The 72,089-nt window shown below is 44.3% G+C and overlaps 1 protein-coding gene and 2 pseudogenes across 2 annotated transcripts; all 3 read right to left on the minus strand.

Annotated features, from left to right (window-relative positions):
- Positions 1–15,650: 15,650 nt before the first annotated feature.
- LOC147978775 (uncharacterized) lies at positions 15,651–19,482 on the minus strand. The gene is made up of 10 exons (XM_087546531.1): positions 19,194–19,482; positions 18,902–18,982; positions 18,708–18,815; positions 18,363–18,616; positions 18,065–18,274; positions 17,850–17,942; positions 17,667–17,768; positions 17,111–17,557; positions 16,897–17,031; positions 15,651–15,884 (listed from the first exon to the last, which is right to left on the minus strand). Exons 1-8 carry the CDS (start codon positions 19,276–19,278, stop codon positions 17,285–17,287), a joined length of 1,206 nt encoding a protein of 401 aa, XP_087402657.1. The 5' UTR covers positions 19,279–19,482; the 3' UTR covers positions 15,651–15,884; positions 16,897–17,031; positions 17,111–17,284.
- Positions 19,483–19,785: 303 nt separating this feature from the next.
- LOC147978776 (uncharacterized) lies at positions 19,786–20,654 on the minus strand (annotated as a pseudogene).
- On the minus strand, positions 20,640–23,631 carry LOC147978777 (uncharacterized; annotated as a pseudogene). The gene is made up of 2 exons (XR_015618307.1): positions 20,852–23,631; positions 20,640–20,770 (listed from the first exon to the last, which is right to left on the minus strand). The product of XR_015618307.1 is annotated as an uncharacterized LOC147978777 (transcript).
- Between the last annotated feature and the right edge of the window lie 48,458 nt (positions 23,632–72,089).

Genomic DNA, 72,089 nt, shown 5'->3' on the forward strand with positions numbered 1-72,089 from the left:
TAATAGGTTAGTCCCGAAAATAATATAAAAGAGCATATTAAAGCCCATTAAACATCCAAAACATATAATATAATAGCATGGAACAATCAAAAATTATAGATACGTTGGAGACGTACCACCCACCTCCACACAGCAACGAGTTGCCCATCGCCTATGACCTTCCTCGCAAAGTACCTGTCTTCGTACACCTCCTCGGCACGACGACACGCCCGCCCCCAAATCTCCGTCGCCTCCTTTTTCCAGGCGGCATCATGGGCTTCATAGGCCGCCTGGTACCTGGCTTCCTCCTCCGCCATCTCCTTCTTGAACGCCACTTGCTTGGCTTTCTTCGCCGGTGACAGCGACTTCCACAAACAAAGATTGTATTGGCCCCAAAACCAATCCAAAGTTGGGGGGTCTGACGCAACCTCATCCGGAAGTGCATAGGGGTCCTCGTCGCTGCTATTCGAGTGAGCGTCCTCGGCGGGCAGCGACTCCTCGTCGGCGCGTGGGAAGACCAGCGGCGCCATGGCAGAGATTTGAGAGAGAGAGAGAGGGCGAGTGAGGGGAGGATGTAGATGAGAATGCAGGCGGGACAACGTGAGCAAGGTAGTATTTATTGGCAGCCGGAATCTAGATCACGTGGAGAGTACACACTCCGGTCGCCAGAATTTATGAGTACTATAGTTTGAATTACATAAGATTCCCGCAGCAAAATCCGTGTGTGAACATAATAGCTGACGGTTTCCAATATAGAACCATGTTTTATTAATGAACCCTGACACTCACCTACCAAACCTCGAGCCGCGAGATAGAGTGCCAATCTTGTAGGGCCGGTTGTCTTGTCAGATCTTTACATTTTCTTTTTTGAACACCAGATATTTACATCGTCTGATGATTTTTTTAACTCGCACACAAGTACACAAAAATATGATTTTTTCAAACCGTTATGGTTAGGCGTTGCATGTAGATGTAGTTCAAATTTGAATTACGGTCATTAAATGGCTAGAAAATCACTTAAATGTCTTTAAAAAGTCAAATGACCCCTGAAATTTACCAAATTTCACATGACAGTTGTATTAGTGCACGTTAAACGTAGAAAACAATTTGAAGGCCATAAGAGGAAGCTACCTCCCATTCGTCATCAAACATGCATTGTTCCCTCTAGGAACCATGAACCTTCTAGTGAGTTGCTCTGGTTTGTGAGGTGTGTGTGTCCAAACTTTCGTCAAACAGGCCAATTTTTTTACCATATCATCTTGGTGGCATGACATTAAATCAAGCAAGGTTTCATGTTTTTTCTGATAATTTTTTAATTTTTTGGAATTAAAATGCCATGGAACTCCATGCATGTGCACATGCCGTGAGACCAATATGTTTTAAAATTCCTTCTAATTTACTGCACATGGAATTAACTCGCACACAAGTACACAAATATGATTTTTCAAACCGTTATGGTTAGGAGTTGCATGTAGATGTAGTTCAAATTTGAATTACGGTCGTTAAATGGCTAGAAAATCACTTAAATGTCTTTAAAAGGTCAAATGACTGCTAGAATTTTCCAAATTTTCATAGTAGAGTTGTAGTAGTGCACGTTAAACGTGGAATAAATTTTGAAGGCTGTAAGAGGAAGCTATGTTTTGTTCTTCATCAAACATGCATTATTCCCTCTCGGAACCACGAGCCTTCTAGTGAGTTACTCCGGTTTGTGAGGGGTCTGTGTCCAAAATTTTGTCACACATGCAATTTTTTTACCACGTCATCTTGGTGGCATGACATTACATCAAGCAAGGTTTCATGTTTTTTTGATCATTTTTTAATCTTTTGGAATTAAAATGCCATAGCACTCCATGCATACGTATGCATGTGTCCATGTCGTGAGACCAATATGTTTGAAAATTCTTTCTAATTTACTGCACATGGAATTTACTCGCACACAAGTATGCCAATATGATCTTTCAAACCGTTATGGTTAGGCATTGCATGTAGATGTAGTTCAAATTTGAATTACGGTCATTAAATGGCTAGAAAACCACTTAAATGTCTTTAAAAGGTCAAATGACCCCTAGAATTTTCCAAAATTTCACATTACAGTTGTAGTAGTGCACGTTAGACATTGAAAAAAATTTAAGGCCGTAAGAGGAAGCTATCTCCCGTTCGTCATCAAACATGCATTGTTCCCTCTCAGAACCATGATCCTTCTAGTGAGTTGCTCCGGTTTGTGAGGGATGTGTGTCCAAACTTTCGTCGAACATGCCAATTTTTTACCACGTCATCTTGGTGGCATGACATTACATCAAGCAATGTTTCATGTGTTTATGATATTTTTTAATTTTTTGGAATTAAAATGCCATGTCACTACATGCATATATATACATGTGTCCATGTCGTGAGACCAATATGTTTGAAAAATTCCTTCTAATTTACTGCACATGGAATTAACTCGCACACAAGTACACAAATATAATTTTTCAAACCGTTATAGTCAGGCGTTGCATGTAGATGTAATTCAAATTTGAATTACCGTCATTAAATGGCTAGAAAATCACTTAATTGTCTTTAAAAGGTCAATTGACCCCTAGAATTTTCCAAAATTTCACATTACAGTTGTAGTAGTGCATGTTAGACGTAGAAAAAAATTGAAGGCCATAAGAGAAAGCTATCTCCCTTTCGTCATCAGACATGCATTGTTCCCTCTCGGAACAACGAGCCTTCTAGTGAGTTGCTCTGGTTTGTGAGGGGTGTGTCCAAAATTTCTTCAAACATGCCCATATTTTTATCACATCATCCTGGTGGCATGACATTACATCAACCAAGGTTTCATGTGTTTGTGATATTTTTTTAATTTTTTGGAATTAAAATGCCATGTCACTCCATGCATACATATGCATGTGTCCATGTCATGAGACAAATATGTTTGAAAATTCCTTCTAATTTACTGCAGATGGAATTAACTCGCACACAAGTACACTAATATGATTTAAACTATTACGGTTAGCCGTTGCACAAAGATGTAGTTCAAATTTGAATTACGGTCATTAAATGGCTAAAAAATCACTTAAATGTCTTTAAAAGGTCAAATGACCCCTAGAATTTTTCCAAAATTCCACATTACAGTTGTAGTAGTGCACGTTAAACGTAGAAAAAAATTGAAGGCCGTAAGAGGAAGCTATCTCCCATTCGTCATCAAACATGCATTGTTCCCTCTCGGAACCACAAGCCTTCTAGTGAGTTGCTCCGGTTTGTGAGGGGTGTGTGTCCAAACTTTCGTCAAACATGCCAATTTTTTACCACATCTTCTTGGTGGCATGACATTACATCAAGCAAGGTTTAATGTGTTTCTGATTTTTTTTGGAATTAAAATGTCATGTCGCTCCATGCCTACATATGCATGTGTCCATGTTGTGAGACAAATATGTTTGAAAATTCCTTCAAATTTACTGCACATGGAATTAACTCGCACACAAGTACACTAATATGATTTTTCAAACCGTTATGGTTAGCCGTTGCATGTAGATGTAGTTCAAATTTGAATTACGGTCATTAAATGGCTAGAAAATCACTTAAATGTCTTTAAAAGGTCAAATGACCCCTAAATTTTCCAAAATTTCACATTATAGTTGTAGTAGTGCACGTTAAACATAGAAAAAAATTGAAGGCCGTAAGAGGAAGCTATCTCCCGTTCATCATCAAACATGCATTGTTCCCTCTCAGAACCTCGAGCCTTCTAGTGAGTTGCTCTGGTTTGTGAGGGGTGTGTGTCCAAACTTTCGTCAAACATGCCAATTTTTTTACCACATTATCTTGGTGGCATGAAATTACATCAACCAATGTTTCATGTGTTTTTGATATTTTTTAAAAAACTTGGAATTAAAATGCCATGTCACTCCATGCTTAATTGTGTCATAGCCATTAGACCAATATGTTTGAAAATTCCTTCCAATTTACTGCACATGGAATTAAATCGCACACAAGTACACAAAATATGAGTTTTCAAACCGTTATGGTTAGCTGTTGCATGTACATGTAGTTCAAATTTCAATCACGGTTATTAAAATGGCTAGAAAATCACTTAAATGTCTTAAAAGGTCAAATGACCCCTGAAATTTTCCAAAATTTGACATGACAGTTGTATTAGTACTACAAAATTTCTCGTACTGTTAAAACACCATCCGTTGTCACTTTACTCCAACTTCGTCTTTCACAGCTAATAAAAAATATCTACAACATCACACATAGTTGTTTGCTAGGAACCATTTGCGATGAAAATATCTAGGTCTATTTAATCTCCCTCCTTAAGCTTCGTCGGCTCGTCTGCTCCAGTGTCGGCAACCCCCGAATCCATGAATCTCGATCCCCATTCCTGCACCCCTTCTTGCAATAATGACGCCATGGAAACGCTTCGTGAAGGCCCGTAGGATGCCCCCCCCCCCCCCGAGCGGTGCTGCCTACGCCGAGAGCGCGACCTCCTACGCCGAGAGTGTCCCCGCATCCGCATTGAGTGCATCCACTTGCACTGAGAGGGCGTCTCTAGCAGCCGATAGGGTAGCTGCAGCAGCCGAGACAGCTGCAGTTGCTACTGCGATCGTGGCTGTAGCTGCTGCTGCGACGGCGGCTGCAAACGCCAAGAGCGCTCGAGCTGCCGTCCATACCGCCGATGTCGCCCTAGCCCAGGTCGAGGCAATCCACGCCAAGATCGAGGATGCAAACACCAAGATATTCCAGGCCACCTCAGAGTCCAGCATGCAACCCACGTCCGAAAAGGCGGCGGTGGCCATGGAGCACCTGCTTCCTCATGAGGTCGTCGAGCGGGAGCTGGAGATGCAGGAGGCGACGGAGATCGAGGAGCGTCGGGAGGAGGAGTGCGCGTGGCCGAGGTCGAGGTAGAGAAGAGTCTGTCCGTCGAGGAATTGGCGGTGGAGTACTAACGCAAGCTCTGGCGCAGCCACTACTACGAGTACTACAACCTTTATGGCACGAAGGAACTGGGCGTCGGAGCAACTACGTGCTCCAGAGTCCGGGTCCCTGATTTTTTCCCGCTGCATCGGCTGGCCAGTGTAGGGCACCGGTGCGAGATGTAGCAACAGTTGTCTTTACCCTAGTTTTGGCATACATAGTGGACGGCCTTAGTGCTATTAGTTCTATGTTACTAAATTTGTGCATGTACACACATGTTAGTATCAATTTGCTATCATCCAAAGACTGTTGCTATGCTGTTGCAGTTATATTTACCTTCCTCATAAAATGTTCAATTTTTTATTTATTGTACATGAGTAGAACTTGTAGTGTTGTTGTAGTTAATTATAGCTTCTGATGTTCTAGAATTTGGTTGTTGTCTCAGTAGCAATTAATTCATTTGCACATTGATCTTTTTGAGAAGATATGTCATAATTAACATGTTTCTTCAGTTTTTCAAAATAAGCATTGGTGATTTTCTATGTTGCTAAAAACCCATTTCCCCTACAATTGTTGCTGATCTAGTTTAAATATTATAGGATGAATGGAAGTGTTCTTAATTGGAGTGGGTTGATCAAGAGTGGCCACAGTCTTTGAAGATGTGGCTAGCGAAGCTCTAGAGCATGTATGAGGAAGAGAACAAACGTAGGCTTAGAGAAAGTGTTCTCAACACTGAAGAATGTTTGAAGATGCGGGATAAAAAGAGGAGGTGGAGAATGAGCTCATATTTTTTAAATCAGACTTGGCTAAGATGGTGTTGGCGAAGGAGGAGGCACTTTCCCAGTTGGCCAGTGCAAAACAGGTTCTTACTGAATTGAAAGCCGAGGTGGATAAGAAGAGCATGGATGATCTCGATTAGGGAATTGAATATATCGTTCTAATATTGTTCTTATGAAGTTGAACTAACTATGTGTTGTACTGTGTTGTTTTCATGTAGCTATCGCACTGTGATGTTATAATATATTTATGTGCCTGATATGAAATTGGCAAACAACTGTTCAATATGAAATGTGAATTTGCGTAATACTGGAATTATTAATTGTAAACTAATAAACCTGCTAAATATGTCATGGAACTTTGCAAATGGTTCTAGCAGTAAAAGCGCTTGTGATGGATAGCCCAATGCCACAAAGTTTTCTTCATCAAATCATGTGTGATGTAGTTGATGAAAGCAAACAGTTAACCAAGGCCGAGCGTATGGGATAGTTACACCTTTCACACATGAGCCTACACATAAAACTGTGTGGGATGTACATACGAACGGAAATGTTTTCCCTAGATTGACTGTGTGGGATGTACATAAGAACAGAAACGTATTCCTTGGATTGACTGTGTGTGATATACATACGAACGAAAATGTTTTCCCTGGATTGACTATGTGGGATGTACATAAGAACGGAAACGTATTCCTTGGATTGACTGTGTGTGATATACATACCTACGGAAATGTTTTTCTGGGATTCACCGTGTGGGATGTACATACCTACGGAAATGTTTTTCTGGGATTCACCGTGTGGGATGTACATACCTACGCAAACGTTTTTCTGGGATTCACCGTGTGGGATGTACATACATACGGAAATGATTGGGTTTCGATGCCTCACCCGATCGCACACGAGCTCATTTGGTGTCGCAGGAGGGCCTATCCCCGACGATTTCTAGGTTGTGTGGGAAGGACCCCCTTAGCACCCACACTCACTTGGCGACTGTTCCAAATGCCGTCGCGGAAAGGGTTAAAAACCGTTTGTGTAGCACTGATGCGTACTAGTTCATGTTTCATTATGTGGTGTTGTTTTGTTATAATCTCATCCTTTTGTGTTGTTCACAGACTGGAAAGTATGCATATTTATCTTCCAAGGAGACGAGTAACTAGTCTGTGTCACCTTGCAGAGGGGGTGCAATGAAGATAAGATTGAGGATTTCCATGTACAAGATGTTAGGAAGGAGCCTTGCAAGAGAAGGAGGAGCAGCGCTGAGCCTGTTCAACCAGTTAAGGTAAGTCACTGTATCCAACTCAATAGTTCAATTGCTTGGTTGTTTCAGGCATAGTTAATTTGCTCTTTTCAATTGCTTTATTTGTCCTTAGTTAATGAGATGCCCAAACAAATATGCCTGATGTTGGGAACTTGTATAACTATTAGTTGACATAATGAAAGGCCTTACCATTTAATTACTCTGGTGAAGTGTGCCTGATGCTTTGAAGTCTATTAACCAACTATTACTACATGAGACTCACAATCTAGTTTATACTAGGCTAATGATTGGATAGTTTTGCTAGCTATAGTATATTTGTATGAATCCCTCTGTTGTTCATTATGCTCCCTAACACTTTAATTGAGCTACAGAATGGCCAACTGCTAGCTTACTTATACGCAACATGCTGTCTAAATTTGTAACTTGTCTGTGTTTTGGATTTGGCCCCAACATCATGGTCCTCTGGTGAGCTAAGAGAGATTTCTATATGCGTGCTGCATAGACTACCTTTTTGGTAATTTTTAAAATATCATATGCTTATACTTCATGATGTGTAACATTATTGTTAGTCCTATTTCGCCATGTACAAAATAGTCTGTCTTGCTCACTTCACTGTTGTAACTATATTTTTCCCTAGTCATGTGTACTTACAGAAACATTTCAGGATGAAGTGACATCAACACAAAGATCTGCGAACAGTGCGGCATGGCCGTTACCAAATAATTATGGATTGGAATTGGAATGTGTTGATGTTCTCGAGCATCAACTAGAGGTGGCAAGACAATGTGTACATCATTCGCAACGTACAATCAACAAGTTGAGACTAGACTTGCAGGTATTAGATGCAGGAGTAAAGAAATGAAACGAGACACTGAGGTAACCACGAAGGAATTGGAGCTTTTGCAGACTGAAATTTCTGCTATTTGAATCCAGCAAATCCTATTTTCTAAAGAGATTATAGTTCAAATGGTAAGTTGTGTTGATGCGTGTCCATGATGTATGAGCTTTATTTGTCCAGTCTATGTAATTTGTTGTTTGTGTATGCTTTATTATCACTGGTGCCTAACTATAATGCCCAGTGGGTATATTCGGATGTAATTTCTTTATTGTATAGTGTAGGATTATTCTACGTTTATATGCCTTAGTCTTTTTATTGTATAGTGTATGTTTTTAGAGACGATAGTATAGGGTAGGATAATTGTTGAATATGCCATATCATTGAAACGGGGGCCAACACGCCCAAACATTTCTTGGACGCCATACAAAACGAACAAACATGTGTAGTCAAAGCGGGCCTTAATTGGGCTAGTCAAAAAAATATTTAGTGGATCCCAAATGATGTGGCCCACTGTAACAACGGCTCTTAGCTTGTCGTTAATAGGCCAAAAGATCGATAGGGCCGTATAAATGGAAATGGCCCACGAGCCTCTAGCAGGCCAAAATAAATGTCAATTTTGTCTCGGTCCTTTTACTTTACGGGCCAATAAGAGGCCGAAAGTGTTACGGGCCATAGCAGTTCATATTTGCAAACTAGGATTTTAACAGGCCAAAAGTCGCATCAGGCTGAAATTTTTCCCTGTGGAACGTGGGCCCCTAATGGACCCAAAGTCAAAGGCCCAGCTGGTGTGCTAGCCGTTAACATGCCGAAAGACAAAATGGCTAGGAATTGGCCCATTTACCGAATGGGACGAGGATAGGCCTAAAGTCACAACAGGCTAGAGTTGGCCCAACTGCAGAATGGGTCGAGAAAAGGCTGAAAGACGTTCCGGGCCGTTAACGGGATGGAACTGACGACGGGCGGCTAATAGGCCGAAATAAGCTCGGGCTATAATTGGGCCAAAGTTGTAGCGGGTCGTTAACGGGCTGAAACTGACGATGGGCTGAAAATTGTCAAATCTAGAATGGGCCTTTGTGGGCCAATTCTGTGCAACTTGTATGGGTCGTGCTTGTGAATGGGCCTCACTCAAGTAGGTCGCTAATGGGCCGACCCGCTTATTTTGACAAGCCCAACCTTTTAACCTAAATGGGCCACTGTTGGGACGAGAAATGTGTCGACATATCATTGGCGTGTTCCGTCCATTCGCTGGATGACAACTGTCCAAACGCCGGGCAGACACGTGGATCTGCTGGCGAATGAGAATTTTACATGTGGAAAATCCCTATTGGTCTGCGTTGTTAACGGGTTATCAGATCCAAACCGAAACCCGATAGCTTAACGACGACCCGTTACGGTGGATGCCACGTGTCGGTTACCCTTGACGAAAGCACTTCTATGACATGTGATTTATCGTCATGGAAGCGGACACTTCTGTGATGATAATATTTGCAATGTCATGGAACACTTCTACGACAGCACAGGTATGACTATCTTGATTCTGTCATAAAATCGTCATGGATGTACATGCATGACAGAAACGTGACCTACTGTGACAAACACGTATCATCACCGAAGTGTATTTTTTTTGTAGTGTCGTCAGTACTGTATGATACATTCATCGGAAACCACTCACGGACTTGTGAAAAGGGCGTATATCTCAGTCACGAAAATCCATCGCAACCCAGTTAAGTCAGCAGATATGAAAGAAAATTGGAGCCAGTATAAGCATGAACATATGAGGAAAGATCTGTGAGAATATCGGATACGGTGAAGCAAACCACCCTAGAGGCGGGCAGTCAAGTCATATAAATTTCAGTAGGAACAATCATATAAGAAAAAGGATACCCGAGTTGGAAACGGTTTCCTTAAGTCAGTCATATTTGTTCCCTAAGCAACCAAATCTCGAGGACAATATTTCTTTAAGGGGGGAGGTTTGTGACACCCTAGATTTCGGCCCTTTCTTTTTATTTTGATTTTCTAAGGATTTTGCTTAAGATTTCTTTTTCCCGTGGCTCCGTGGACTTGAAACCTGAGGAGAGATCACCTTTGATTCCTCTCCCAAGTGGCTTGTCATCCTCAAAACCATCTCAAGACCCTATCATTTTCATCTTAGCCCAATCCAAATATTATTTTTATTGGGGATATTCCTTTTTCTATTGAAGGAATAATCCTTTTAACCCTAGGTTGTGAAACAACCTTTATTTCTATCAATCCCAAAATTCCCCAATAATTCTCATAAATTGTTTGGGTCATATCTTCCACATATATGTAAAAACCCTTTCTTGGCATCATCAAAGATAATTCACAAATATTCCTTTTCTCATTCTGCCTTAAGTGGCTTTTTGAGTAGGAAGTGCAATTTATCTTTGCTTGATTGACCCCAAACTTTTTGGACACCTTCTCTTGTCCATATCATTGCCCATGACAAAATTCAACACAAGTTGCCTAGTGAACCTTCCTCAGCAAATTTCCAAAGTTCCTGTCTGAGGGAATCCTTTGTGAAGGAAGTACTAACTAGGGTAACCCAATGAGTCGAAAATTTTCAAGATCCTTCATATGATCAAATCATCACTCTCCTGCAAATTTGGGCTCATGTCATCACTCTATGTGAGCTCAGCATCAAATCTTGGTTTCTGGTCAGATTTTCAGGTTGTGAAGCAACCATATTTTATATTGCTTCCTTATTGCTGAAAATTTACAAGGACATGCTCATATCCATATAAACCCACTCCACAAAATTTTGGATCATTTCACCTATCCATTTTCCCTCTATAATTTTTCTTAGATTTTGTCCAGGGAGCTACATTGTGAAGCAAGTACCATTTTGGTATATCCAAATTGTATAAAAAAATTCAGTAGCTTCATATTATCAAATAACTCATCTCCACAAAAATTAAGTTCAATATCATTGGTCATGTGGGTGCCCCTTCTTATTTTGCATTTCTGACCAATGGGTCATTTTCTACAGCAAGTGCTAGCTAAACACCTCCTATTAATATAAAATTTTGCCAACACAGTCACCGTGGCATGTGATCAAACCATGCCAAAGCTCCGTGTCTACCTCCTCCTGGATTTGTCTCCCCGCAGTACAAACACCTTGCTGTTCATCTGAGTTGGATCCACATGCAAATCTCTTCTTTGCCCCTGGACTCATTCTTTCTTCATTTGAACTAAGGGTAGAATGTTCTACCTCCCAGACAAGGTCTGGATGATCAGAGCACGGGCTAGCACTGTGTGCACGCGGTGACCACGGGGCGGACGAGCCAAATCACGCGCTCTAGCCGCCCACGTGCGTTGTAGCCGCGCTCTTCCTCCTCGTCTCGACGCCTCTCCTTGTCCTGGATCTTCCCCATGACCGCCTGCATCGTACTGTGCCCGGTCCCTCTCCTATTTCGCCATTGTCGAGCGCCAGCAGCCGTGCCCGTTACCTGACCATCGCCCCCACCTCCATTTTTGCGACGCTCGAGCGCTCCAGAGCCTCCCCACAGCTATATAAGGAGTGCCCTATCTCCTCCGCAGCTTGCCGCTCCCTCCCCTTCCTCCCACACCCACCGGAGCTCGCTGTTTCCTCCTCCACCGCCGCGGCCATCGCCGGAGCTCGTCTCCAATCCGGCGCACCGATCCCCTCCACTCCTCCCTGACCTCTCCAACAGAAGCATCACACCCCGGCGAACCTCTCCCTCACCGCAGCTTGTCGCCGGAGCACCCGTGGGGCTGTGCTGGACGCTGACCAGAGCTGTCGTCCGCCCTGTCTTCGGCCATCGCCTCTCAGTCCCTCCTCGGCATCCCCAACCGGTCTAGGTTTGTGCGGCGCCTCGCCCTGGCCTCGTCGTTGCTCCCCCTTGGCCGGAGGTGGCCGGAGCCGTGAGGGCCGACGCCGGCCGCGCCTCCCTGCCCCTCCTCTGCTTCCTATCGGGAGAGACTGGAGGAGGAAGAAGACAGGGCCAGGTGGGCCCCGCGTCACCCTGGACCCGACTCGTCATTCTCTCAATACCTTATCCAGTTAGCAAGTAAGTGGAAACGAGTTTCCAAAAATATGTTTCAACTCTGGAAAGCGTGTTCTGTAGGGCTGGAATTCGAGCCGAGTCGAGCCCCGACTCGCTAGAGCTCGTTTCGTTAACGAGTTAGCTTGACTCGACTCGTTATTGTAACGAGCTTAAATTCAAGATTGGCTCGACTCGTATAACTCGCGAGCTGACTCGTTTAGCTTGTTAAGCTCGTTAAAGATATGAGCATAAAACCCTCAAATATTATAAAAATGATTATGTATATATTAAACACATATATCACTAACAATAGTAAAATCCCTGTAACGCATGAGTCTCCTAGACGGTTGGGCCTTCAACGGCAAGGCCTTGTGTTGTGCGCCTAGGACATAGGGTGCTGAGTGGCTGATCTTTTGTACCGAGCCTAACGAGTTACACGAGTACTCATGAGATTGGATCGTTTAACTTGGTCTATAAACGATCGTATACTAAAGCTTGGCTCGACTCGTTATTCTTCGAGTTCGAGTCAATTCGAGCCGAGTCACGAGCTATTCGTTTAGCTCACGAGCTTCGAGCTTTTTTTCCAGCCCTAGTGTTCTGTTTCTGCTTCTGCTCAAAATATGTTTTCTCTGTCCATAAACGTATTCTTCCTAAAGTGCTTTCTATTTTCAGCCGCCAGGGACCTGTTTGAGGAGTTTTTTTGCAGATAAGTCCCTGATCTTCCAACACTCGTGTCTCCGCGGCCGTAACTCTGTTTGAGGTGAATCCAATGCCTACTTCTTCATATTGTCGAGCTCTATTTTTTCGTATCATTTTCACTAGGTGGTCCCACTACAAAATGACCTTTATTCCCTTGCCCTTATCTAGCCCCCTCCGAGAGAGAAGCGTTCTGGCAAATCGTTCCATGACTTCACCGCACTTCTTCCCGGAGTATTCTTCAACCCCAGGGAAGCCACAACAGCCACTTTCATGATGGATTTGCAATAGCCATGGTTTTCAACTTGAATATTTATTAAGTTGTGGATGAGAGCAAGAAGGACAAGATCGCCAGGCAAAGTGTCTGGGAGCAGAGACTGGATGAGAACACGTCAACACTACAAAAAAGACACATCCGTGACATTTTGGGTTGAACGAAAAAAAATTCTATCATACTTATGACACTTCTATGACGATAATTGTGACAAAACCCGGTATCATCATAGATGTGGTGGGCTCCTACTTCTATGACAAATAATCATGACAGGAAATGGGCTTTACTTCCTGGGCGGGCCAGAGACACAGCTGCATGACATTCTTTGGGCTGTCCATGACGGAAAAAACTGTGGTAGAAGCGAGGGCGAGGAAAATATCGGGGTGTTCCCCGTTACGGTGGGTGGTCGGGGCCGAGCGATGTGCATTTCTCTCGTACACGCACACGCGTGTGTGCTAGACGTTGGGCTCTAACTGGTCGTGGAGTTGTCACGGCAGATGTCCTAGGGTGAGGACTTAGTCGTGAGGCCAATGCACCTATGTGTTAGCTTGAGAGGGGTTGAGCGGAATCGAGAGACGCAACACAAGACAGGGATTTAGACAGCTTCGGGCCCCGGGAAACATCATCCTGTAACAACCCTACATGCTGTTTGAGGCTAGGTCTCATTATCATCACGAGGGAGTCACCGTAAACCGGCTCTCCTCTTTGTGTCTAGCCCTAAGATTGTTTCTTCTTGCTTGTAGCTTGTCCCTCTTTGGGGAGCCCTACCCCTCCTTATATATGTTGAAGAGGCGGGTTACATGTAGAGTCCAACTCGGACTTAAGACTTAACTATTCTAACTTATCTTCATGGGATTCTTAACATCTTGGGCTTCATAACATCTTGGGCTTCATAACCCCTGGCAACCCAGTTATCACTGTTTACCGGTTTAACATTGTCTCCCGGTTTAACATTGTCTGCCGGTTTAACATGGTCTGACTTAACTCCTGCCGGTTTACCACCTGTCGGTTTACCGTCTGTCATAGCCATCTGTCTTAACTGCCCGCCAGTTTAACATCTGCCGGTTTACCAAGTCCCAGCCGGTTTACAACTCCGGCCGAGTCATATCGCGGGGTATATCCCCGACATTAGCCCCCAGTTTAATTTGGATTTATCCATGTTAAACTGATCCCGATCCTCTTTAAACCCTTGTCATTTCCTTCCAGAAAATCCGGGTCAATAGGCCAGCTTCATAATCAATTTGCTGACATTGGTTTGTCACAGAGAAATATTGTGAAGAATAACTTCTTTGACTCAGCTCCCAATGCTTAACAAAAATATTAGTCTTTGAAATACTCATCTGATCTTTAGCCAGTTTAAGAATGTAGAACTTTGCCGGTTTACAAATATTGATGGCACCAGATCATAACTATTTGTTAACATCAAGCTTGAAAATATACCTCCTTTCTATGCATATCACTTGTAGCCCCCAAGTCTTAAGAAGGGAGCGTAGTAACTACTTAAGACTTGCTTTAATATGAATGTCACAAGCTTGAAGAAAACCAGGTTGTTCATCTCAATCACTAGTCAGAACTGATTATTCCACATATGTAGCCCCCAAGTGCCGGGTTGTCATGCTTGCAGCAACCTGGGACTTGTAATTTCCTGATGCTCATAAAAAACTTCAGCCAATGTAGCCCCCAAGGGTCGGGTCATTATGCAAATAATGAGGAGGGACTTTGAAAATATGATCATGTAGAATATAACAGCAATGTGTAGCCCCCAAGGACCGGCTCAGTAAGATAATATTGAGCTGGGAGTTTGATATATACTTCAATGAAAATAACATCATATGATGTAACCCCCATCATGGGGCTTGAATCCATGTACACAAGGTTAAGAGCCTTGTGCTTTACCAACTGAGCAGTGGACCCTTCGATGATAAATGAAAATTTGTGTACCTTGAATTGTTGACAAGAGCAATTGGTAGCCTCCAAGGGCCGGCTCATTATGATGTGATGAGTCGGGTCTTCAATGAGGTGAGCAAAAAATGACTTTGCATTAGCCCCCAAGTGTCATGGTGCATGCTTGCAGCGACATGAGACTTGTGTATTTGATGTAATTTCAACTGAAATAATGTAGCCCCAAGTGCCGGGTTGTAAGCCTGCAGCAACTCGGGACTATTCCTTCAATTGTAGAATAAATCATATCTATTGATAATATGATAGCCATTGCGCAAAAGCGACTTGGGAAACCTTAATCATAATACTGGTTATTGATAATGATAATTAAAATCCAGCCATGTTGGCTATTTGAATAATATACCCAATGATTTATAAGCCACTACAGGGAAAACGGTCTATTGCAATGAATTTTTTTGTTGCAATAAGTAACAAACTGTTGCAATATGTATCTATCACAACAAAGTAGAAATTGTTGCCAAGCGTCGCAATAAAATCCGTGGCAATAGGATAATGCAACATTTTTTGGTATCGTGGCAACATGGAATGGTATCGCAACGATTTTTCTCGCGGCATTTGAATTATATTGCCACGAGCCCCGCCGTTGCGGCACACACATATGGCCACAAAATATTCTTTGTGGCAATAACCTAGCGCAACGAATGAGATTTCGTGGCAAGACCCTCCCGCAACGAGATAATTTTGTGGCAACACACTTGTTGCAACGACCAAGGATTTGTAGCAAAAACTTATTGCAACATGCAAATTTTGTGGTGATACATTATCGCAACAGGCAGGTTTCGTGGCAATATATTTTTGCGGCGGGTGTAATTCCACGGTGATAACCTATTGCAGGTATTATATATTACACTAATAATGATCCAAGCACCATTTACAAGTACAGAACAATGCTCACATGTTGATAATTGTAGAAGAAAATCATGAGTACATGTCCAAAGCATTCATTCATTCATTAACAAGTTCAAGAATAAAACATCCAAGTCAGATACATGTTCTACAAAGTCTGAAAGGAAATCTAAATATTCAAACAAACAAGATACATATGACTTCATCTAGTCAGCAAGCATTTTTCAAGACATCACTTTTCTTCACTTACGTAGAAAAACCGTCCTACAAGGCGCCTCCTAAACTGGTAATAAATCTTGTTGGGATCTTTCTTCTTCATTTATAGAAAACCATCCTATAAGGCAAAAACAAAATTTGAAGCTTATAGTTAGTTAAGACAGTAAAGACAATACACAATAAAAATGATTATAAATAAGGGTTGATGATTCTACATGGGATGGATTCCATATTTATAATCCATATCAAGAATGTACTGTAATATTTATTCATTAGTACTTCTGACATATTACTATGGCTACTTCTGTATAGTCATTTAGCAAGAAAAGATAGGTGTTGTTTACACAGATACAAGGTCTATAAATAGATGATTAGCGAGCAGCGAATACAAAGTTTCTATTCTAACATGAATGACCGAATTTCAATGAAATACATCAGGTTTCCTCGTTGAGGGCATTCATGAAAGAATAAATTTGCCTCTTTTTATTTGTGGCACATAAACATTAATATCTCAAAGTAGGCAGAGAACTAAAGGGTTGATCATGCTACTTGAGAAAGTAATCATGCCTTTTTTCTATGTAAACATACTAATGAAAAGCAGAAAGGGTCATCCGTACACCAATGCATGGATAACATGAGTTCCACCAGTTTATACTTGGCATGTAGTCTGCTGGTTGTTCCACGTATAGGCTATTGCACGTATAGAAGAAAAGGTTGGCATGCTTATTATGTTTCTCAACTTAGTATTTCACTTAATAATTAGCATGTGTGGTAGAAACACATGCAAACCAAGGCACAAGTTTTTCTTTGTTTTACTTGCATTTTCCTGAATCAACTATTTTCTTCTCCTCTTCATGACTGATCATGTAGTAAAAGTCTAAAAGTTATCCTATCAGTGATTTATCACTTGATATGAGTTTACCCAGAAATGTAGCATGTTGCTGAAATCTATTTTCTCCGGCCTAGTATAAGTTTAGAAGTTGTTTACTGGGGCTGCACTAGTGTGGTGGTTGCCTTCGAGGTACAGATTCTTTTTTGCCTTGTCTTTTGTGTTGTGTTCAGTTTCAGATGGTATAGTTCGGCATGTACATGCTTCAATGGAAACTAGATCTCATAATTTTGTGAAATACCTTATCACTTGGAGGACGACGATGGTGTTTAGCTGCTTGCATAAGCTGTTGTTGAGTAATCATGCTCGAATTTTTAAATAGAGAACTTGACCGATTTCCAGTTCCGTTTCTTGGAGCGTCCCTTGCTTGGGAAAACTGCATTGAATAGATAACTCACAAGATTTACTTTTCTCCATAGAACATAACTGTACTAAATTGAAAGCTTTTGTATTACTTGATGTGCGTCTTCCTGTTGAGTTCCCAATATCTGCTCAACATCCGACCTCATTGATTGCCTAACCTCATTCATAATATCATGCATCATTGCTTGCTTAGCCTCCTCAAGTTCTCTCTACCTTGCTACGCGTTCCTCCTCAAGCTGTTTTTCCCTGGCAACTCGCTCTTCTTCTCATTCTCTTTGCCTCTCTGCCTGTTGTTCAACAATTTGCCTCCTTAAGTCATGAACCTCGAGGGTTAGCTCAGCATTTTGCCTCTGGATTTCAGAATGTAGTCTTTCAGAACCACTAGGCGTCTTAGCCATGTATCCTCGGCCACGAGGCTTCAATGATGTACTTTCCATAGTAGATCTATAGCTATTTTGGAAAATATTGTTTTGCTCTTCACTTGAAATTGGACCACCAATCTCTCCTTCTTTCTCCCTAATCTGGCTGCGTGCATTGTCCTACACCACATAAAGATAGCATACTTAAGTTGTTAAGAATGTTAATATGATATTGCACAACATAAGTAATGTAACAAGCTAGATTTCTTTGTTTGAAAATGTTTCTCACATAAACAGTCTGTGATTCTTTATTAGACCATGATCCATTTCGTGTATGAGTGATCTGCCAAAGTTGTAGAATAGTTGGTTCCTTCCCAGTCTCCTCGTCCCTCTACAAGTATAGAGATATGTCAAATAGAGAACCTTGAAATTTGACCGTACAAAGGTGCATTACATCTACTCTTTTGAGTACCTTCTCATAGCTAATCTGCGAGTACGATTTTGAACCAGCTATATGCCTCACCTTTTGCTTCTGGCGATTTTCCGTATTTTTTCGGTTAAGCTCCTGCCACACACAATATAATGAGAGGCATGTTGTAACTAATACAGTTTACTTACTACACCTAAGAGGCATGTTGTAACTAATACAATTTACTTACTACACCTAGTAATGTACACAGAAGTAACCTGGAATTTTAAACCAATGCCAAAATAATTGATCATATAATCCCACTCCTCTGGAGTTACATCCTCGGGTTTATTGGCCCTTCTTTGAGCATCAGTACTGTATGCTTTGTATGTTGAATGCAAAGTTGACTGCCATCCTCTATAGCGATCTCTAGCAATTGTTAGTATTTTTCCCTTCGTAGAATATGTGTCCTCCAAATCCCACTTAGCCTAAAAAGGAATGATGACAGGAGTATGTTATTTATAAATAGATATTGGAGAGGCTATGAAAAATGCTGAAGTACAAACTTATACTTACAATGACATCAGCAACGATTGAATCCTTCACAGAAGAATCAATGGCAGACCACTTGTTCACACCAATGAGTGGTGCCTTCCTTTTCATGTAAACCACCACGTCATCCACAAACATTCGATAGTTCTCTCCAATAGAACCTCCCAATGTTTTGGAAAATTCAATGTGAAGCTTTGAGGAACCATTGGCGAATCGCTTCTTGGCGACCTTGATTCCTTTGAGGACACCTCGCCCCTTCTTCTTTTGACCACCACTTTCTGTCGATTAAAATCCCAGAAAAGCAACTTTGTTTTTAAATTGCCATGCAGTCATAAGGAGCAAAGTCAATAGTAATGCTGGAAATTTTACCTATATCCGCTTCTGTACGACGTCGGCGTGCGTGCGACGGCCAATTGGACTGGTCTGTGGGGCTTTCCGTAGCGTTACTTTGTTGTACAGTATTTGTCATGTCATTTGCTGGATTCAAGCCATTGTACAATTAATTGAACTAGTAGTATATATTTGAGGTTAGGCTGTGGATAAGAACTATGTATAACATGTACCTGATGTTGGTTGTATGCTTTGTTGATTCTTGTACGCAATGATGGTATCGTCCCTTGACGATGATACAGAGCCTCTTGTCACTATATCAAAAAATATATATACTTCTCAACAATACTGTACCCATGCTAGCTACAAATGTAGTGGCTGGGTATTTGTATTATTTTTAGTACGCTCCTATGAGAAGGTTTTGGTCACAAGAGCTAGAAAAGATATTTCAAAGTTACAATAATGGCATACTCAAACATGATTGTAGAACTATGAATTACGAGAATATTTCAAGCTAGTACATACCCCTTCGTGTTTGGGTGTTGTCTCGCCCTGAGGATAAAGTTGGAGCCCCATTCAGATAATATGATGTATCAATTCCTGCATGCATTTTCACAAAGTGTGATGGAAAATTTATTATGTAGTTCTTAACTCGTACTTACTTTTGTAGTTCTTACAAATTTATTATGTTTGCTCCTGGGAACCAAATGCAAGATGTAGTGGGGATGGACATAGTATTTTTGATCATGAGACAATAATCAAGAAATTGAGGGTTGAGAGGACATCATTTAAGGAAAAGTACATATTGCCAGGGGCTTACAATATTAGTTGTTTGCAATTGCTAAAGTAAATGTACATAGTTCAGATTACCAGATTCTTGCTGAGTAGTTTGTCGATTCTGGTGTGCCAAGATGGTATCTTCTCTTGATGCCATTGCATATACTAAACAAATGCATGACAAAAGGTAGGAAGGGGATAATCAATTAAGAAAAAGATGGTAGTAAAAATAGCAACATGTCTAAACAATGCAATATGTAAAAACAGAGTTATGATATTGAAATTTCTCATCACATTAACATAATATAACACCAAGCAACAGGGACAGATCTGTTTCTCTCTATATTATAGAAAACTTAATCCTAATGTTATACACAAAAAACTCATCATCATCAGATTCGTCGAGTACTAAATGAGGAACATGGCCATCATTTATATATGTCTCATCATCATCATAGCTATCACTATCAGATTCAAGCTCATCATCTCGGAGATCAACTTTGGGTATCTTCGGAATATCTGAAGCATCACCACTCGCACCTTCCATGCCAGATCCAGACCAACTTTCGACATCCCCTTCTATGTCTGGCACATTTGTATCTCCAACTACAATATCAAATAAGTCAGCATCAGCTCCGGTTCCATCGTCATCATTTCCTACGGATGGCATGGCATATAGGTCTCGCGGCTTCAATCTAACAATAGAAGCCCAATTTATCTTCTTGACATCTCTCACATAGAACACTTGTTCTGCTTGAATGCCTAGTATGTAGGGATCATCCCTATATCAAAGTTGGGTAGTATCTACATCGATATAGCCATAATCATCCTTGTAGCCCGTGCTTTGATTTTTATTGGCAGAGGGCACATCAAACCAGTCACATTGAAATAGCACCACCTCCTTTCCGAGGGAAAATCTACACAAATAATTTTCTTGATCACACCAAACCAATCAAGGTTGCCAGATCGAGCATCACCCCTAACAACAACACCGTTGTTTTGGGTATTCAAATCTGTTTCTACACTATCATTTCTAAAGAAAAACCCATTGATGAAGGTGTGATTATAAACACGAGCTCGAGGGTCAGGTCCTCTAGATAGGGCATACAAAAGATCATTGACTTTCCCTTCTTTGTGAAGTGCCTGGATGTGTATTAACACGTGCAAATTATTAGAAAAGGCCACAACTATTTTTATTAACACGAGCATAAGTAATTACTATGTACTATGTTCTTACACGCCTCTCGAACCAATCTACAAACTCGTCTCTGTGCCATTTCTGGACACCGCGAGCACCAGCCCTTGTAAGCTCATCCAGATGCTCACTATAACAAAAGTGTTGAGTAGGTTCAGAACAGTGCACATGTACCATGAAGAAAAAAAATAAAAAATAAAAACATCCTTACTCTGTCCATGAGTTGGATTCCTCGCAGTTTGTTATTATGTAGTGCCTAATTTGCTTCATCTCTGCCTTAGAAAGTGTTTCAAATGTGAAACCTTTCTTTGAGTGATCAATTGTGCCCAATACACTAAGTCCAGCTGGTCCTTCATCTCTAGCTGCAGCTTCATGATGCTCTGGCCGGTTAAGCTTGGTATCAATGTTACCAAAAAACGGCTATAAAATGTTAGACACTCTACAGCTATGTAACCCTCGGCAATTGAACCTTCTGGGTGAGCTTTGTTCCACACATATCCTTTAAGTGTGTGCAAATATCTTTCCACGTGATACATGCATCGGTAAGCAACAAGTCCACCTAATCGAGCTTCTTCAGCAAGGTGAATAGGAAGGTGCATCATGATATCAAAAAACTGGGGTGGAAGGATCATCTCAAGTCGACAGAGAGTTTCTGGAATTGTACGACTCAACTTTGCTAGCTCTTCAGGATTTAATTCCTTGGAATAAATCGCAGCAAAGAATAGGCTTAGCTCAAATGGGACAACAAATTTCTTGGGCAGTATATTGCGTACCCAAATGGGAAGAAGTTTCTGAAAGAGGACATGGCAGTCATGAGTTTTGAGCCCAGACACCTTACAACCTTCGAGGTCCACACATCTTTTTAGGTTTGATGCATAACCATCGGGCATCCTTACACCATGCAAAAACTTGCATAGCATTTTCTTCTCATCCTTGGTCAAATTATAGCAAGCTAGATTTAAAGTATACTTTCCATTACTGACATTTGGATGGAGATCCTTCCTTATCTTTAAGTGCTGCAAATCAAGATGGGCCTTCAGAGTATCCTTTGATTTACCATCCATATCAAGCAGTGTCCCTAAAAAGCTGTCACAGATGTTCTTCTCAATGTGCATTACATCCAAATTATGCCTAATAAGCAAGTTCTTCCAATAAGGGAGATCAAAAAATATACTCTTCTTCCTCCAATTATGCCACTTATTATCATCATCACGCTTCCTCTTTCTAGTTTTCCCAAAGGTTTCCTGCTCAAAACTTGCATGTTGTTGTACCACGTCATTGCCCGAGAGTGGCACCGGAGCATCTCTATTTTCTGTCTCGTTATTGAAGCAACTCTTGTTTCTACGCCACTTGTGGTCACGACTTAGAAAACGGCGATGACCCATGTAACAGTACTTGCGCCCATATTTCAACCATAAATGGTCTGTGTGCAAGTGGCAATATGGGCATGCTAGTTTTCCTTTTGTGCTCCAACCAGATAGCATTGCATAAGCGTCACGACTTAGAAAACGACGATGACCCATGTAACAGTACTTGCACCCATATTTCAACCATAAATGGTCTGTGTGCAAGTGGCAATATGGGCATGCTAGTTTTCCTTTTGTGCTCCAACCAGATAGCATTGCATAAGCTGGGAAATCATTAATTGTCCACATGAGGGCTGCATGCATCTGAAATTTCTTCTTCGTTGTGGCATCATATGTGTCAGCACCAACATACCATAGATCTTTGAGTTCATCTATCAAAGGCTGTAGATATACATCGATGTTATTTCCTGGTGACTTTTTTCCAGGAATTATCATCGACATTAACCAATATGGTTGTTTCAAACACAACCAAGGAGGCAAGTTATATGGAATTAGAATCACTGGCCAACAAGAGTATGACACATTCATTATCCCATATGGGTTGAACCCATCAGATGCAAGCCCAAGCCTTACATTCCGTGCATCTGAAGAGAATCCTTTAGAATAAATGTTATCAAAATGCTTCCATGCCAAAGAATCTGCAGGGTGCCGCATTATACCATCATCCACACGGTCGTCCTTATGCCATCTCATATATGATGATGTAGCCTCGGTCATAAATAGACGTTGTAGCCGTGGAGTGAGTGGGAAATATCTTAGAACTTTACGGGCCACTTGCTTCTTCCCTTTATGGTTTGTCCTCTCGACATCTAATTCATCAGCGGCAGCAGCTTTCCATCTACATTCCTTACAGGTCGGACAGTAATCCATGTCAGCATACTCTTTCCGGAATAGCACACAATCATTAATGCAAGCATGTATCTTTTGGTAGTCAAGCCCAAGATCCTGGATTATCTTCTGAACTTTCTCGAGAATTTGGAATACAATGACCTTTTGGAAGCGCTTCTGTGAACAATTGAAGTACTGCCTCACATGCCCTTTTGCTCAACCCAAACAAGCACTTTATCTGGTAGAGTCTCACAATGAAAGAAAGCTTTGTGAGCTCCTTGCAACCAGGGTACAACTCCTTTTCAGCATCCTTCAACAAAGCAAAGAAAGCCTTGGCATCCACCTGCCTCTTCATTACTTCTACCTTCTGCAGACCCTTCTGGGATATTACCATCATCATGCAACATCTCTTCACTAGTACCTTCACCTGTGGTTTTGCTACTTTCTGGCTCGGTGCTACGTATGAGAGTGTTGAGCAAATCACGAACAGCAAAGTCATCACCTCTCACCCCTTCACCTTCAGATCCTTCAGCTGTACTTTCGTCATCTGAATCCTCTCCATGGTATTTCCAGCAAGTATAACTGGGATCCATCCCATTCATGAGCAGGTCAAGGTGTACTTTGTCCCTTTCCTTGTAAATAGCATTGAGACATCTTCTACATGGGCATAAAGCGGTTGATCTTCCAGGACTACCGTAAAAAGCCAAATCTAAAAATTCCTTAATGCCACTCTGCCACTCCGCAGAATCCCTATTCATATCCATCCAACTCCTATCTCGAGCCATCTAGCTGATTTTAAACTAGAAAATTAGATAAAGGATTTACACACTTGTCAGGAAAGTGAATCTGAAATATGGAAATAGTATGTAGTATAATAGAACAGAATAGTAGTCTATTTAGGACATGAGCTATTTTTCTCAAAATAATACATATAACTTTTGAGCCTCATAGATACTCGTACTACACGAAATTTGGCATAGTAGTTATATTTGTTTATAGAATAGGATTACAACATATGCATATTAGGTATTAGCAAAACAAGAGAACACAGTACTCAATGTAACTTATTTCATTCAGATTGAGAAAAAGATGAAAATTTGAGAATGTTGACATAACCCAAACAAACCTTATCAAATTTAACATTAAATGCTATGCATATAGGTATTAGCAAAACGAGAAAATATGTGTACTGAAAGTAACTTATTTCATTCATACTGAATAAAAAAAATGAAAATTTGAGAATATTGACATAACAGAAACAAACCTTCTCACAGGTCGTCCTTGACGCAACAAAGAACTGGCTTCTTCCTTATCCTGACTTCGACCTTTCCTGCATACAATTTTTCTAAGGATGAGTAAAAGGTGAACCATAATACAATGTAATACCATTTGCTGCATACAAGAATTATGTATCAGCTTTTATGTGAGCACAAATCTGACGAGATAACTCAATAAATTTTGGTATGGGAATCATGTTATGAAATCCAAAGCAAGGCTGGGTATGCAAAGAACACAATGGAACGAAGCCTCATAACTAAAAACTAGACAGAAAAAATACTAAATGCATAGGTACATGGCATCAAACAATTGTTTGATAACTACATTTACTATAACTGAAAGAGAAAATTTAACTAGGGAGCATAGGGTGAAGGTCTCAATCGGAATTAGATCATATCCAGTGCCACTTCCTGATCAAAGCTTTGAAGACTATTTTTGGGGGTTAAATCCATATTCCTGTTTACCTTTCACTCTAGCAGGCTATCAACAATTTTACCTGAAGCCTGCGGCTGCCCACCAGAGGAGCAAAAGTGTGTATCGCTAGCGGCAGGTGTGAGTGCGTTTGCCTCTGTCAGGGATGAGGGGACAAGCGAGAGAAGAGGCAGTTAAACAAAAGGGTGGAGCTTTTGCTGAAGCTCCGGTTTGAGGGAACAAGAAGCCAGATAAAGATGGCCAACTAGCTATTCTTGCTGCAGGCCACAAGGCACTATATGATGACATGGTCCCTGCATTTGATGTACTTGGGAAAAAGTGTTGAAAGGCAGAGCTGATTCAGGTTAAAGCGGGATTGACGGCTGAATGTTTAAAACTACATGCCATGGGCATGCATATATTTTTGTAGTTCGTCCAACCATGTGGCTTATCATCGTACAATTGATATGTGCATTCAAAGGTTGATGCCTGATTGTGCTGTACGATGTAGCCGCAAGTTTCGAATAAAAGAAAAAAAAATACCTGACGAAACAGAGGCATACAGTAGAAGAGAGGAAAACAGAGCAGATGAGACCGAAATACTTGTAGATCTGGAAAGCACGCCATGGGCTGTCCATGGGAGCGGCGGCAATCCCACCCTTCCGACAGGTCACGGCCATTAGGCGACGCGACATGGCGAACCCCAGTGCGTTGGTGCCTACCGGTCCTGAAGTTGATCTGGTCGGTGCCGCGCGGCAAGCCCCGGTCCGGAGGCGACCTCCAGCGTGCCACCGACCGTCAGCCCGGAAGCTGCTCCTGTCGGAGCCGCACGGCAAGCCCCAGCGCCGAGGCAACCGTTTTCCCTGAGCTAGATGTGGTGCAGCGGCCATCAACCTATTCCCTCCGACATGCGCAAGAGGCAGCGGCGCTACTCACAGTCCCTGCGGCGCGCGGCCCTCCCTCCCCATCTTAATTGGAAGCAGTGAAAATTCCCCTTTGTGCAGGTGAGAGGGTCATGGCCCCTAGGTAGATGGGATGAAGATTAGGCGACGACGGCGACTAGCAGGGAGAAGGTCAAGTGGGGCACCCCATCACGGGAACAAGAGAGAGGTAGAGAAAGGAATTACCGATGTACGCATAAGAATCTTCTCGTCGACCAACGCCGCGAAGTCGCCGATCTCGTCTACGAACGCCGTGAAGCTGCCATGACGGAGAGAAGTAAACCTGATTTCCTAATAGGGTGAAATCAGATTATAGTCCTGTTTAATCCAGATTGAAAGCAGTTATAAGGAGTTCGTGGAGCACCTCACCGTATCCGTGCGGGAAAAGTAATTTTTGCTGGGAACGAGAAGGTCTCTTCGTGGGAAATAAAGCAACCGGCTAAAAATTTTGGTGGGAAACGAGAAGTCTCTTTACCGCCAAAGTCCAAAGGCAACCGGTGTGGAGTGGGGGAAGTAAAAATATTGCCACGATATATAAATTGTGGTAATAGCAATACTTAATGCAACGTTATTTTTTTTGTTGCCATAAGCCTAGATTTTTGCAACGATTTTTTGTTCGTCGCGATAAGGCTAGCCTTTTTGCAATGATCATGGCACTTATTGCAACAATAAAATAATGTTGCATTATGACGTGCTAGTCACCACAAAAATGAAAATGTGGTGATAGAATGAGATTTTTGCAACAAAAATTATTTTGTGGCAATATTTCTGTTGCAATAGACCGATTTCCTTGTAGTGAGCGCATAATTGCAATGGCGCAATCCAAATATATACTGACGACTTATAGTCCAAAGCCAGGCCGAGTCAATAAACACCGAGTTATAAGTGATTATGTACTGAAAACTTGTAGTTGAAAGTCGAGTCGGGTTAACGAACACCGGGTTAATTTGATGACTGATAGTCATGCCGGGACAATAGACACCGGTTCAACATAAAATTTATCAAAGGAGAAAAATCTTTGACAAAGGCAAATAAAACCGTGTAGTCGAGGCTTTTCAAGGGCTGCCAGGCCCAAATTCGAGGCTTTTCATGGGCTGCCAGCCGCTGAGTTAAACCATTTGACAAAGCTTTTTAAGATGGGCCTCCAACTAACCAATCGTCGTTTTAACTTTGACAAGTTCAGGGTCTCAATGAGAGTAACTGTCAAACGTTTGGCGGGTCATGCCAGGATTACGTGGATAGGAGTGGCTTACTTGATGAAGGCAGGTTAACCCGGGGTTTTAGGTGAATACAATAGGCTTCCAAGCCGTGGGTCGATACCCAATTACAAGGGTCCTTTCAAGCTCTTTGTTACTTTACACAAAGAGCCCCCAAGTAACTTTGTGAGCTGTGCTCAATGGGTGCCTATGTTTGAGCTGTGCATAGCAACAATACTCTCTTTGGCCCCTTGGGTGTGAAGCTCCCGAGCTTTGTTGTGGCGTGATAGCTGGATTAATGGACAGAACTTCCGCTTTGTCAGCTGAAGCCCCCATGTGATCAATAATATGATAAGCCAATAAGGCGGGATACCCATGTTTGAACCGTACATCATGGCAACAAGTCCTCTTCGGCAACTTTTAACTTTTTGCAAGAGATAAATTCTTATTGAACCGGGATTTCAAACCGGACATTGAGAGCTTCAAAGCTTTATGGGAGACATCTTTCCCTTGAACGAGATTTTAAACCGAAATCCTCATTTTCAGCCAGAAATTTTCTGACGGCCTTTAAACTCGAACTTGCGAGAAGTTAATTCCTTTTTGAACCGGAAATTCTTAAACCGGATTTGAGAGCTTCAAATCTTGGGAGATAAATTTCCCTTGAACAGGATTTCAAACCGGAATCCTTCTTTTTAAGCCGGAAATTTTCTGACGGCCTTTAAATTTGCAGCAATATAACCGTAGCCTCCGGGATCGGGTTTCCCTTCAACATTCTGGGGCACATGAATTTGCTGAAACTGGCAAAACTTGTTGCGTCATATCATCGTAGCCCCCGAGTCTTAAGATGACTTAAGGAGTTGTCTTGAGATTCTCCGTATTTAACCATAGAAGAAGTTATATATCATCGGTGTTAATAACGCGATGTAAATCCACAGAAGGTTGAGGTGACTCCGGCGGGTTATAAATGATCCCATATGAACCGTGTCAGCAACTCGGCCAATGGTTCCTTCCAACTGGCTGTTTTGAAGTTGACCAAACTGTAGTGGCAGCGATTTGTGTGTATGTCTATTGATCCATGCATTGTAGACGGCGGCTGAATGATAATTTGCCTCCAAATGTATTGGAAGAAAAACCGGGCTACCCAAGCTGCGACTTGCTCATTCTCAATAAACAGCTCATGCAGACAGGTGCGACCCAGTGTGTTGATGTAGACCAAGTCGCGAGAAACGGGCGGCAAATACGACCGCAGCATCAGAGGCGGCACAGACAGATGAATCGACCGTGGTGTTGTAAGACGGCGTGGACGGGCGAGTCAACCACGTCGTTTTTGATATAAATTGGGCTGAAGAAGCGGCGGCATGCACATATGTAGGTCTTGGACCAGATGATAGCGCATCATAATAGTGGCATGAGCCATATCTCCATGATCCTTATTATCGCAGTGAATAATTGCCCTGCATACAATATTGCAGACCAAAGCAAAGATAAACTGTTCTTTGACAAAAAATAATATGTGCCAATAAAATATATTGTAGATGGATATCACCTGATGTGCCAGGCCAGAAATAATCTGCCATGAAATTGATGATCACTAGGTGACGTTGAAATTGCTCACGGGCAGATCGGCCGCGGCAGACGGCCACAGCGTTGTAAACCGGCGCGGTCGTGAGAGACGGCCACGGCGTTATAAACCGGTGCGGGAATCCGTTGAGTACCGACAACCAGCTGTGCTGAAATGATGTCGGCATGCCTCCATCTCCGTGGTATAATGCCACATTATAATGAATATTCTCTTGTATATGAAATATAGCATGGCAAAGTAGTTTTGCTTGGATGAATTAAGATATACTGAAAAATAAATAGGGTAAATAGCACCTGATACTCAGCCCCAAGGTTGATGATGATTTCTGGATCCTGACGTAAGAAGCAGTACTGATAGTACTATACAAATAGCGTTTGTAGTCTGCCTTTGAACTAAGCAGCATTTTTTTTAAAATTGCTCTGATGATCCACCAGTAGCACTTGATCTCTTCTAACTCGGATGGATGTAGCAGGTCCCTTGCTGTGCGTAACAATTTTCGACAGCTGGTAGTACTGTCGTCCCATTTTTGCTTCATCTAATCTTAATTCAGTATCTCTTCTATAATGACCCTTTGTACAAAGATCTCCAATGTTTGGCTGATTACACCATCTATAACAAGCTCGAGCTCTTGTAATCTTACGGGGTAAAACGACCGGGCCGCCGAATTGTCATTACTGCCAGCGCTGCTTTGGCTTTTGACAAAAGATTTGATCTTAAAAATCGTGCCATGTTGAGAGGAGTAGTAATACTGGTCCTCTTTCAAATGTGTAGGATGATTGAGGTCTCCACGTCCAGTAGTAGTAATAACAACCAAATCAGCCTTGACGTAGATCTAGTAGTGTTTTGCTTCTGGTCTTTGAAATGTAATCCAGCAGTTTGATCTGCAGTAAATCTAGCAGCGGTACTTGCCCGCTGGGATTCCTTTCATCTTCATACAAACTTTCAGGCCTTGTACCCCTTGAAAACATTGACACTGCAGTAACTGAAACTGAAAACTGTTGCAATCCACAAGTGTCTGAATGTCAGCCTTCACAAGCAACTTGCAGGAGAGGTGAGTCGAGGTCGTTCCGCAGCGGCTCGGAGGCAGCACAGATAGCTCACTAGCTCTGAGATATTTATCCGTAGGTGCGGACGGGTCACACGGGAGGCAAGCCAGCAGGAGCAGAGGCGGCTCGGCGGTGCGAGGCCAAAGCAGACCGCAGCAACAGTTGAGGAGGAACAAGGTTGCGGAAACGCCTGTTCAAATGGAGTCCATCCGAGGTTAAGATGGCGGAGGCGAGGCGCGATTGGATCTGGTGTCGGGTTGGGGAGGCGCGGCTCCGGGCTGGTGATGGCGACCCAGAGGAGGTGAAGCGCGACTGAACCGGCGGGCCGGCCCTCAGGTGGAGGCGACTCGTGGCTCGGAACAGCACGCGGCCATGGCAATTTGGAGGTGGCAAGCTCGGGGGAGCCTACGACTGTAGAGGCGGAGCGGAGGCCAGCGAGACAGGTGACCGGCGTGACGGAGCCAACGGGCGGAGGCAGCCCGCGACAATAGAGGAACGGCGCGGCCGTAGGTCATGGCTGCAGAAGTCGCAGCGGCGGTTTATAGCGGCAGGGCGGCCCTGAAGGCGGCTCAAGGCTGCGCCAGCGGGGGTAGCTCGGGCCAGGACGGCGGGTTGATGTAGCACCATGGAGACGACGGGTCACGCGCGGTGCACGGCGCTGCGTGGGTGACCCGGTGAGGCAGAATCCGGTTCAAGGCTGCGCCGGTCAAATCGGCCTAGAAGGAGGTCAGCAGAAGCGATTCAGCTGCTTCGTTCCGGCGGCCCGGCCCTCGGGTGGAGGCGGCCTATGGCTCGAAACGGCGCACGGCCATGGCGACTTCGGAGGCAACCGGCGGCAGCTCGGGCAGGGAAGAACCGGTGTCAACCATGAACAAATGTGATCCAGCGGGGCAGCAGCTGAAGCGGGCAGAATAATCCGGCGGGGCAGCGGTTCAAAACGTGGTAACGACGGCTCAGCAAGGCGCAAGGTGAGGCGGCTCAGGGAGTCCCCCAGTAAGATGGAGCACATGCGGGTCGTGGTGGCTCCGTGCCGCCGCATGCGAGGGAGATGGTGACTCCACGGTGCCGATTCAGCCAGGCGGGCGGGGCACGGCGAGCACAGCAGAGTCGAATCCCCGTTGCCGCTGCTTGGGGTGCAAAACGGATCAACAGGGGACTCAGAAGCGTGATCCGGCTGAGCAGAGCATGGATTCATCAGTTGCATGTGGTGAACCGGACGTAGGGGCAAGGCATGGCTCAGGCGCGGCAGCTCATCCCCAGCCAGAATAAGTGTGACGGCTCGGGCGGCCCAAAGCGGCAGCTTGACGCGCTTGACAGGTCCGCAGCGGTGGAGGTGCCTTGGCAAGGCGGTTCAGCAAGACGAGGCTGCAGACGCGTAAACCGCCAGGTGGGTCAACGGTGAAGACGAGGCGTAGCCGGTTTGAGGATGTGGTCCGTGCCGCGGTCCGAGGCGGACGGCGTCTCTCTGATGAAGATGTAAGGGTTGACTCGGAGTCGGCGAGTTTCGGTTGTTTGAAGACCAAAAACCTCCTCCAGATTGCAATGGCTTTCGGCAATCCACGTCCGGTCCGTGTTGGTCTTCTGCTTGCACCCTGTACACTTAAAAATTCCTTGTTTGACACTTCGGGTGTTCCGGCGACGTATCAGAATAAACTTTTGTTTTAGCCCTTGTTCCTGGCGTTTTACCCCAAGATCGATCTGGCGCATAGATCGACTGGTTAATGCCTGTTGGTCTTGGCGATGTGTGGCAGCAGCAATAGAATTTAATCTCTTCTCTGATCCAGTTCACAAAGGCGGCAGTTTGTTGCGTAGCCCTAAATTTTTGCTTAACCTTTAAACCTCTCCGATCACAAATCTGGTCCGATCAACTTGAAGCTGACGTAGATTCTTTCAAACCGGCTTTTGTTCGTCCGGAAAATTGTGACCTCTCGATCCCTACGAAAGATCACTCTAAGAACTCAACACCACCGTGCGCGGGCCCCACGGTGGGCGCCAACTGTCGTGGAGTTGTCACGACAGATGTCCTAGGGTGAGGACTTAGTCATGAGGCCAACACCTATGTGGTAGCTTGAGAGGGGTTGAGCGGAATCGAGAGACGCAACACAAGACAGGGATTTAGACAGCTTTGAGCCCCGGGAAACATCATCCGGTAACAACTCTACATGCTATTTGAGGCTAGGTCTCATTATCATCACGAGGGAGTCGCCGTAAACCGGCTCTCCTCTCTGTGTCTATCCCTAAGATTGTTTCTTCTTGCTTGTAGCTTGTCCCTCTTTGGGGAGCCCTACCCCTCCTTATATATGTTGAAGAGGCGGGTTACATGTAGAGTCCAACTCGGACTTAAGACTTAACTATTCTAACTTATCTTCATGGGCTTCTTAACATCTTGGGCTTCATAACGTCTTGGGCTTCATAACCCCTGGCAACCCAGTTATCACTATTTGCCGGTTTAACATTGTCTGCCGGTTTAACATTGTCCGTCGGTTTAACATTGTCTGCCGGTTTAACATTGTCTGCCGGTTTATCATGGTCTGACTTAACTCCTGCCGGTTTACCACCTGCCTGTTTACCGTCTGTCATAGCCATCTGTCTTAATTGCCTGCCGGTTTAACATCCACCGGTTTACCACGACCCAGCCGGTTTACAACTCCGGCCGGGTCATATCGCAGGGTATATCCCCGACAGAACCCGAGTGAGGCGTTCGCCTACTGAACCCGAGCGATTGCACTGCAGGCTACGCGTTACTGAACCCGAGCGATCAATCGATGGCTGTTAACTGAACCCGATCGAGTGATTCGTTCGCTACTACTGCTAACTGAAGCCAATCGATGCTGCCTCTGGATGAACAGTGAGCGTTGCTGGGGGGTTTGGATGAACAGTTCCCGCTGGGGGTGGATGAACAGGATCCTGTGGTGTTTCCTCTAGATGAATAGGACCCCGATCGATCGAGCCGGTTGGGGCTGCATGAATAGGACCCCGTGGAGGGATGGATGAACAAGACCACCCCGTGGAGGGTTGGATGAACAGTAGACGGTGGAGGGCTGGATGAACAGTAGCCCGTGGAGGGGTGGTTGAACAGGAGCCCATGGAGAGGGCTGATTGAACAGTAGCCGGTGGAGTAGCGCACGGTGGAGGCTGGATGAACAGGAGCCCGTGGATGAACAGTCGCAGGTGAAGGTTGGAGGAGGTCGATGGTGGATGAATAGTAGCCCGTGGAGGCTGGAGGGGTCGAAGGTGGAGATGAACAGTATCCCGTGGAGTCCCGTTTTGCAGTACGCCACACCCCTCCCGATGAACAGGACCCCCGTTTCGACCGTAGCGCTCCAACACAAGTCTGTTTCCTCCGTTTTGTGGTACGCCACACCCCTCCCGATGAACAGGACCTCCGTTTCGACCGTAGGAGGTCTGTTTCCTCCGTTTTGCGGTACACCAGACCCCTCCCGATGAACAGGATCCCGTTTCGACCATGGCCGGTCAAACACAAGGCCGTTTCCTCCGTTCTGCGGTACGCCAGGCCTCGTTTCCATCGGCTATTCCGTCCAAGCCCTCCCGTTGAACATGACGATGCATTCCGTTCCGACCCAGCTGGTTGGCTCCCCATGAACACGACGACGACGTTGTTTCTCCGTTCTGACCTAGCCATGTACACGAGCCTTGGCCGTACGTATGCGCGAGTAGGCGTTCGAGACCCCACCCGTATGTACGTATGTGGCCGTATTTTCTTTCTTTCACAATGGCCGTTGTACGTATGTGTACATGCTACGTGCACGCCTCTACTATGACACGTGTGATACGTCTCCAACGTATCTATAATTTTTGATTGTTCCATGATATTATATTATCAACCTTGGATGTTTTATATGCATTTATATACTATTTTATATGATTTTTGGGACTAACCTATTAACCTAGAGCCCAGTGCCAGTTTCTGTTTTTTCCTTGTTTTAGAGCATCGCAGAAAAGAAAAATCAAACGGAGTCCAATTGACCTGAAACTTCAAGGGACCTATTTTTGGATCAGAAGAAGCCCACGGAGTATCGGAGTTGGACCAGTAGAGTCCCGGGCTGCCCACGAGGGTGGGGGCGTGCCCCCTGCCTCGTGGACAGCCCAGAGGTCCACCGACGTACTTCTTCCTCCCATATATACCCATATACCCTAAAAACTTCGGGGATCACAATAGATCGGGAGTTCTGCCGCCAGAAGCCTCCGTAGCCACCGAAAACCAATCTAGACCCGTTCCGGCACCCTGCCGGAGGGGGCAATCCCTCACCGGTGGCCACTTCATCATCCTAGTGCTCTCCATGCCGAGGAGGGAGTAGTTCTCCCTTGGGGCTGAGGGTATGTACCAATAGCTATGTGTTTGATCTCTCTCTCTCTCTCTCGTGTTCTTGAGGTGGTACGATCTTGATGTATCACGAGCTTTGCTATTATAGTTGGATCTTATGATGTTTCTCCCACTCTACTCTCTTGTAACGAATTGAGTTTTCCCTTTGAAGTTATCTTATCGGATTGAGTCTTTAAGGATTTGAGAACACTTGATGTATGTCTTATCGTGCTTATCTGTGGTGACAATGGGATATCTCATGATACACTTGATGTATGTTTTGGTGATCAACTTGCAGGTTCCGCCCATGAACCTATGCATAGGGGTTGGCACACGTTTTCATCTTGACTCTTCGGTACAAACTCTAGGGCACTCTTTGAAGTACTTTGTGTTGGTTTGAATAGATGAATCTGAGATTGTGTGATGCTTATCGTATAATCATACCCACGGATACTTGATGTGACATTAGGGTTTTGGTTGATTTGTGTCTTAAGGTGTTATTATAGTACGAACTCTAGGGCTGTTTGTGACACTTATAGGAATAGCCCAACGGATAGATTGGAAAGAATAACTTTGAGGTGGTTTCGTACCCTACCATAATCTCTTCGTTTGTTCTCCGCTATTAGTGACTTTGGAGTGACTCTTTGTTGCATGTTGAGGGATAGTTATGTGATCCAATTATGTTATTATTGTTGAGAGAACTTGCACTAGTGAAAGTATGAACCCTAGGCCTTGTTTGAACGCATTGCAATACCGTTTGTGCTCACTTTTATCATTAGTTACCTTGTTGTTTTTATATTTTCAGAGTACAAAAACCTTTATCTACCATCCATATACCACTTGTATCACCATCTCTTCGCCGAACTAGTGCTCCTATACAATTTACCATTGTATTGGGTGTGTTGGGGACACAAGAGACTCTTTGTTATTTGGTTGCAGGGTTGCTTGAGAGAGACCATCTTCATCCTACGCCTCCTACGGATTGACAAACTTTAGGTCATCCACTTGAGGGAAATTTGCTACCATCCTACAAACCTCTGGACTTGGAGGCCCAACAACGTCTACAAGAAGAAGGTTGTGTAGTAGACATCAACGTGCGCGCCTCTACATCGACCACTATGTACGTACACGTTCGCGACCAGAATGACAACGCTACGTACGCTTTGACCAGGTGGGTCCTGACTGTCAGGCACTTCCTTGCGTGCGAAGATATAGCTGGTGGGTCCCAGTAGTCAGGGGCGAATCGTTTTTTCCTGGACGCACTTCCTTGCGTGCGAAGATGTAGCTGGTGGGTCCCAGCAGTCAGGGGGAAACATTTTTTTCACGAAATACGGTGGCCCGTCCGGTGGGTCCCCGCTCTCAGGTGCAGGAATAATTATTATCCGCATAATAAGGAGGCACTTCCTTGGTGCGGCCGTGGACCCAGCTGTCAGCCTCTCCACGTACAGTCCATGTCCGATGGAAGCCGTTTCTTGACCACGTTGACCACGATGCGCCGAGAGCACCAGGGTGGTGGACGACAGTGAGGCCTAGGAAGGGGACGACGTGGAGCCGGGGAAGATGCGGCAGTGGATGCCCACGCGTAGAGGAGTATGAGGGTTCACTGGTTCGCTGCTGTGTGAGGCTGCCGTCACCGCAGAATAACAAGGGGTGTGGGTGAGTAGAGGGATGGTCTGGCCAGCGGTGGGAGTAGTAGGGGGCGGTGAGGCCTCCGCGGCATCGCAGCCAGCCACGAGAGGCAGGAGCACGAGGCATGACCAATGCTGGTTTGGGCGGCTGGAGCAAGAAGACCAGAGGTTGAAGAAGCACTACGGCCGTTGGATGGACATCGTACGGTCACTGGAGCTAGAATCATGCATATTGACTAAGTTGACAAAGCCCTCCATCCCCGTCAACTTACTAGGCCCACAAGTGAGCCTCCCACTATACTGGGTCCCAGCTAGCAGGGGGAGTATTCATTTTTTTGTGCGTAATAAGGAGGCACTTCCTTGCGTGCGAAGATGTAGCTGGTGGGTCCCAGCAGTCAGGGGGGAAACATTTATTTGTGAAATACGGTGGCCCATCCGGTGGGTCCCTTCTGTCAGGTGGAGGAATAATTATTTTGTGCGTAATATGGAGGCACTTCCTTGCGGCCGCCGTGGACCCAGCTGTCAGCCTCTCCACGTATAATACTCTTCCGATAGAATTCATTCCTTGACCACGTTGACCACGCCGCGCCGAGAGCACCAGGGCGGTGGAGGACGGCGAGGCTTAGGAAGGGGACGACGTGGAGCCGGGGAAGACGCGGCAGTGGATGCCCACACATAGAGGAGTATGAGGGTTCACTGGTTCACTATAGTGTGAGGCTGCCGTCGCCGCAGAATAACAGGGAGTGTGGGTGAGTAGAGGGATGGCCTGGCTAGCGGTGGGAGTAGTTGGGGGCGGTGAGGCCTCCGCGGAAGCACAGCCGGCCACGGGGGGCAGGAGCAGGCGGCACGACCGACGCTGCTTTGGGTGGCTGGAGCAAGATGCCCGGAGGTTGAAGAAGCACTACAGCCATTGGATGGACATCGTACGGTCACTGTAGCTAGAATCGTTTATATTGACTAAGTTGACAAAGCCCTTGGTACGCGTGAACTTAGTAGGCCCACAGGTCAGCCTTTGAAACAGTGTGCCCCAGATGTGAGGGGGAGGAATCATTTTTTGGGCGGCCGAAGCTAGAATATCTGAGATTGAAGAAGAAGCACGACATCCGCTGGATAGACATCCAACGACCACTACTGCTAGAACCGTGTGTTGACTATAATAAGTTGACAAAGCCTTGCATACGCGTCAACTTCTTTTTTAGGGGACGCGTCAACTTAGTAGGCCCACAAGTATGTGGCAGAGAACTTATAGCCCATTTGCGATTTGTAAGAATGTACAGCCCATTTTTGAATTCTAATGGAATTTACTACAGCCCATTTTTGAATTCTGATGGAATTTACTATAGCCCATTTACAGTTTGTTAAAAGTACATCTCATTTTCTAGCTAGGACAATGATTAATAATTTCAACCAACCGTTCAAGATTTATTCAGAAAAAAAACCAACCGTTCAAGACAGAATTAAAAAAATTCCCACATTTTGATGGGATCCGAAATATTTTTATCCCGAAATTTCTAGTCAGATTAAATATAAATTTGTATTAAAAATCCAACGAAACATTGTGCGCGCAACAATTAAAAATTAAGATTTTCAAAATCCATAAATAATAATTTATAAACTCATTTTGTGTTTGGTGCATTTTTTTATAGTTACTACCCAGTTTTTATAATTACATCCCATTTATTATTTTTTAAAGCCCATTTTCCTGTTAAGCCTAATGCATCCCTCCTAGGAAAGATTTGCAGCCTAGCAGGGTGGAGAATAACAAGTTGACCTTGCCTGGGTATTCCTCAAAAAAACGTATAGCTGGGCTAGGAATTTTCATCTTGAAAAAAATTAATATCTGGGCTGGATATCTGTCCTATGCTAGACAGGTCACAACCCGCCCAGTTAATACCCTGCTCTCCTCTGAACAACAACGAAAACATCGCCAAGAAAAACTCTGCACTGCTCACGCCTCAAAAACACAAATACTTCTCGAGCTGCTTGGTCCCACCTATTGGCCGCACCTTGTGCAATTTTCTCGTTTGTATTGACTACATAGGTTGACAATGGTGTGGGACCGTGATGTCAGGAAACTAGGAGGAAGCAAAAAAATATGGTTGTACATAATAAGGTGGCACTTGTGTACATACGACTATGGCCCTAGTGGGTCCCTACTGTCATCCAGTCAAAATAAAGTCATCTCCTGAATCCTCATGTTCATTGACCATGTAAACAATGCTCGGCGCCACGGCGAGCGCAACAACTCGAAGGACGACGGAGAGGGCCTCGCGGGCCCTACGGATGGTCGGATACAGCGCCCGCTGCTCATTCAGGAAGCCAGGATCACCGGACACCTATGAGCACCTTCGAGAGACTGGGACGGCATGAAACGGTAAGGCCGCGCTTGGGAGCTCAGGTTTATTTCACACCCGTATTAAGATACAAGTGTAATTTACTCGTCATCGGAAACAACGCGTAAAATACAGGCATAATGAAACCAAGGGCCCGAGATGTGTAAATAAAACCGGTGGGTTATTTGTGTAATTTGAGAGACCAGTGTATATTTTACTAGTCGAAATCGACCAACCAAGCGCTTCGCCCGAGACCATCTGCTTTTATTTACAAGCGGTTTTGGTTGAAAAACGACGATCCAATCACGGCCTAAGATGATGAGTTGGTCGGAAGATCATATGGTTTCACGTCTAACCTACCCGACTTGTCGTATAGGCTATGAATTAAACATAAGACGATGAACTTCTTAAGCATGGAAACAACATAAGAGTATGATCTTCTTAACAAGCAAATCACTGGCATTAGATTGACATGCAAAACAATACGAAGCATTATTCTCAGGAGGCACGGTGAACAGCTCGTGATGCCGCATGCCACAACATTCCAAGCTCAACTTTGCAATCAAGCACAAGGCCTGGCATTACATAGACAATATTCAGAACAAACTCTTAAAATATCTTACATAAGTCAACATTCATGTGACTATGCATCTCAGCAGAGTAAATATTTACTTCTAAACTGAAGACAGGAATAGGAAAAAACGATTGACGTTGCTCACAGCAAAGGGCATCCCACTCAAAAATATCAAATGCATGTCTTCTGGCTAACATCAATGAGCAAAAATTGACAAGGTTTTCCTATTCCAATATATTAAACTAATGTCAACTTTGACAAGCTTTTCCCATTCAAAACATGTAATGCCTATGATTGTGGAACGGGCAGGGTTTGTCATCAATTTGTTATCTGATAGTCCGGTGGCTCAAGGTGATGATGAATGATTAGAGAACCATTCGATGTATTGTGCATGATGAAGTATTATGGAGGAAACGAACCATCTGAACATTTTGTGCAGTTCCACTAAAATCAAGCTGAGCATCCCTGTGGATTTCGTATTTATATGCTACCAGAAAACAAAGACACATCAGCACACACATGAATATTGGCCCTAGTGTCAACCCACCAATCGGTGGACTAACAAACTGAAAGTAAGATAAACAGATTAGCATACCCAGATGCCCCATCATTGTTGATTAGAGTGAAATTGACAGACTTGGAGTCCTGTCCTGGCTTCTTGGTAATTGCTTGGGCACTTGTTTGCCCAGTGTTCCTCCGAACCACAAGTAAAGCAGCCATCTCTCTTTTTGTCTTTCTTCTTACCCTTCTTAATGGCCGACGCTGGCAACACCATTCAAAACATATAGTCTGGTGGCTCAAGGTGACAACGAATGATTAGAGAACCATTCGATGTATTGTGCATGATGAAGTATTATGGAGGACACAAACCATCCGGACATTTTGTGCAGTTCCACTAAAATTAAGCTGAGCATCCCTGTGGATATCGTATTTATATGCTGCAAGAAAACAAAGACACAACATCATACACATGAATATTGGCCCCGGTGTCAACCCACAAATCGGTGGACTAACAATCTGAAAGTATGGTAAATAGATTACCATACCTAGATGCCCCATCATTGTTGCTTAGAATGACATTGATAGATTTGGAGTCCTGTCCTAGCTTCCTATACTTGTTTGGGCACTTTATGCCCAGTGCACTCCACGTGTTGTAGAGTTTCTTATGCTCTATGCAGACTAGTCATGTCACCAGCGTCTACTAATACTCTGTAAAGCTTCTCGATCATTCCTTGTGTAATGTAGCGCAAACAGTGACTTCTTCTTTCTGCAAAGTGGTAAGACCAACTGGACCCACTAATGCAGCAGTTTGACTTAGACACATTGGCTCCTTTTGTGCAGTTCAACTAAAATCAAAGTCGGAATAAAACCAAGCTTTAATTTTGATATCCCTGTAAGAAACAATAGGTATAAGGGAAATAATTACTGATAAATAACGGTTGATGACTTGTACTCCTAGAAGAAAAACATCTACTGATCTACCTTATCTTAATGGGAAACAAAGCAAGAGAGTAGCAATTCTTAATCAGTGTGATTCATTCATATTAACTGAGACATTATCTTAACAATGCCTTGTTTCAACATGTATAAAGAACGACAAAGCAGAAAAGTATCATTCCTAAAACAATGCGACTGATTCATTTTAACAAAGACATTATCTTAACAATACCTTGGTTAACCATGTAGAAAGAACTACAAAGCAGGATAGTACCATTTGTAAAACACTGTAACTTATATATAATAACAGAGACATTATCTGAACAATACATTTCTTAAACATGTACTCCGGCCGATCCCTAACAGAAATGGTACTCCCGCCGATCCCTAACACCATGTGCTTCCATCTACTTATAAAGGGGGTGATGTAGAGTTTGTTGTAACAAATCAACAAGCATCATGTCTGGGTTGGTACCATTTTTATTCACTACTTAATGGGAAAAGAGAGCAATACAATAGCTTCAATTCAACATTTATTTAAAACAGTACCAATAAAAGTAGCAGAACATCTCAAAACACACTGCACGATCATGTGGATGGGACATGGGACATGCCAGCACCATGTGCATCCACACGTATAAATGGGTGATGCAGAGTATGTAGCCAAGCAGCATATCTGCGTTGGTCCCATATTTGTTCTCTTTGAAACTTTTTCCTATGTGAGGGCAGCAAATCTAGTCCTGCACAAACTACCCGACCCCCCCAGTTTCTTTCCCTTTTCAACAAAGAGTTCAGTTCCTTACAGATGTGTGTACTGGGTCACCCCTTTTTCCCTTTTCGACCAACAAAGCGGCTGGATAGCTAGTCTATACTACTTCCCCTCCCCCCTTTCCTCATTGAACCACGTCCTAGATTCATGCTCCACCTCACCGCACCCATCTTTCCTCTTTGAACCAAGACCTAGATTCGACTACAGAATCAAAAAAGATCCGCATGCAGCTAGACCAATGACAGTTTCAAACAAAATTATACCTTAGGGTTGTCGGGATGTGGCAAGGTGTGCGGCGGGAGGTCGGATATGCCCACACTACGTACGGTAGTGAGGAAGAAGGGGTCGGTGGCCCTCCCGCACAGGCGCTGGGTGAAAGAGAAAAGCGCAGCCGGCAGTGGATTGGCTCCCTCGCTGAAGGCGATAGAGTGAACGCTGCACCTCCTCCCCTTCCCGGTGTGACGGGATCCGGACGCCTCCTTCGCCAACTGTGAGGGGGGTGAGAGAGATAGAGGCCACAACACAGTCTTGTTTAGATCTGGTGAAGAGGGTGATAGACTGTGAATATAGCAAACCCTAGCAAAGGAACGCTGAGCCTCCAGCGTGTCTGTATATATATATATATATGTGTGTGTGTGTGTGTGTGTGTGTGTGTGTAGTGCGGCGAGAGTGTGGAGATTGCAAACCCTAGCGAACAAGTGCTGAGCCTCCAGCTTATATATATACTGTAGTACGGACTGAGCTCTGGTGCCTTAACTGCACCTGCTTTTGGCTGTATGATAGGTGGGCCAGCCACATTTTGGGCCCACCTGTCATAAACCCAAAGGCAGGCGCACTAAAGTCAATGATGCTGCATCCATATAGTACTTGTGTATACGACTAATATATAGTGGAGTGGTTTTCTTATTCTCTCCATAACAATCGTTTTAAATTATGTAAGTATGAAACGAAACTCTTTATTTAACGTACCAGTGAAGAAAACTACTACTTCAGATGAACTAACGATCCACGCGTCCTGGTCGCACTTCATGTCCTTCGTATGCGGTACACTGCACTCCCTTAAGTGAACAACCACACAAGCGCCAAATTATCGGAAACATGTGAGAGTGTGTACAAATAAAGAATTTTAATTTCAATTATCGGAAAGGTTTGGGAGTATGTACAGTTTGCCCTCTAATAATTATGGTTTGTTGTGTTCGGCCTAAACTTGGTCAAACTTTACAAAGTTTGACTTCAGTCAAATCTAATATGCGAAGTAAATAAAAATGGAGGGCTACTACGTCCATCCGGGTTTTTAGTCCACACCATTTTTTAATCAAAGTTAATAGCTGGACAAATAAAATTACAGGGGAGCTGGTGACAAAGTTGTGAGAAGGCTTAGAAATCAATACAAAACTTATGCTCTTAGTACCAACATCGATCCTTAATCGAGGAAACATTTGGTTCATAGCCAATTGTGTGATAAAATTGCACCAACGTGAAAGATGAATGCGTCTCTGTTGGTGTCAAAACCGGCGGATCTCGGTAGGGGGTCCCGAACTATGCGTCTAAGGCAGATGGTAACAAGAGGCGGGGGACACGATGTTTACCCAGGTTCGGGCCCTCTCGATGGAGGTAATACCCTACTTCCTGCTTGATTGATCTTGATGATATGAGTATTACAAGAGTTGATCTACCACGAGATCGTAGAGGCTAAACCCTAGAAGCTAGCCTATGGTATGATTATTGTTGTCCTACGGACTAAACCCTCCGGTTTATATAGACACCGGTGGGGGCTAGGGTTACACAGAGTCGGTTACAAGGGAGGAGATCTACATATCCGTATTGCCAAGCTTGCCTTCCACGCCAAGGAGAGTCCTATCCGGACATGGGACGAAGTCTTCAATCTTGTATCTTCATAGTCCAACAGTCCGGCCAAAGGATATAGTCCGGCTGTCCGGAGACCCCCTAATCCAGGACTCCCTCAGTAGCCCCTGAACCAGGCTTCAATGATGATGAGTCCGGCGCGCAGATTTGTCTTCGGCATTGCAAGGCAGGTTCTTCCCCCGAATACTCCATAGAAGATTTTGAACACAATGATAGTGTCCGGCTCCGCAAAACAAGTTCCGCATACCACCGTAGAGAGAATAATATTTCCACAAATCTAATCTGCTGACACGTTTGACAGCATGAAATCAAACCACGGCCCGGTCATTATTCGAACTGTTTTTCTCAATCAGCACTGCACATATCTTGAGGCGGTCTTCTTAACACGTCTTGTCGAAGCAGAGATCGTGTCCCCCTTATTACGGGATTATCATCAATACGGACGTGGGTAACCCAATCCTACCCATTGGTATGACCCCTTGATTTTAGGCATGTCCCAAACGGCCACGAGGAGGACGCTTGATATTCACCCTCTTTATAAAGAGGCCAAGGCCTGTCCTTTTTTTCCTCTCGTACTCAATCGAATCCTTCCCCCGCCTCGAGTTCCAACATCCAAGGCTCAGGTCAGGCGCTTTGGATCTTCAACCATGTCCGGATCCAACCTTCAAGGTCGGTGGATGCCTTCCTCTGTCATAGAGGAAGACATCAAGAAGCTAAGAGAGGCCAGATATTTGACCTTCAAAATCTCGCACAGGCTGCCTGCTAGAGGGCAGGTCATTCCCACACCCGAACCCGGCGAGAGCGTTGTATTCATCTCTCACTTCCTCCGAGGGCTAGGCCTCGCTCTGGATCCCTTTGTTAGGGGGCTCATGTTCTATTATGGGATGGATTTCCATGACCTGGCCCCGGATTCCCTCCTTCACATCTCGTCGTTCATCGTCGTGTGTGAGGCCTTCCTCCGCATTACCCAACACTTCGGCCTGTGGCTCAAAACTTTCAATGTGAAGCCGAAGATGATCGAGGGACGACACGCAGAGTGCGGAGGTGCCATAATAAGCAAAAGCGATGATGTTCCATGGCCAGAGGGTTCCTTCCTAGAGGTGTCCAATTTGTGGCAACGGGAGTGGTTTTATATCACATCTCCCCGGGGTACTAAGTGGGTGGCTGCCCCTGCCTTTCGCTCGGGCCCCCACCACAACTGACGTCATGGATCAACAAGGGGCTAGACTGGGGGCCAGTAAATGATGTGCCAATATTGTAGAGTCGCATCCGAGATGTCCTTGAGAGAGATGTCAGCCTGGTCACGGTAATGCAAGTCATGCTAATTCGTCGAGTCCCGCCTTGCAAACGTCGACCCCTCCGTATGTGGGAATTCAACCCGGAAGGACGGCAAACCACTCAGCACTTCCTCGGCATGACGCTCGAAGAGATGTACAAATTGTTCTTCAGACCACAAATAAAGTGTCCGGACACCACCGAGGATGCGAGTGTGAGCTGTAATCGCCCAGATACCCAAGTAAGTAATCCCGTGGCCGAACACGCCATCTTTTTATTTATCACAACATCATTCTGAAAAGTCGCTCTTTGACCAGGACTGGATAACAAAGGCGAAGATGATCAGGTGTTCGGCCCCCTTTCCCGAAGGCTCGGCCGATCCAGTACTAGCCAGAATGCTCGAGCCGACGCCTTATCAGGCGCCCTCAGGGGAAGATAAAGGGGGGAATAAAGAGGCTGAAAGCAGGCCTCACTCATTTTTCATCCAAACTGGGGGAATTAGCGCCTCCGCAAAGGAGGACAACCAGGGAGAAGAATATGAAATTCCCTCTCCCCAAGGAAGGAAGAGGACCACCTCTGAAGACCCGGAAACAAAGGTTTCCAAACGGGGGAAGAAATCTTCGCCAGAGGGTCCTGCCTTGGAGGGTACTCTTGCCGCACAGTGCCCTTAAGGGGTTCAGCCCTCTACCGAGCTGTAAGTAAACAAAAAGTACTTGATAGTAAAAATATCCTACATTACTTCTGAAGACAATAACCGAAACATATATCTTGTAGTTCGGATCGTAGCCCTTCTCGACAGAGTTTGTCTTCGGGGGATCTTCTTCCGGAGATGATGGAGAGAGAAACACCTCCCCATGCCACCCCGCCTCATGAGGCGGGCGACCCTGAAGTGTCGTCGCGGAGGGTTTCTCTTGATCTGCCAAGGCCAGAGGGTAAACCTTCGGCCACCCAAAGTCCTCAGTATTCGGCTCCTAAAGAGAGCAATAGAAAGAGTCCGAAACCGTCCGGTGTGCGATCGGACGCACTGAATGATCTTCTGGAGCAGGAGGCCATCTCAGAAGCGCATCATACGCTAATGGGTACGGTGATTGAGAGGATTTCATCCGCCGAAGGTGGGTTGCATGAAGCTTTTATGAGTCTGCTGAAAGGCTTTGAGGTACATGAAATAGTGTATGTTTTTGACAGTACCGCACACGTTAGGTGTGCCCTATGCAGATAGTAGCCCCTGAGACTCTGGTTGTCGTCGAGAACGGCGGCAAACAGAGGATCATAGTCCCAGGTAATAATCAAGCCGCCTTCATGTGCAGGTGGCTGAAGGTCCGATGGCTAGCCGGACTGGTGAGTTTGCCGAGCTGAAGCGGCAACTTGATGTGGCAGATGCCGACATTGTGCTTGTCAACAAGCGGCTCAACGAGGCACAGGGTATGTGATTTCTCCGGTGATCAACACATAGTAAGACGAGCACGATGCTAGTATCTTTAATATGTAGTGACTACAGATGGAGCTGCCACCATGGAGACCCTTCGGGCGGAACTTGCCCGAGCCAAGGAACAAGCCAGGAATAGTGATGCGGCCTCTCTAAAGGCGCTCGAAGAGCTGAGGGCCGAACAGGCTGCGCATTGCCAAAGCAAGGAAAAAATAGCCAAGATGGCCGTTTTGTTGAAAGATGCCGCCGACCTTTACCAGCTTCTTGAAAAAGAAAGCCGAGCGAAGGTGACGGACCTCGAGAAGGCCATGGTAGCAGCCAAGGAAGCCCACTCTAAAATCAGAGCGGCGAAGGAGGAGCTGCGTCAAGCTGGAGATATCGCAGCTGGGAAGCCCTTTTTGTTGCGGACGAAGATCGGAGATCCGAAGTATGCCCCTCTTGATCAACTATGGAGTTCTGCAGACGCATATGTGGATTTGGTGGCCAGTGCTACTGATGTGGCTGAGTACTTCAAGGATCAAAAATATCGTGAAGTGGAAAGGCTATTTTGGTCACAGTTCCATGTTCCAGTGCGTCTGCTGCTGTTGAATGAGCGAACGACTGAGTGGGCCGAGCTCCATAGGTTGTGCGGGCTTGCCATGAGGCCTGTTGTGGATCATCTGTCGCTGGAAGGGCCAAGGCCGAATAGTTATTTTAGTTTAGTAGAACAGTTCCTTGGTGTTGTGCCACACATCGACGCTATGAAGAGGTCGGCGTGCATAGAGGGTGCGCGTATGGCACTTGCCCGTGTCAAGACATACTGGGAAGAGATGGAGGCCACCGCTATTGTAACCCAGAGTTCGGCCGTAGGCCGAGTATCTGCCGAGCACTACTTTGAAGAAGTCCTTGAAGGCGCTCGTTCAATAGAGGCTCTGTGCTCGAAGAATATTGTGTTCTAGTGACATGTATTCCCGTTGTAAAAACAATGTTTTATTGAATTATAAAAGGCTGTGTTTATACTTTTGCCTGAAAGTATTATGATGCCTCCTGTGCGGCAGTTTATGTATATATGTATATAACCTGAAAGTTTGCAGTCGTCGTCTTTAGCCCCCATGCATATAATGCGGGGGTGTTCGCAAAAAACACGTATTCACACTTGATCCAACGTCTTGGTCCATTAAGGAGGTGGTAGCACAGCGAACGAGGCAATCGGACTATGTTGCTTTAACACTTTCACTTAGCCATAGGAGTTTGACGGCGGGACTACTATATAGCCCCTGGTACCTCCGCGCTCGTCCAAATAAGGTGCGCGTACATACATGACCGGGAAATGGCCCTTCGTTAATGTGGAGGAATCCTGAAGATTCCGCTAAGTCATCGAGTGGTTGACCAGTCTCGCGCTTTATCATGACAGTCAGTTTTTGGCTTTCTCTACTGAGGTGATCAACCGGATGAACCAGGGCACAATCGTAGTAGTTCTCCCGGTGTCGCCTTAGCCAATAGAGCGGAACGTAAGGTAGCAAAACATGGGAGCCAGGCAAACCCAACATTTGACCAAAGACATGATTCGGAGCTGATGCATATAAGGCCAAACTCGCGACACCAAACACTCCCTAAGGTATTCGGTCTTTATAACATATGCCGGGCTGAACAATGCCCTTAATAATAAACCCCGAGTATCCAGGTACGTGCAATATTCTGACGTGACGAAATACCAATAACGTCAGCATCCTTCTCGGTTGTATTGAGTATCCGAAGGATGTGAACAACACGAGACAGTGAAAAAGGTTTACGCAGGGTCTTAATCTGAAAAGAAACCTTTGAGCGGGTCCCTGCTGCACGTCTGCGCCTGTGTCTCTGTTATGCCGTGTCCTGGACGGGTGCAGCATGATTGTCATCTGTAAAAGAGAAGAACTTAGGTGAAAGTTGTCGTGCCAAAAATTGGTTATTCTCGATAAACCATTAAAATTCGAGATAAGTCAAGTTGAGCCGAACTAGCCCTGATTACACGCGGGAAGCCCCTGGTACCGTCTATGAGGGTTTAACCATCAAACCAATCTCAGGTATATCTAGTGAAACGCCGGACTCGTCTAACCGTGTCCGTGGTCTTGACGACCTGTCATTTATTCTGGTTGGTGAGGTCGTCTAGTGCTCGGATGTTACAGCCGCCGCATGTTCTTCCGCGCGTAGAGAACACTCAATATTTCCACTAACTACGATGGTGCCACGTGGACCAGGCATCTTAAGCTTAAGAGAAGCATAATGTGGCACTGCATTAAAACGAGCGAAAGCTGTTCTTCTGAGTAGTGCTTGATAGCCGCTTCGGAATGGAGCAATGTTGGAGTCTAACTTCTCACTTCGGTAGTTGTCGGGTGAACCGAATACAACCTCTAGTATTAGAGAGCCCGTGGAGCAGGCCTCTGGGCCTGATATTACTCCCTTGAAGGTAGTATTACTGTGGTTGATTTTTGTCGGGTCTATCCCCATTTTGCGGACTGTGTCCTGATATATTAGATTTAGACCACTGCCGCCGTCCATAAGGACTCGTTTGAGATGGTATCCGTTTATTATTGGGTCTAACACCAAGGGAGCCAATCCTTCATGCCGGATGCTTGTCGGGTGATCCCTGCGATCAAAAGTGATCGGGCAGGCCAACCAAGGATTGAACTTAGGGGTGACGGGCTCTACGGCGCATATGTCTCGGAGTGCATGTTTGCTTCTCCTCTTCGTCACGTGGATCATGTTTACTGTCTTAACCTCTGGTGGGAATTTTTTCTGTCCTCCAGTGCTTTGCTGGCGAGGTTCAACCTCGTCTTCGCTTGGTGTCTCCCTCCCCTTGTGTTTGGCGTTTATCTTACTGGCCTGCTTGAAGACCCAGCATTCTCTGTGGGTGTGATTTGCAGGTTTATCGGGGGTGCCATGAATCAGATATAGTTTGTCTAGAATCTTGTTTAGGCTAGACGGTCCATCTCTACTGCCTTTGAAAGGCTTTTTCCGCTGACCTAGTCGAGAGGCCCTGAATCCGGCGTTTACCGCCGTATTATCTGGGCTGTCTTCTTTATTTCGATGCTTGCTTTTACTGCGTCGTGGTTTTCCATTACCATCCCAGACTTCGGATGTGCTTGGGTTGCTGGTGCTACTGCGGGATAACCAGCTATCTTCACCCGCGCAAAAGCGGGTCATGAGGCTTGTCAGGGCTGCCATTGTTCTTAGTTTTTCTTGGCCGAGGTGTCTGGCGAGCCATTCGTATCGGACGCTGTGCTTGAAAGCTGCTAAGGCTTTGGCGTCCGAGAAGTCAACGATTTGGTTCTTCTTAGTGAGAAACCTGTTCCAAAGCTTTCGGGCTGACTCTCCGGGCTGTTGAATTATATGACTTAAATCGTCTGCATCCGGAGGTCGGACACACTACAAAAAAAATACACTTCCGTGATGATACGGGTTTGTCACAGTAGGTCGCTTTTTTGTCATGCATGTACATCCATGACAAATTTATGACAGAATCAAGATAGTCATACCTGTGCTGTCGTAGAAGTGTTCCTTGACATTACCAAAATTATCATCACGGAAGTGTCCACTTCCATGACGATAAATCACGCGTCACAGAAGTGCTTTCGTCAAGGGTGACTAACACATGGCATCCACTTTAACGTAACGCCGTTAAGCTATCGGGTCGGGTTTTGGATCCGATAACCCGTTAACATCCCCGACCAATGGGGAATTTCCACGTGTAAAATCATCATTGGCTAGAGGAAACACGTGTCGGCTCATCGTCGGGACAGATGTCATCCACTCACTGGACAGAAGGCGCCTATGATACGTCAACATGTGGCACGGCCCAACAAATTTAAATGGGCCGGCCCAACTAGAGGCTCACAAGATTTTGGGGACCATAATGGGCCGGCCCAGCTAAAGGCCCACGAAAATTTTGCAAACCATAATGGGCTGGCCAAGCTAAAGGCCCACAAGATTTTGCGGGCCATAATGGGCCGACCCAGGTAAAGGCCCACAAGATTTTTTATGCCATAATGGGCCGGCCCATGTAAAGGCCCACAAGATTCTTGCGGGTCATAATGGGCTGGCCCAGCTAAAGGCCCATGAGATTTCGCCGACATTAATGGGCCAGCCCAGCTGTAGGCCCACAAGATTTTAAGGACCCTAGTAGGCCAGCCCATTAACTGGCTGCCATGTTTTGGGCCAAATGCCGGCCCATATTTGATCCGGTCCATTAATGGCCTACCATGCTCCGGGCCTAATAGTGGCCCATATGAGATCCGGCCCGTTAAAAGCCTACCACGTTCTGGGCCAAATTACGGCCCAGATCAGGTCTGGCCCTTTAAGAGGCTTTGGGCTCAGTTATGGCCCAAATCAGATTCGGTCCGTCAACTGGACACTATGCTTTTGGTCCCACTTGCTAAAGGCCCACTTAGTAATTCAGCCTGATCTTAGTTTTGGCCTGTTAAGGGCCCGTTTAACATTTCGGCCCTATATTAATTTCGGCCTGTTAAAAGCCCATCATATAGTTGGGCCTAACTACAGCCCGGATTGCATCCGGCCTGCTCGCAGTCGATATCTGATTGGGCCAAGCAAGGACCCAGACAATTTTGGCCTGTTAAAAGCCCATGATTTGATTCGCACAATCATGGGCCGGGGTTCATTTCGGGCTGATGCCGGCCCGTGAGCTGATCGGCATGTTTCAGGCCCAACCTACATCGTGATTGCATGATGGCCCGATTATGTACCGTAATTTTATGGTTTGGCCGGTTTACTACGAAGACAGGATATATATACAGTAAAATAACTGCAGCATCGTGAATAAGAAAAAACCTATACTATACAATAAAGAAATTACATCATATTACATCCACTGGGCATCAAAGTTCGCCACTATGATAATAAAGCACAAGCAGACAGCAGATTACATACACTGGGCATCAAAGATCGCCACCAGTGCAAATAAACACGCTGACAAAATAATATACAAAACTGGCAGCACTTCAATAGAGTTCAAGAAAGGTTAGCCCTGCTGGGAACTGCAACGCAAGTAGCTGAGCAAGATGATGAGACTGCGCTTGTTCAACACTTATATCTTCCTCACTCTGAAAGATAAACAAGCAGACAAATGACAGGTTTTGCACATAAAAGTATCAGTGTTGACAATTCATCACATTTCTTACTGACGAATAAAGTGACACAGTTTAAATTTGCATTAACACAATATGGTATTGTTCAGGTCAAGACATGGCAGGAAATGACATTGTGAAGGAGTTGGCAGCTTCACGACACCACTGGATTACAGATCAAGAACTCATAAGTATCAATGTTTAGTGTGCTGTCAATTTATACCATTTCAGATTGGCAAATAAAGAGACGGTTTAAATAATAGTAGAATGATATGACATTTTTCATAGTTAAGACATTGCAGAATATGACATTGTGCTGTAGTGGGTAGGTTCACCACACCACTGGATTACAGATGAAGAACAGAAGCATACATGCAGTGCAAAAGAAGATCACTTGCTCTGTATAGTTTAATTTACATGGTATGAAGAAGGAACTTGGTTGTACAACTGAAAACTTAAATTGAGAAAGGACGAACTTTTGTTTATGAACTAGATATAATAAACTTTAAACATGTCATTTGATGCAAACACCAAAAATAAACAGCTGTTGCAGTCATGCCTAAGCAAATATATACAACAAAGTTTGAAGGCTTGAGATGGACAAACTTACATTATTAGTGAAGACAGGCTCTATAAAGGCCTTGTCCATGCTGATGGGGGGGGGCAATTCAAGAAGTTTACCACAGAATCTTCTTCAAAAGCATTGCCTTTATTCTACATTTTGTTAAGAGTAAATATAGATGTGATAATATACGAAAAAATGGAGAATATTTAAGATAAGATGAAGAGTGATGCTACATAACCAAGTAGCTATAAATGTAAGTGCAGCGATACAGGAAAAAGGTACAGCCAAGAGCAATGCACAACTAAACTTCTTCAGTACCAACCTTATGGTAAGAGTAAATATAGATCTGATGTGTAGAAAATGGAGGGCAAAGGAAAATAAGCTGCAGAGTGATGGTACATGAACAACTACCTGTCATTATAAGTACACTGATAAAGGACATCATGTACTTACAAGAACAATGCAGAGCTAAAAAACATTGGCATTGGATCTATTCTACACTAATGTAACCATTCATACAGATCAGATAATTTGGAGCGAACAATTGATAAGAAAGCTATCATGCATACTGCTGTCACATAATGAACTAGGTATATATGCAAGTATGGTGATACATGACAACAGGTACTAACAAGAGCAAAGTAGCGGGCAGCATATTTGAGATATCCTGTCGTTCTTGTCAAACCGGAATTCTTCTTCGAGCAGATTTCCTGCAAAAAATATCCGTAAGGCACATGCGGAAAAGTAGAAGTTCAAATTGTCATGTGATTTCATAGACAGTACCTCATCCTGGGAACGAGACCAGTGCATAACAAGGTTTTTCCATTCAATGTCTTCTAAATTTAGCACAGGAGACTTCACCAGAAATTCGTTTATAGACTTGTCATCAAAGTGTGATTTCCTCAGGTAACACCGATACTGCTGCAATGCTTCCTTGAAAAGCACAAGCAAGCTTTTCTCGTCATGACTATCCAGATTGACCCTCGCCTAGTTACAACAATGTAATGTAAATCATTGATGTGTTCAATCAGCAGAAAACAGGAAAATAATAGCCATGAATAATAGCACTTACACGTAGTTGGACAGGAAGATGTGAAAATGGTGTTTGTCTTCACAATAATCTTCCCATGATGGGAATATATGCATGTAGTCCCTAACAACATTGAAAGCATTGTCTTCTAAACTGGGAATAAATGGAATGGGGTTCCAATCTGCAGGAATTGGCCATCTCTGCAGTTGGGATAGGTCTTCGGCCCGTGGACTTGCTGTACTTTTTGCTGGAGTGGTATTTTTCTGTGGTACAGCTGGTGCTATGGCAAATGAAATCGGTATACCTTTTGCTGGAGTGCAGGTCCTGTGTGGTGGGGCTAGTGGTGTGGGCAGTGAAGTATGGGTACAGTCTGCTGGAGTCGGTCCTATGTTTTGTGTCACTGGTTGTACAGCCAATATAAGTGGGGTGCTGTCTGATTTCTCCAGCACCACCACGTTTTTCAAGGACTTTGCTGGTGCTCCTTCAGGTTCGGCAATCACCCTCTTCCTTTTTGATGTCTGATGCACAAGAACAACATTTGAGTGGAAAAACATGGTATGATGACAGATGGAATATGTATTGATAATGGATGGGCATGGCATCTCGACATATATGATGAGTAAACTAAGCAGATGGCGGTGCAACAAAGTAGAAGAAATGCAAGACAACATATGCAAGATACCCGCAATCAATAAAACATTGCCAAATTAGAACAGGCACCTTGATGGGTGAACATGACAGGCCATCTTCCTTTGACTCCTCGAGGTTAGAATAGTCATTAGGATGATATTCTGAACAAGAATCAACAGGTGGGGAGCGTATGAGTTTCTTTGCATCCAGAATGGCACTCAATGCCTTGGTGCCAGTTTTGTAAGTCATTGCATTGTTTAGCTCCAAGAGTGGACTGCTGCTAGTGCGACACAAAGCAGCTACACAGATCATAGTGTAGATATAACGGGAAAACCTTAAGCATCAGAGTAAAATCAGCAAAGTGGAACTTGCTGGAATATATGTGCTAGTATTGCCGATACGGCTAGAAAGGCTTCGGATACAAGCTCTCTTCAAGTGAAGGTGTGGTTCTATCGACCACCGATACAACTCTACGCACGCTTGACGTTCGCTTTACCTAGAACAAGTATGAAACTAGAAGTACTTTGTAGGTGTTTTTGGGTAAGCTTGCCAGAAAGTAAAGAACACGAAAATAAAAGCTAGGGGCTGTTTAGATAAAGACACAACTAAATTAGTTTTAGTAGAGAGCTTTTGTCAACAAGAAGGTTATTTGTCCCTAGGCAATCGATAACTAGACCGGTAATCATTATTGCAATTTTATTTGAGGGAGAGGCATAAGCTAACATACTTTCTCTACTTGGATCATATGCACTTATGATTGGAACTCTAGCAAGCATCCGCAACTACTAAAGATTCATTAAGGTAAAACCCACCCATAGCATTAAAGTATGAAGTCCCCTTTATCCCATACGCAAACAACCTACTTACTCGGGTCTATGCTTCTGTGACTCACGCCACCCACCATAAGCAAATCATAAGCATATTGCAAACCCTACAGCGGGAATCCCTCACGGTTGCGCGACACGGAGAGCACCATAGGACAACACCAATAATAAAACATACAACTCAAACCAATCACGATCATCAAATAGCCATTAGGACAAAACAGATCTACTCAAACATCATAGGATAGCCATACATCATTGGGAAATAATATATAGCATTGAGAACCATGTTTAAGTAGAGATTACAGCAGGTAAGAGAGAGGTTACACCGCTGCATAGAGGGGGCAAGAGTTGGTGATGATGGCGGTGAAGTTGTTGGTGAAGATGGCGGTGATGATGATGGCCCCGGCAGCGCTCCGGCGCCACCAGAAGCAAGGGGGAGAGGGCCCCCTTCTTCTTCTTCTTCTTCCTTGACCTCCTCCCTAGATGGGAGAAGGGTTTCCCTTCTGGTCCTTGGCTCCCATGGCGTGGGAGGGGCAAGAGCCCCTCCGAGATTGGATCTGTCTCTCTGGTTCTGCGTTCTCTTCTAGCTCTGTTTCACCGCTTCGTATATATATGGAGATCCGTAACTCCGATTGGCCTGAAACCTTCGCCGTGATTTTTTTTCCGAATATTAGCTTTCTTGCGGCAAAAGAAGAGCGTCAACCGCCTTACGGTGGGCTCACGCCCTAGGGGGGGGCGCCCCCTACCTCGTGACCACCTCGCGCACTGCTTCGCGTTGATTTTCCTTCCAAATTTTCCATATTTTCCAAAAATAAGCTCCGTCCGTTTTTATCCCGTTTGGACTCCGTTTGATATGGATATTCTGCGAAACCAAAAACATGCAACAGGGAGGAACTGACACTGGGCACTGGATCAATATGTTAGTCCCAAAAATAATATAAAAAGTTGCCAAAAAGTATATGAAAGTTTAATAATATTGGCATGGAACAATCAAAAATTATAGATATGACGGAGACATATCAGCATCCCCAAGCTTAATTCCTGCTCGTCCTCGAGTAGGTAAATGATAAAAAAGATAATTTTTGATGTGGAATGCTACCTAGCATAATCTTGATCATATGTCTAATCATGGCATGAATATTATGAAATGAGTGATTCAAAGCAATAGTCTATCCTTTGACATAAAAATAATAATACTTCAAGCATACCAACCAAGCAATTATGTCTTATTGAAATAACATAGACAAAGAAAGCTCATCCCTACAAAATCATATAGTCTGGCTATGCTCCATCTTCACCACACAAAATATTCACATCATGCACAACCCCGATGACAAGCCAAGCAATTGTTTCATACTTTTGACGTTCTCAAACCTTTTCAACTTTCACGCAATACATGAGCGTGAGCCATGGACATAGCACTATAGGTGGAATAGAATATGATGGTTGAGAAGACAAAAAGGAGAAGATAGTCTCACATCAACTAGGCGTATCAACGGGCTATGGAGATGCCCATCAATAGATATCAATGTGAGTGAGTAGGGATTTCCATGCAACGGATGCACTAGAGCTATAATTGTATGAAAGCTCAAACTAAAACTAAGTGGGTGTGCATCCAACTTGCTTGCTCATGAAGACCTAGGGCATTTGAGGAAGCCCATCGTTGGAATATACAAGCCAAGTTCTATAATGAAAATTCCCACTAGTATATGAAAGTGATAACTCAAGAGACTCTCTATATGAAGAACATGGTGCTACTTTGAAGCACAAGTGTGGTAAAAGGATAGTAACATTGCCCCTTTTTCTTTTTTTTCTTTTTTGCGGGCTTCTTTGGCCCCCCCTTTTTTTATTTAGGCTTCTTTAGCCTCTCTCTTTTTTTGGGCAATGCTCTAATAATGATGATCATCAAACTTTTATTTACTTACAACTCAATATTACAACTCGATACTAGAATAAAGATATGACTCTATATGAGTGCCTCCGGCGGTGTACCAGGATGTGCAATGATCTAGCGTAGCAATGACATCAAAAAACGGACAAGCCATGAAAACATCATGCTAGCTATCTTACGATCATGCAAAGCAATATGACAATGAATGCTCAAGTCATGTATATGATGATGATGAAAGTTGCATGGCAATATATCTCGGAATGGCTATGGAAATGCCATGATAGGTAGGTATGGTGGCTGTTTTGAGGAAGGTATATGGTGGGTTTATGGTACCGGCGAAAGTTGCGCGGTACTATAGAGGCTAGCAATGGTGGAAGGGTGGGAGTGTGTATAATCCATGGACTCAACATTAGTCATAAAGAACTCACATACTTATTGCAAAAATTTATTAGTCATCAAAACAAAGTACTACGCGCATGCTCCTAGGGGGATAGATTGGTAGGAAAAGATCATCACTCGTCCCCGACCGCCACTCATAAGGAAGACAATCAATAAATAAATCATGCTCCGACTTCATCACATAATGGTTCACCATACGTGCATGCTACGAGAATCACAAACTTCAACACAAGTATTTCTACAATACACAACTACCCACTAGCATGACTCTAATATCACCATCTTTATATCGCAAAACTATTGCAAGGAATCAAACATATCATATTCAGCGATCTACAAGTTTATGTAGGATTTTATGACTAACCATGTGAATGACCAGTTCCTGTCATCTCTCTAAATAGATATAAGTGAAGCACGAGAGTTTAATTCTTTATACAAAAGATATGCCCGTGCTCTAGCAAATATAAGTGAAGCAAAAGAGCATTCTACAAATGGCGGTTGTCTATGTAAAGAGAAACAGGCAATCCAAACTTCAAATGATATAAGTGAAGCACATGAAGCATTCTATAAAGCCATACTCAAAAGATATAAGTGAAGTGTAAAGAGCATTCTATAAATCAACCAAGGACCATCTCATACCAGCATGGTGCAAAAAAACCTAAATGCAAAAGACGCTCCAAGACTTGCACATATCGCATGAACGAAATGAATCCGAAAACATATCGATACTTGTTGAAGAAAGAGGGGATGCCTCCCCAGCATCCCCAAGATTAGACGCTTGAGTCTCCTTGAATATTTACTTGGGGTGCCTCGGGCATCCCCAAGCTTGAGCTCTTGCCTCTCTTCCTTCTTCTCACATCGAAACCTTCTCAATCACCGAACACTTCATCCCCACAAAACTTCAACAGAAAACTCGGTAAGATCTGTTAGTATAATAAAGCAAATCACTACTCTAAGTACTGTTCCAAACCAATTCATATTTTGTTTTTGCATTATGTCTACTGTAATATAATTTTTTTGTGGCTTAATCCACTAATATAAATTGATAGTTTCATCAAAACAAGCAAACTATGCATCAAAAACAGAATCTGTCTAAAATAGAACAGTCTGTAATAATCTGAACATTCACCATACTTATGATTCTTGACAAATTCTACCAAAATTAGCAAAAATAAAAAATTTGTACAGAAAGAAAATGCAAAAATAATCAGCTAAAAATGTAAAATCGTGCACTACAGCCAAAGTTTCTGTCCTGTACCGTACAAACCATCAAGCAAATGTAAACATCCTAAAGGCAAACCTTGGCACATTATTTTTATAATAAAATGGAACTGTACAAGGGGATAATTATTTTTGTTGAAAGGTTTCTGTAGTTAAGATTCACAAAGTTCCCATGGGCATGAACAAAGTTCAAGGACGTCCCCCACTTTCACAATGCTCGTCTCTCTCACTTTCACTTTTCTTTTAGAAAAAGTTTTGGGTTCCCCTCTTTATTTTTGTTGTTTTAAAACTATATGAAAGCACTCAACAGAAATAAATGACTCTCTAAAACTTCCGGGTTGTCTCCCTGGCAGCGCTTTCTTTAAAGCCATTAAGCTAGGCATATAGTGCTCAAGTAGTGAATCCACCCGGATCCCAAGGTATATCAAAGCCAATTTGAATCAACAATGATTTGTAATTTAGTAGAGAGCACAAAGTAACATATATCAAGCAATGACGAAGTCTAACTCTCTTCCTATGCATCGGCATGTCATAAAAGAACAATTCATGCACACATAGTAAAGGCCAATGCATAGTATAAACAATTTCTTGTAATTTTTTCGTGTTGGAAACATAGAGAGGTGGAGATATAGTTCCTCTCTCATAATAATTGCAAGTAGGAGCAGCAAGCACATGCATATTATATCTATCAAAATAATCATGTGCAACGGTAAAAGGCAACCCATCAATATAATCCTTAATAAGTGCAAACTTCTTCGATATAGTGTAATTGGGAGAATTCAAAAAGATAATAGGACTATCATGTGTGGGTGCAATAGCAACAGTTTCATGTTTAACATAAGGAACTATAGCAAGTTCATGTCCATAAGCATAATTCATATTGGCATCTTGGCCACAAGCATCATCAAAAAGGGATATTTCAAGAGAATTAACGGGATCATAACAATCACCATAGCAATCATCCTTCGGTAAGCACAAAGGGAAATTAAACAATGTATGAGTTGAAGAGTTACTCTCATTAGAAGGTGGGCACGGGTAGCTAATCCGCTCTTCCTCCTTTTGTTCTTCGCTCTCCTCCTCATCTTTTTCATCCAATGAGCTCACAGTTTCATCAACTTCTTCTTCCATAGATTCCTGCAAAATATTAGTCTCTTCTTGGACAGTGGAGACTTTCTTAATAAGCACATTAATTTCAATTATATTCATAATTCTCAGAACAATATTTGAGGATAGCTAAATTTTCAGGTCTATAAACAGCATCATCAAAATCTTCAAACTCTTTAAACATAGATTCAATTTCATAAGCACCCTTAAAAGCAACAAATTCTTATATTTGTTCCACATCATAGTGATCATATATACCATTAGCATAAGAAGCTAAGGTTTCATTATCATTAAATTCACATGAAAAAGGAAGGTGTGGAGCCTTCACCTTAGAGCAACAAGTATAATCATATCTCAAGCATAGTTGACTAGCATACCACTTCAATATATGAATTTGATCCCATAATAGTTTCCCTTTTTGTGTCAAGCGCTAATCCCTAAAGTATTCACGTTGATCCAACATTACTCCCATTACATAATTGAATGGGGTTTTCTCAGGATTATTAAGGTAGTACATAATATCTTTCACATAACCAGCATCGAGGGTTTTAGGAGGTTCCCCATCTCCATGAGTAGCAAGTACACCTAATTTTTTTGGTATTTCGTGTTCCATATCCATAACTAAAGATAAAGAACAACTAAGAACAACAAATAAAAATTACTTAGTGATAAAGCAAACAAGCACACACGAGAATATTCACCCCACGCTATTGCTCCCCGGCAATGACGCCAGAAAAAGGTCTTGATAACCCACAAGTATAGGGGATCAATTGTAGCCTCTTTCGATAAGTAAGAGTGTCGAACCCAACGAGGAGCTAAAGGTAGAACAAATATTCCCTCAAGTTCTATCGACCACCGATACAACTCTACACACGCTTGACGTTCGCTTTACCTAGAACAAGTATGAAACTAGAAGTACTTTGTAAGTGTTTTTGGGTAAGCTTGCCAGAAAGTAAAGAACATGAAAATAAAAGCTAGGGGCTGTTTAGATAAAGACACAACTAAATTAGTTATAGTAGAGAGCTTTTGTCAACAAGAAGGTTATTTGTCCCTAGGCAATCGATAACTAGACCGGTAATCATTATTGCAATTTTATTTGAGGGAGAGGCATAAGCTAACATACTTTCTCTACTTGGATCATATGCACTTATGATTGGAACTCTAGCAAGCATCCGAAACTACTAAAGATTCATTAAGGTAAAACCCAACCATAGCATTAAAGTATCAAGTCCCCTTTATCCCATACGCAAACAACCTACTTACTCGGGTCTGTGCTTCTGTCACTCACGCCACCCACCATAAGCAAATCATAAGCATACTGCAAACCCAGTAGCGGGAATCCCTCACGCTTGCGCGACACGGAGAGCACCATAGGACAGCACCAATAATAAAACATACAACTCAAACCAATCACGATCTTCAAATAGCCATTAGGACAAAACAGATCTACTCAAACATCATAGGATAGCCATACATAATTGGGAAATAATATATAGCATTGAGCACCATGTTTAAGTAGAGATTACAGCAGGTAGAGAGGTTACACCGCTGCATAGAGGGGGAAGAGTTGGTGATGATGGCGGTGAAGTTGTTGGTGAAGATGGCGGTGATGATGATGGCCCCGGCAGCGCTCCGGCGCCACCGGAAGCAAGGGGGAGAGGGCCCCCCTTCTTCTTCTTCTTCCTTGACCTCCTCCCTAGATTGGAGAAGGGTTTCCCCTCTGGTGCTTGGCTCCCATGGCGTGGGAGGGGCGAGAGCCCCTCCGAGATTGGATCTGTCTCTCCGTCTCTCTCTGGTTCTGCGTTCTCTTCTGGCTCTGTTTCACCATTTCGTATATATATGGAGATCCGTAACTTCGATTGGCCTAAAACCTTCGCCGTGATTTTTTCTGAATATTAGCTTTCTTGCGGCAAAAGAAGAGCGTCAACCGCCTTACGGTGGGCTCACGAGGGTAGGGGGCGCGCCCTAGGGGGGGCGCCCCCTGCCTCGTGACCACCTCGGGCACTGGTTCGCATTGATTTTCCTTCCAAATTTTCCATATTTTCCAAAAATAAGCTCCGTCCATTTTTATCCCGTTTGGACTCCGTTTGATATGGATATTCTGCAAAACCAAAAACATGCAACAGACAGGAACTGGCACTGGGCACCGGATCAATATGCTAGTCCCAAAAATAATATAAAAAGTTGCCAAAAAGTATATGAAAGTTGAATAATATTGGCATGGAACAATCAAAATTATAGATATGACGGAGACGTATCATACTACTATCATACTCCCTCCGTTCCAAAATATAAGTCTTGGTGGAGATTTCCACTATGGATCACATACAGATGTATCCAGGTACATTTTAGAGTGTAGATTCACTCATTTTGCTCCATATGTAGTCCATGGTGGAATCTATACAAAGACTTGTATTTAGGAACGGAGAGAGTACATATTAAAGAAGAACGGAAGAGGAACATGGTAAACAAGAGCAAGCAGATTTTGGATAATAAAATGTTGGTTGCGCAGTGCCCACACATGATGAACTAGAGCGCATTAAGAATGCAACTCCTAGCTGTCTCTCGACCATTTCAGGCGGTTGGATGAAGATCCTACGTCTCCTAACCCTTCTTCTTCCTCGTCTCTGATTCTTCCCATACAGAACAACGCACGGGCCGCCAGCCGGACCACCGGCCCCCACCGCCTGTGTTCCTCCGCCACCCCACCCCCACCCGCGTCGAGTTTTCTTCGTTCGGCGAGGCCCCACAACCACCCGAGCCCCTTCGATCGCACCGGCGAACTCCGACGAGCTCTGAAAAATCGACTAACCCAATTTTGAAATTTAGTCTACTATGATTTAAGTAGTGTGGAATATAAAAGGAGAAAACCATAAGCATTGCGAGTATGGTGTTGAGCGTGCCATGGCGGATCTGAAGGTGCAAAACGGACAAAGGCAACTTCGCAACCAAGACAAGAAATCAGAGTAAAGCAGTGGCGATCTATTTTCTTGCTGCGATAAATAAGTTGAGCAGATACGAAAGAGTACCGCCTCTGGTCCAGTGCCATGTAGGCATCTCCTGAGAATTTGATGGTGCTACGGTAGCGATGGCTGTCGGCGGCGTGGAAGCAGATCTAGGAGGCTAGACGGTGGCGGCGGGGCGCGGTGGACCAGACGGTCGCAGGAGCGGCGCCGGCAAGGTGGACGACGGCGGGGATGAAGCGAGAGGACGGGATGCAAGGATCCCGGTTCAAAGCCGTGGATGAGAGAGGTCGATCTCTTGTAATGGACGGCGGCGTCGGGGTATCAGCTCCGGCATGGTGGAGGAAGACGGTGGTGGATGGGGGGCGGACGGCGGCGGACGGAGGAGGGTGGGGTGGAGAGGGTGTTTTGGCGCTCACGGAGTATGAATGGGGGAAAAGGGAGGTAGAGAGGAAGGGGGGAACCATGTATTCAGGGCGCGCTTGTCTCAAATGCGAGGAAATTTACAAACTTAGCCCCCGTTTCAAATTTCTACTACATCACAGCAACACTAGTCGGTCGGGGATAGGACGGTAATCTCGCATACACCAAATATTTGCCGACGAGAGTTTGTTTTCGGCGCCCACCGTGTATGAATATGAATCGGGGAGGGAGTCGATTTCAGCCGAGGACACACTGTGTTTAGGCGCCCACCATGTATGAATCCGTGTGAGAGGCGGTTACGTCACGTTTGGGTGAAATTACAAACCTACCCCTATCGAAACCTATAGAAATCCAGCATATAGGCTTTGCGTGGCAGGGATAGGCAGCAGTGATTTCCATCTCACAGATTTTGGTTCTGGGCGGTTACTGCGACTTTCCCCGCTTCATTCAAATTTTGCAGAGTGCATGTTTACCGTGCCAACTCAATTCAAATCCCGTTTGTATTCTATTTTTTTCGGGCGGGATCCATTTTCAATTGGAATTACATTCTATATACATCATTTTTTATATATACTTTCAAAAGCACAACACCATTTATACATAAATATGGTTTACAAATGGCATGATCTCAGATTCATAAGGTTGTATCCATCAATTTGGATTTTCAAATATTTGAAACCACTTTATGTTGAAATCCAATGTATGCATTCCTCGCTAACTGTCTCCAATTAATGTGTGTTTCATGCGGTTTTTTTACTTCTCAAACATGTATAATGTGTTTCACACACGCAACATATAGTGTAATCCCGTTTAGACATTAATTGCATACAAACCATGCATTGTTTGTAATTGAAGAATCTATGGATCACCAATATTGATAAACTATATAACATTACACATGTGCCCAAATTCAAAGGAATATGCATGTTTGATACACCAATTTGCGTTATGATATTATCGATGTCGTGATCTCCAGTTTAAATATTTGAATCCCCTTTAATCCAGATATTCGTCTCATATAGCTATCACTCATGCTTATATAGGACTATCTCTCTGGACCTATACGCGTTCATCGTCTCTCAGGTATCTCTCGTGCTACCTGTATGTCGACAATGATCTTTTATCTTCGTAACACACTGACGGTACTCTCTCCCTCGACCTTCATCACTCTATCTCTCTCTAAGTATATCTCGCTCCCTGCTATGTGTCTCTAACTATGATTCTCCATGTGAAATCTCTTTCTCTCACACAAACACAAAACTTTGTCTCCCAGGGTCTCATTTCTCTCTACTATTCCCATGTGTGCCACTCGCACACCCCTCATACAGAGATGTCTTTCGCTCCTTAGATATGAGAACCTACGACTCTTCCTCATCAATATCTCTTTCTCACACACAAACACAAACTCTGTCTCCCAGGGTCATATTTCTCCATTGTTCTCTTGTATGTCGCTCACACAGACCCTCTCTCCCTAGAGATATCTTGCGTTCCCTCGTATGTCTCTCTAGCTATCACTCTCGTTGTGAAATATCTTTCTCTCTCGCAGACACAAAACTCCGTCTCTCTAGATCTCATTTCTCTCTGATATCTGTTTGTATGTGACTCACACGCACCCTCTCTATATCTCTCTCACACCCACACACATAACCCAACCTTATGATCCACTCGACTCCTATCTCTAACGCACACTAGCTAGCATCTTTATCTTTCTATTTATCTGTTTCTCGATCAACCTTCTTTCTCGCCCTCACTCTTGATTCCTATCACGCACACTACATATGTTTCTCTCTACATGCAGTCAAGTGCCCTCTCACACACATATATAACTTCACCCTTTGAACCACCCGACGGTCATCTCCAACACCCAAACTAGCGGATGTCCCTCTAGCTAGCATCTCAATCTCTGTATCTATCTGTAGTTTCTCCGTCAACATTTCTTTCTCGCACGGAGTCTTGCTTCCTATCACCCACACTATATATGTCTCTCCATACATATGCATTTAAAGGTTGGTCTTTTTTGCACAATCGTTGCGCCTCACTCCCTCTACTCGCCATAGATGCATGCTCCAGCCCACGCCACTATCTCTTAAAGACAAAAACACATGCTCAATTGCCGGGATTTCTTCCATGCATTCTCACATGCATGCATATTGTCATACCAATCCGTCTCTCTCATGTCGTTGATCTTATGACTTATGTCTTCTTTCTTTTATCTTGATCATGCGCGCGCGCGCACACACACACACATCCCACGTATACATGTATACCTCTCACACATGCATGTTCAAGGTCTCTATGTCTCCATACGTAGTTAATTACCCTCAATCCTAACGCCACATCGAATCGTTCTCCTCTTTTGTGCACATAACTTCCGCCTGGATGGGTAAAACACACACTCACACTTAACAATCTCCTTCTAGCTACCCCCCCCACCTCTCACTCTTCCCCTATATCCCCGAAACCAATAAGACCATCCCTTAGTTTAATTCCCTCCTACATGCACCATCGATATATAGTAGTCTTCCTCGGTGTCTCTCGAACAAACACGTTCGCTCGAAGTCGACTCCTCTCATGCGCACACACCTTCTCTCCCCTCTCTACGGCATTTTCTCTCTCGCACCCCATCGTTGGTGGCCTCTGCCATACACATCACCTCTCTATGATGAAATCCATGCACACTTAAATTATATCCGCCACAGAGGACCCCACGACACACACACACACACACACACGCACACCCCAACACACACACACTAAGACTCCATCTCTCTCTCTCACACACACACAAACACACACACACACGCAAGCACGCACGCCCCCCACACACTAAGACTCCATCTCTCTCCCTCTCTCTCACACACACACAAACTAAGACTCCATCTCTCTCTCCTCTCTCTCTCTCTCACACACACACACAAACTAAGACTCCATCTCACACACACATGCTCTATGCGGAGCGTTTGTTCCTACCACCCTTCACCCAACCTTACCCGTATGATAAACAATCACCTTTATTTACTTGCATAACATGGACAAATTCCACTTTACTTTAGTAGCCAGCAAACTTATCATCTGTACCCTTATAAAAAAATGAGTTGGTGGTGATGATGTGCCTGCCATCTTGTAATACAGACCGTATGATCTATATCTGAGGATAGAAAGCAAACTATGATGATTTTACAAAAGATACCGGCACCTCTCTCCACATCATTATCTCTCGCAACCTCATTGCTCATCAATTAAAAAAGGAATAAGTCTCTGGAACAATCTAGCATGCATGGTGGCCGCTGCCGCCTGCCGGCGCCGTCCATCCCCATGCCTCCACCCATTCCGACCACCAGTCACCACCATGCTCCACTCCTCCTTGCCTTATCTCTCATCTCTCTTTTTTTTCGATGACATTCTGGAGATACCAGTTTTTCGATAAAATTCTTGAGATATCACTAGTTTTTACACATGGGATTACTCCTGCATGGGTCAATCACAACAGGTGTTCTGTAAAAAAAATGCATATTCATGTTCTGTGCAATGCACGAGAATCTTGCTTGTAATTATATAACGCAAATCACGAGTAGGAAGTGACATTTTTTTGACACAACCATGTTAACATGGCCACGTAAATCACTAGCTAAAGTAAATACCATTATACTTATATCCCGATGCAAAAGGTTGAGTACATGTCCGAAGAGTAGAGTCGCACACACGCACTCTGTCTCTCAGAATCTCTCTCACACACACACTAGTTACATGACGCCCACTTAAGCAGACACGTATGTTACAATTTGTGCACCCGTGGGTACACGTGATGCTGTGCATTTATTTAAGCCGGAAGGCGAACCCAAACAGTAGCTGCATTCATTCCCCTCCCGCCGCCTCTTCTCTGGTCGCCGTCGCCCGGTAGCCATGGGCCGGCCGAAGGTAACAACAGACGCCATACTCCCGCCAGAGCGGCGATTTAATATGGAAATTTTAGTGGTCATGCATGCATCTTTTTGTGCTAGCACTCCTATACTCCCTCCGGTCCTTTTTAGTTCGCATATAAGATTTGACTGAAGTCAAGCCTCGTAAAGTTTGACCAACTTTATAGAAAAAAGTATCAACATTCACAATCTGAAATCAATACCAATAGATGTGTGATGACTTAAAGTTTCATATTGTATAACTTTAGCATGACAGATATTGATATTTTTTCATATAAATATGGTCAAACTTTGTGAAGTTTGACTTCAGAGAATTCTAACATGCAGAGTAAAAAGGACCGGAGGGAGTATAAGGGTTGACCGGTCGCTTCCCGCGGACGTGCGCGGGTGGTGGAAGAGGAAGGAGAAGGGAAGCGGGATGTGGAGTGACTTTTTTTACCACAATTTCTTAGGAAACTAAGTGCAATAATTGAGTAGTTTTGCAAACTACCAGTACTACATCTGAAACGGTTCAAAACCTATACTCCCTTGCCAGCGTGCGCTTCTCGCGTGAAACGGTCAGCGTCCTCCTGGAGCGTCAGTGCCGCATTAATGCCCGGCCAGAGCGGAGCCGACCTCTCACCGGTGCCGGCTTTGAAGTGGCGCGACGGCCGAGAGAGCGCCGCTTCTCGGTGCATGCGACTGCTCCACGTCGAGACTGGCCATAGGCCCTGTTTGGATCCATGGGTTAGAGTTAGTTTGAGCTAGTTGGGGCTCAAATAGCCCTAAACTATCCAAGGATGAGGGTTTAAATTGTAGCAAGTTGCACCGAACCCACCAAAAAGAAATATCCCACCCAAGAGGTGCTAACTGGAGATAGTTCTCATTGGGACCACTGAAAAATCACTTTTCTCTCTCCATGAAGTGCATTTATTGTCAATCTAATCCTGTCACCCAAACACCTCTTTGGCTACAGTTAGTTTAGGGTTAGTCATGAGTTAGTCTAACCTCTAGCTAAGTTAGAGTATCAAAAGGAGTAGTATAGGACATGCAAGTTTCTCAAAGCATACAGGAAAATTCGTACGTGAAAGGATTTTGTTCTTTTTGAAAACGGAATGTGAAAGGATTTTTTTAGAATGCTCTTGGCATGTCGCTAACATGTGATAGTTAACCGACCTCAATAGATGGCAGAAACACCAGCCCGCTGCACTTTGATAGAGATGAGGAGGGAGAAGCGATACAGGCTGCTGGATTACTAGAGATAGGTGTCGCACGGAAGCCAAGAAATATGGTGATAGCATGGGTTAGCCATGTACTAGTATGATACTACACTGGGTTGCCGTGTTTCGTACTCTTCCAGTCCACTGTGGAGATGATTGGTTAATCTTATATCGCTGAATAATATTAAATATTATGAGTGCAGACGCTCCACCACGAGGTTCCTTGCTCCTTCTCGGTCGTCCGGAATCTATGTTCTTCCACTCTATTTTTTTACGTGAGCTTTGTTCATCCTTTTGCCAACACGCGAGACATCTAGCATCAAGGTGAACGTGTTATGCAAGGATAGTTCCATCTATATGAAGAACACATGGGACTGGAACTACGAGACGAACATGTACCCAGGAGTGGACGTACAAACCTGAGTAATGTAGCGCAGTAAGTGAAGTAGAAAGGCACAAAGGGTATGAACATGCGTGGCATATAGGGTGTGTTTGGTTGCGTTCTCATCTCAGCATAGTTGTTCCCTCTTCATGCATGCTCAACTCAACACCCCTCTTCATGCATGCTTCTAGTGTATTTGTGCTAAACTAGTGTGGACTCATGCATCCTCCATACACTCTACCAAACACCCAAAAGTAGGTTGAGAAGGGAACTCTTGGGCGACATTTGTCCCTTACTACGTACTACCACTAAATGTTGTACGCGCAATGCACGGTGATGTTATGGAGTATGTGCCTAAGTACTCTACTACTACTACTATATTAGTTGCAGGCACATATTAACTTTTATATTTGTTTACGTGTATGCCCCGAGACCTTCCAACTAGACGTATCTTTGTCTCCAGGTCGCACTTTGTATCGTTCATACCTAAGTACTACTACGTGTGGTATCCGACCCAGAAGTGGAGACGCTCTACCACGCTGTTTTTTTATGCTGGGATCTACCACGATGTTCATGTCCCACTCCTTTCGCTGACGTGTGGGACATCTAGCACGTGCCGTGTTTGGCACCCTTCGTTGTAAGAGTTAAAACGCTAGCATTCATCAGAAATAAAAAATAATTATAAATCGGCACTGATACTATTTTTTGCGAACCAATCAGCAGTGATACTATACCACGCGGTTTTCTTGCTCCTCAATATCGGAAAGAATACTTCCGTTCGCCAACATGTGGGACGTCGACCATCCTGGTCCACTTGCCATGCACGCAGAACTCCAAGGGAGTCACCCAGGTTGTCGCGCGACAGTAATAATGACTAATGAGCCGTCAAATCATAGGCCCACTTCCCACTTTGAAGTTGCTTGGACGAAGGAACCATCATGACTTCGTTGAATTCCGCTTCTTGAAGAAAACTACTGTACCAGCAGTACTGCTAGCTACAGTAGTTACTCTAACAGAGGCCTCCTTTCGTTCATAGGATAGGAATATGAAAATCATAGGAAGTGAGATGACATGCATCTCAATTCCTATAGAGAAAGAGATGCCATTTGATGCTTAGGATAGGAATTTTTCCATTTAGTCTAGGCCAATGTACTGCTAATTTGCTCTAAAAACTACAGTAGTAACTAGTAGTACTGGTACATGCTCGTACTCAGACACACACACACACACACTAACTACTAGTACTACTACTTCTCACATGCTGGCCAGACGTCGTCGTTCTCTGTCCCGGCTTTGTCGGCGACACCCCACCGTGCTTGGATCTCCGCCGACCTCTCTGCAGCAGCGCGTGCGTCCTTTTCTTTCTTTCGGTGGCGGGCCTCTCTTTTCTTGAGTGCTTTCTGACTTTTCCGCTCCCTCTGTGCGGCTTTGGCCGCCTCTTGCTCTACCGCCCATTCGGCCTTGGCATCTTCAAATTCCTCCCACATAGTTGTGAGTTCACGAGCGGTGATGAACTCGGCACAGCGGGATGCCATCGCTTCCCTACCATTTTGTGTGCGGTCATGGGCAGCGAGGAACTCGGCGCGGCGGGATGCCATCGCTGCCTTACCGGTTAGTGTGCAGCGCGGTGGCACGAACGACGCTTGGTGAGAGCTCTGGGGTGGAGTGGCCGGACAACCGTATAGTGCATTAGTTTGTCAAGATCTCAAGGACAGAAGACGAAGCAAATTTGGATTCCCCTTCAATCCTGGTCATTTATTACCGAGTAAAATGCATTGGCGGTCATCGAACTTGTCTTGATAGCTCACTTTGATCATTGTATACGAGATATGGTGATTATATGGTCACTGGCTTAGCGTATAACTCCGTATTTGTCTGGTTGACCACTCAAACAGTCCGCATGCGCCTCATCAGCTCGTGTTCTTTATCTATCTGCGCGGGCCTACCTGTCAATGGAGAAAGAAATACTGTAAAAACCAAAATTATGCTAGAGTCCGGACCGCTTCCGGAGCCCGCTCTCACCGCCCTGGCCCCTCAAGACGCCAGCTGCTCGCCGCATGCATGCATAGCAAGTAGTACTCCTTATGTGGAGGAGAGAGAGGCATTGCCAAAGTCAAGGAGTGGGCTCTGCAAGAGCCTGTCTCTACACGTGCTCCTAGGTATAAAAAAATAATTCTAAAAAAAGGCATAAAAAACAATTGTGTCTTAAAAAAAGAAAGGTAAAAAACATTTGATAGTAAATAGATAGAGAGAAAGTGAGAAAAAGCTGTAACCTGGGCATTACATGAGGAAGGAGGGTGTGGTGCACATGCCAAGTTCACTGGGCTGCCGTGTTTCAAACTCCTCTGTCGTAACAGTGGAGACAATAGCTTTCATCAAAAATAAACAATGAATACTCATTGTTCGTCCACTATATCGGAAAGAATACTTTCATTCGCCGACATGTGAGACATCGACCATCCTAGTCCACCTGCCATGCACAAAATTATCCTGGTCTACCCCGGTCGTATCGCCGGCCCAACCTTTCCCACTGTAAGTTGTTCGGATGAAGGAACCATCATGACTTCGTTGAATTCCGCTTCTTCAAGAAAACTTACTGTACCCGCAATACTGCTACCACACGCGAAGACTAGACGGCACTGTACCACGTCATATCACTGAAACCCACTAGGGAAAACTAGCCCGCCTAGGTCATCTATTTTGGAACGGAGGGAGTACGTCTCTGCACTGCTATGATTTTGTGTTGCACATCATATCACTGAAACCCACTAGGCCAAACTAGGCCGCCTAGGTCATTGATCGCTAAGCCTACAATTTTAGGAGCTAGGGCTATAGGTCGATCGACGAGGGATAAGTATAAGCGTACCACGAGCTCATCAGCCCCAACGTTTCTCTTCGGTGAGTGTTTTGCAAGTACTATAGCTCGCACAGTAGCTAGCCTACTAACACCAAGAATCATCAAACAAGCCCTACTGATATGATAAACAGTTCAAACTTACATCTAATCATGCCATATATTACATCAAAAGCTGGTGAGGATACATCTGTTTCCATAACTCGGAGAGGGTTCGCATGATTCATCGCATGATTCACTATCAAACAAAAGTAGCAAGATCCGCCCACACAAGACAGTGCACTAGCCCTAAGATGGTTTGATAACACGCATCATTCTGGTAATTAAACACAGGGCAATGCAAACTACCCTGAAGGATTAGCCCGACCAACTATTTCTTTTCATCGATCTCTCTGGCAATGACCACAGCACGGACAGTGGCATGGGAATCAATTTCTGGGGCGATGAACACAGGACTGACCGCGACATCAGAATCGATCTCTGGGGCGATGTCCACAGGATGGACAGCGGCATCAGAATCGATCTCCGGGGCGATGCCAACAGGACGGGCCATGACACCGGAATCATCAAGGATGTCCACCGGCACCTGCACAACCCTAACATATTAGCAAGCACATTGCAAATAATCAAAAACCACAACTATGGTAATAAGCCATTATTTTTTACCTTATGCAGCTCACCGGGGGATCTCATCCCTCCGGGGGCCATCTCCTCGTCCTCGATGGGGGCCATCACCTTGCCAGGGGAATACTGCTTCTCAACAGAGACTATCTCCTCAAACTCGGTCTTGAGCCTCACATAGGTGGCAATCAGAGTTCCTGGGGTAGGCACGGTGGGGCCCTTGCCGTTCTTCCAACTTCCTTTGAGGAGTTCGTCCACCAACGTCCTCAACTCTTTGGCCAATGCTTGTTTCTTGGAGTTCTTCGTCTCCATGGGTTGGCCCGCCAACATGGTCAACTCGTTGGTCGGTGCTCGCTTCCTGGAGATCGCTATCTCCAGTGGGTTGTCCGCCGGCAACTCTTTGCCTACTGCTCCAAGATCCATCAATGAACTGACAAACAAAAAGCAATCGAAAGGAAACCACAATCGCAATGAAAACGGGAAAAGAATAGTATGTGAGAATCGGTCGGTGCTTCACAAAAATAGGATTCTTTGAATGAAAATATAGCAGCATAACTGATTCGCCCACCTTTCCTTCATCGGTACAGAAGAAAAATGGCAGAAGTGAGTAGCCTGGAGTGAGGTTTTCTTCAAGAAAGGGAAGAAAGGACTTGAACGAGCGTTCCATTGAATGATGGTTGCTTCATCCAGTCCAACTTGGAGGCCACCTTACCACTGCTGGTAAAGGTGTGGGTTTTGTGATATGACGGGTCATGACCGCCACACCGGGGTTACAAGTGAGTCTCGACTGTAGCACCTCGCTGTGATTTGGTGGATGGCACGTGGGCCCGGATGCTTTGAAATGTCTCGCATGTAGATAGAGCGACTAGTCATATAGGAGTGCTCAATATTGTGCACCGCGACCAAGGCGGAGAGGAAAATGAGAGAACTACTTAATTAATGCATGAGTTTAATTAGGGTAGTTTTGTAAAGTACGAGATACATTCCTCCAATCGCAAAATGCCTTGGTTCATTAGATTTGAGATTTGAGCCCTATAAACCGGAAGGGAGGGAGTACTGCACACGGTGTAGTCTAGTCACTTGTTGAAATCTCTAGAAAGGAAAATACTCCTTTCCGGTTTACATGGCTATACTACTCCCTCCGTATAGGTGTTTAAGTCATCTTAGGCTAGCCATAGTCGGAGTAACTTAGCTAGTAACATAGCGCACTCCAAGAATTTTTTGCTTATGTGTCAAGTAATTAATGAGAGGTGGTAACATAATATGTTACTGTAACATAGTGCTTTTCAAGATAAGATGAGTCTACAAGCTAATAAATGAAGCCATCTAAAATACTACTATTATGTTACTTTGCATTATGAAGGTAGTAATTTAGGCTAGTGTCATATGCATGACACTAGGCTAAGTTACTCCCCACTATGACCAGCCTTACGAAAACCAAATAGTCCCCAAACACTTAGGCGCGGTGCATTAACTTCTACCTTGTTTCTTGTTTCTTGACATATCAACCAATAAGAGATGAGAGGTGTGCATGCTTTTAATGACTTTCAATGGCTAGTTCATTGCGTGCAGTGCTATTAATTAGCAAATAAACATTGGTGACCCCAGGAGGAAATGGTGCTAAGCGCATGGACCTATGCAGAATGAGTATCAACCAATGGATAATGGAGTTTAATTGTTAAACAATAGCAATTTTTTCTCATGCAAGAGCCTGACTAGTACTCCAAGGAACCGCACCACGCGAGCGTTCGCAACTGCCACATTTCGGTTGTGCTTGGCTCTTCGCCTCTTCCAGAAGACGAACAATAATGATTACTCCTACTTCTACAGTATCGAATGCACTGCTGCATGTCCGTCCACCTCGTGCGGGAGGGATAGCGAAAGCTTCAACTTACTGCTCCTGCCTTTGCATCCATGACAGGTGGGCCCAATAGGTGGTTGGCCCTCCTGTCATGCAGCCAAAGGCAGGTGCAGTTAAGGCACCGGAGCTCAGTCCGCGAGGGAGAGGGCGTTGTAGTAATGAAATTTCTCGTTCTTGTA

This window comes from Triticum urartu, chromosome 3A (assembly GCF_056163025.1).
Source record: "Triticum urartu cultivar PI428250 chromosome 3A, HENAU_Tu73, whole genome shotgun sequence".
Taxonomy (NCBI): Eukaryota; Viridiplantae; Streptophyta; class Magnoliopsida; order Poales; family Poaceae; genus Triticum; species Triticum urartu.

Coding starts and splice junctions, on each gene's coding strand:
- LOC147978775 (XM_087546531.1), bottom strand. CDS start 19,278: ATGCATGCAGGAATTGATACATCATATTATCTGAATGGGGCTCCAACT. Junction 18,983..19,193: donor CAACACCCAAACACGAAGGG/GTATGTACTAGC, acceptor TTTTTGATATAG/TGACAAGAGGCTCTGTATCA. Junction 18,275..18,362: donor CAATCGTTGCTGATGTCATT/GTAAGTATAAGT, acceptor ATTCCTTTTTAG/GCTAAGTGGGATTTGGAGGA.